Source organism: Vigna unguiculata, chromosome 3, assembly GCF_004118075.2.
Source record: "Vigna unguiculata cultivar IT97K-499-35 chromosome 3, ASM411807v1, whole genome shotgun sequence".
Taxonomy (NCBI): domain Eukaryota; kingdom Viridiplantae; phylum Streptophyta; class Magnoliopsida; order Fabales; family Fabaceae; genus Vigna; species Vigna unguiculata.
The window spans coordinates 45,383,849-45,455,586 of record NC_040281.1 but is presented as its reverse complement, the minus strand read 5'-3'; the positions used below and the strand labels follow the sequence as shown (position 1 = coordinate 45,455,586).

Genomic DNA, 71,738 nt, shown 5'->3' with positions numbered 1-71,738 from the left:
GATCCAGTTATCTTAATGTTTATATGGACCTTTAAGAGGGATTGTTGGTTATAAATTCGTTACCCCACTAAAAAACTTTTTGTGTAATAACATTTGTTAGTTAGATAGATTTGTAAAATGACTGAAACTTGCACCACATTAATGTTGAATGGAGTAAGCAATGCTAAGCTGAGAATTTTTTTCACTTTTAATTGATTTACAGAATGAAACTATATGCTTGTTAGTATAAGAATAGCAAATTAAAAATATTTTGACAAAGACCTAGTTTGAAATAATCTAGTCGAGGTTAAGTTGAAAATATTTTGACAAAGAATGAGATCAAGATAAATGTGTTTTATTTATGCTAGCATAAATATCTAGTCAGGATTGATTTGAATTTTTTTAGTCCAGACTAGGTTAATACTTAAATAATTGAAATTTTGAGTTTATAAAATGGTCATGACTTATGGATTAACCCTACTTAAGTCTTAATCTTTATTCTTCACTAAGTGAGATTGTATTAGTTGACACAATAGATAAATTAAAAACCCCTATATTTATTGTGATGAGACATGGGACTACTAGTCCTTTCGTTTAGACCATAAGGACAACTAGAAATTTGTTGAACAAATTTCTATTGGTAACTTTTTCATACAATGTTTGAGAAATAAATGTAGTTATATTCCAAATCAATCCCAAATCAATGTTTGAGAATTGACATTGTACCTCTTGTCATTGTGTTCATGGTCCAATATTTTATCTTGATGATGGTAGCCTCATAAGTAGTATAACAATTTATTCATTTTATTTTTCTCTTTCCAACCATTGTTGTTCTATCAAATAATATGATCATGTTCCTTAAACGGGTAGGCTTTTTCTTATGCTAGCAGTAGACCTCGAATTAAAAGAACAATGTTCCAATGATGTTACATATTCATGTTCTTCCCTTTTGATATTTTTCTCTATATTGTGCTTCATTGTAATTTTCTCATTTGTCAAGATTCTTTACAGATTCTTGCCTAGCATTTTTCTTGCGATATGAAACTCAAATATTGCCCCTACCAAGCCTTAGTTTCGGCTTTTGGATTTTTACTCCTATTTTATTTCTTGTTTTCATTTGTAACTTATAATAGTGTCACATTATCTTCGACTTATTTTTATTTTTAAATATATGCGAAGTCAAGGAAACAAAAAATAAGTTATTTTCTCCGTTTTTTTTTTTCAAATATTTGAAAAAATATATGGATTGGAAACAAATAACAATTTGTAAATTAAAGGGATAATAGAAAATAAAAATGAAAGAAAAAATAAATGAAATCATAAAATTCTCTAATGTTTTCACCAGAAAATTATTAAGAATGCGTTATTTAATACGATATTTAACTTTTTGTTTCCAACAATAATATTTTATGAAATTTCATATGAAATCATGTAATTAACCTAAATAATTCTCTTTTAATTCGTGCTTTCAAAATTGAATTGGACATCGACTCGGTCGATATGTTGGGTCACCATTCGAACCAATTGGTTACTGATTAAACTACACGAACTGATGAAGTGATGTAAAATTTAACGTTAATATAAATATAGCACTCATATGCATATCACATGTGAATGATGCACAGATATACGTGTATTATGATATGTGATCGATACGTCATATATGAATAATGAAGAGGTGTACAATAATTTTTAGAAACATAATAAATATACGATTGTTAAAGTGTGAATCCAAATTTTTCAATTAGAGACCAATTATTTTGGTAGTCAAAATCTTGTAGCTAATGTTAATGAGCAATTTAAAAACCAATTCACCATTAAAACTATTTTAATTACTAATTTAGAGACCGATTATAATTTTTTGGATTAGTTGTTAATTTGGTCACTATATAGTGATTAATTATTTTGTCACTAAAATTGGTTACTATTCAAAGATTTTATTGTAGTATACTACTATTTTATAAATTAGATACTTCATTGATGAGAACCGTTAAAGTATGCTAAAGTATTGGACACGATACGTGTCAGATACGGATACGTGACCCAAGTTGAAGTATCGGTACATCATAGCATATCACTAGTAAAAAAATTCATATTACCTCTCAATTTTGTTTTTTTGTTTTGAACTTTTTTTTAGAAAATATTTATAAATTTTGTTATGAAAAAAATTTATAAGAAATTGCTGCCAATTGTTTTGTAAAATATTTTGTATAAAACATTTTTCATAACAAATTTTATAGGAAATACTTACGAATTTTATAATTTTGTAAGAAATAATTACCCACGAAAGAATTACTTGTCAATTAAGATTCTTAGAAAAAATAGTAGAAAAAAGTCTTTTCTTACAAATTTTTTTAACAAATTCACAAGAAAAATCTCATGTAATATGAAAATTTTTAGTAGTGTATTATAATCAAATGTGATAACTCAATGGCTCCAAGGAGGTTTGTTGGAGGATGATTCTTTTGTGTTCTCGTTACAAGATGAATTAGATTTTCTATTAAATTTTTAGTATTATTTGTATATTTTACTTTCAAAATTTCAAAATATATTAATTTTGACGTTTTAAAATATATTAACTTTTTTTAATATATTTTGAAAATATCAAGACATACCCTTCTTTCATTAGGGTTATTATCTTAAACAGCATTCGTCAAATTTATTCTTTTAGATAAAAGTCTACAAACATAAATGGTGCTATGATAAATATGATTTTAAAAAATCAAGTATATAAACTAAATAATTGAAAATTAAGCTTTACAAAGGATGATGTAAACCTTGGTGATTATAAGGAAAATAATATGAAATAACTTGCTATTCCTGCAGGAGAAATAATTAATTGTTGCTAACATTAATCATAAGCAAAGAAAGTAATTCACATGAATGCAATTAATCCATATATGGTAAGGCAGAATATGTTGTTAAAGAGTGAAGAATCTGAGCTTAATATGAAGATGATATGGTCACAGTCTCAACCACTGGATTCCACTCAACCAAACTGAAATTGTCTGAGTTTGCATAAAGTGGTGACCACCATGATCCTCTACACCAGACATACATGACACAAACCTTTCACATACCTTCATTCCCATCCTTCATCTTCATCACCAACACCTCACTCATAACACTTTTCACCACTGGACCCTATGGGTACCTTCACTGGGTGTTTCATTCTCGTGCTGTGCCTGCTGGCTCCCAGACGCAACCCATTCAAAATCGCTAAACTCCTGTTGCCCTTAACTTCCATACTTTACCAGAACCTTCCTTTAACAACCTTTTATTTGTCTCATAAAATTGCTGATAAAAAAAAAAATTGTCTGATAGAAGTTCCACATCGATAAGAAATAAAATAAATTTATAATATTTAAATGAGTATAAACTTCATTTTATAAGTTAAGTTTTATAAATTAATTTAAATTTAAAGTCCCCTTTTAAACATGATATTAAAGTCATATGAATTTCCGTCTATAGTTGCAAAATTTGTTATTTTGTTAGGTTTATTATTTTACTCATTATTGAACCACATATTAATTTATATATCACACATAAGATGTATATGCCTCGAAATAAGAGAGTGTGTTGAAAATCTCATAATAATTAAATATAAGACCAATTTATAATGTATATAAATGGATGCAAATCTTATCTTTATAAATCGATCTTGTAAGGTTAAATTAAATTTAATGTTCATAATAGAGATGTAAAAACTATAGTAAAATCAGCGTTATGAATATTTTATCCCTTAATATATAAGAAAATTTTGTTGGTACAACTTTTAACATCTTACCAGACTTTTTATATATTACGACTTACATTTGTTTAGAGTATATAACTCACTTTTTTAATACATACTATAAGCTTCTTAAATAATATGGTTAAATTTAGTTGTTATTTTTTACTATAATAATTAAAGTCCAAAAGTGATCATCTTCTTATCATGAACGTGATTAGAATAGACTCTTGACAGGAAATTCACGCGTTGCAAACGTGTCACATGTCACATGTCCCAAGCACGGTAATCGTGATTTTGACCAAGAAGTTTTCAAACACTTCCGAATTATTTGCATTTTCCAAAGGTAATGGTTGTTTTGTTCCTAAGCGTGATTTGGAAATGTTAAGTTATGCTTATCCTTTAGGCTTTGCTCTTTTCCATTTTCATTACAGTTATGGAGTGATTACTTGGTTTAGATTTTGGGATAACTAGAGTTTCTTAATGCAGTTTTTGGTTTAATACATACTGGTTAAAAGAACAGCATCATATTTGAATAACATGATAGATTTCTCTACACTGTTTTTTGTTTAAATAATGGCGTGTAGGCATTATTTAATATGTGATATAATGTAGCATGTCAAAATTAAAATGGCAGATAAAAAATAATTAGATAGAAGTTATTTGAAATTGAGAGGTAGAAACCAAATCCTATGCACCTTATCCCTGCATTAATCTCACGCCCCATCACACGAGCACCTACTTAAATTAAGTCTTAATATGTTGTGTTCCCACAATTGTTTGCAAAACAGGACAACAGTCCAAACCACAAAAAATTGCACTTCAACTTCACTTCTTATTCCCCAACAACCACCCCAATCACGTGCTTCCTCTCTTCTTTTTTTCTCTATCCTTCTCCACTGATAGACTTATAAACTAACAAAATCAGACTTCATATACATTATTCATGTCAAATTATTCCAACTTATAACATACACTTTAATAAAATGAATCATAGATAGATTAGATAGACCATTATTTTCCACTTTTTAGAGAACTAAAAAAACATACAACATTTATACAAAAGTTTATGTTTATGGATTTTTTTTATTTATATTGATTATTTTGTTCATTTTAATCCGACATAAAACTTTTTACTCACTCTAAAATTTTAATGGAATAAGTTTATTGATATTTGTATTTATATATTAATTATCTTACTCATTTTTAACAATTCATTTTAAATTCATAATAATCTTTTTTTCAAGTGTAAGTCTCAACACTTCCCTTTCAATTGTGAGTCTTGTTACATTGGAATACCTCCTTCTCAAGTAGGAATATTTTAATGATGACAATTTCTTTGTATTATGGTTCTAGAAAGGGACATATTTTCTTAAAATAAAAATGAAAAACTTTCGATACAATAAAATGACTACTCTAATATTATAGCAAATTACTTGAAGGAAAACATCGTAAAAATAGATTATAAAAACACTCGTATAAAAAAATAGAACACTACTACTTTTAACTCAAAATATTCTTCTATTTATATATACACTGAAGCAATAATATTTAATTTAAGAGAAGAAAAACACACGAATGTAGTATTTTTAGTGGTGATTGTTTATCATGATTTTATTATTATATATACAGGTATACAGAGCATTACGATTGTACAAATACACATCTGTAATTCAGAACTATTTATTGTGTTCGCTCCGTTTCATGTTACAACGCGATTTCCACGTTCCAAGTAAATCGTGAAACCAAATACAAATGCAATTAATTCCATATCCAAGTGTCATGACCGGGAAACCGACTCCACCAGTTTCCCTATTCTTTCCACCAGTTGAGGGGACACCTTCTTAGGCGGTCTCCGCCCCTTCTCCGGTTGCAAATCGAATCCCAAACCCAAAGCATCCGAAACCTCTTCGGGGCTCCACCCGGATTTCCTCAACGAGTCCGAAAACCTTTCCGCCTTCGAAACCAGCTCATCCATTACCCCTTCATTATCGATCAAAACCGAACCCAAATCCGAACCGGACCCGGAAACCATTTCCGATATATCCGATTCGCTCCACCCTCCTTCCCTCAGCACGGATCCCATGAGTCCCACGTACCCCTCCAGCCACTCCGGCGAGGCTCTCCGACGGCGGTCGACGGAGGCATCGAGACTGCGTCTGGAGAAAGTGGGGATGGGGCATTTGGAGGCGGAGTGTTTCTCTGCAACGGATCTCTGCTTTTTGAGAACCGGGTCGGAGTGTGAGTCAGAGCGAGCGAACTCGGCGTGGCCCGAGTTGCGGAGATGAGTTATGACTTTCTCGGAGAGAGCGGAGAATGAGAGAAGGCCGTTACGAACAGTTGGAGCGGAAACGGAAGCGGCTCGAGCCGAGAGGCGTCTGAGACCGGCTAGGTGAGCCGGGTTGGAACCGGTGGGTCTGCGATCCACGTCGACCATTGTAGTGTGATGCGATTTGGATTGGGTTTGGGAGTTATATAAATAGAAAAGGATGAGGTCAGAGATGGAGGTTGCAGTTGCAGTTGCAGGGACTCCCTTTCTGCGGAGTTTCGCGACTTTGGTGTGAAGCTAAAATGATTGATTATTTATAGCACCAGCAAATGGGGCCCGCATTCAATTTTTCGGTTTCCTATTTTTCTTCATTTTCCACTTTACCACTTCTTTTCCAGTCAACACTTTGTTGCAAACTTTGTGTTCACAACACAACTACTTTTTTAAGTTAAAGAGAAAAATTAAAATATGTGAAGTTATGTTAGGAACTAACTAGAAAGGTCCCTTCAGAGTAAAAGAGACACTCAAAAATGGTGAGTGGTGCCAAGAACATGAAACACAACTTATTTGATGTTTTATTAGAGTCAGTGCACATTTGAAGTCTTAAAAAAATAGTTTTTTTAATCGATAAGATTTAAACGAGGCTCCCATTACCCACTCATTTCATCAATATAAAGACTATTGTTTGCTTATAACTATACAACTTATGCGTTTATTTTACACAAACTCCTTCCTCGACAAACCTCAACTAAGGATGTTCTCCACTTATTTGTCCTTTCGAGTTAACCTCAGCCAAGGATGATTTTTTTTTTTTCTTTTTTATTTGACTTAAGTGACCCTCCAAAGAAACCATTGGTCAATCATGCACTTTCAATTAGTTTCATGCACGAGAAAACTTAGATCAAATGTTTGTTCAATTAAAGTGTTCCCCACCCCAAAACATTTCAGGTTAGAACGAAATCATCAAATCTGAGTTCATTCCATCCCAAGCTTTTCTTCTAGTGTTCTCACTTTCCGATTCCTCCTCTTTACCCTCAAAACCATTTCTCAAACCTAAAAATACAACACAAACTGAACAGGGAAGGTTTGTCTACCAAAGTGACACTGCAAAAGCTACCATGCGGTGTAATTAATATATGCTTTGATTAATTAATTAGTTGAACTTTTTGAGAGGTTTAATTTAAATTGATTTGGGTGTAACCAGAAGGTGTTTATGGCCCATAAGCAATCATGCATTTGTTTGGCAGGGGGAAATAAAAGCTAAGCAGGCAATGATAATGGCACATTGTGATCCAAGATTAGCCAGAAAATCACTTTTTTATTAATGTCATTTGTTTCTTCATCCCAAGAAACATGCATGAATGGTAAATCCTTTCTAATCATTACTTATCAACAATCGACTTAAAGACCCTATGTCTCTCAAATAGAAGGCATGGTTAATTCTACCATTAATTCCCACTTCAAGTACCACTACCCTTATCATCAAATCAAATCACCACCAAATTTTATGGTGTTAAAATTCATGCTCCACTTATAATTTCCTCCGACAATACTGTTAAACTATATTGGAGTCAAATATATGTACTTCAAATAAACTTAAATTACTAATCCAGTCCAACCCATTTGGTTTACCTAAATTTAGAAAAAAAAAGTTGTATGCTAGCTGTCTCTTCTTTTCCCTCTCTCCATTTTAAACTATTGTCTCAATTTTAAAGCATCGGTGAGAGACTATCATTGTACACCACTTTTTATTTATTGTATAATAAATATAAATATGTGTTCATATTTATTTTTTGATCTCACTTTTTAAACTTTTCGGTGCATCACTAATTATATCTGTCCTTTTTTTATCATTATTTCATTTCGCTTCCTATTTCTATTATATCTGTTTATAATTTTGAGATGTTCTAATATTGTTGTATCTGATATAATGATTTCCCTCTCAAGTAAACAGTGCATATGGATCTGTGTTGTTACTTGGCCCTTATATTTATATATCCGAAATATTTTCGTAATGCAAAAGTAATAAGTGATGCCACATAGGACACAGCTAAAAATGGTTGTTAGGGTGTTAACATCGATGAGAAGAATTTGACTTTATTAGAGATGTGGGGGGTTTTCACTCTGCATGGCTTTTGATTCCAAGCTACTTGTGAAGAAAATTAAGCTCTACCTTTTGACACCACCACCGTTTCTTGCTTTGTTTTCTTATCATGTTTTCTCGAGTACAAGATTTTCATCGACTTTGTGCATGTTTTAGCCAACCACTCCTACTGGATCCATGTGCTGCTTTTAAACAACATGTTCCATTAAATAATATCAGAAAGACCATCCACAATTATTTCTGTATGCTTAATATTCATCGATGTTTCAATTATATCTATATAACTTTTGACACAATAGAATGGTTGTTAATCATCTTGAAAGCTAGAAGAAAGTCTATACACAACACAAGTTTATTCACCATTTATCCTTAAAAGATGTGTTGATCACTTTAAAGAAGAAAAAAAACGGATATTTGTAAACTATATGCCTAGAATACGAGTTATATAATTAAGATTTGATATCTCTCATTAATGGTCACATAAGATTAAAAGAAATCTATAAATTAATATTTATTCTAATGTTAAAATCAAAATTTAGTATTTAAGTTGATTTTATGGATGATATTATAAGACAACTCATTTGAACCAATCTGCTCACCCGTCAAAAAATACTGGATAGACCGAATATAATAACTTATTGACTAGTTTAGGTTTGTCCTGCATAACTTCCAACCTACATGAACTAACGATGGAGTGGAACATAATAGCTCGCATAATGCGAAATAAAAAATATATAATTATTTTAATTAATGTTTAAATCGTATATAATTCTTTTATTTTATTCCTTCACTTCATGCTTGAATCCTTTAGTCACATCTCTTGCCTTCATTTAGTATTGGTTAATTACTATAGTTTTTTAGTAACATAGACAATAACTTATTTTTATGTTTTCATATTCAAGAAAGGATTAATTTGACATATTTATTTAATGTAGATGTTAATCTTATATGAATTAGTTTATTTCACTTTTATTATTAATGATAGACTAATAGAGTGCAACAAAGATGTGAAACATTGAAACAAAGTTATTATTACAATATTTTGTATATAGTTGTTTTAGATTTCGTTTTGTAGGCTAGTTCACATTATATAAGGCAGGCCAACAAAACTAGTCCATAATTCATTACTAAAAATTTTCATATTACATGAGATTTTTCTTGTAAATTTGTTAAAAAAATTGCAAGAAAAGACTTTTTTCTACTATATTTTCTAAGAATTTTAATTGACAGATAATTTATTCATGAGTAATTATTTTCGACAAAATTATAAAATTCGTAAGTATTTTCTACAAAATTTGTTGAGAAAAGTGTTTTATAAAAAATATTTTGTAAAAAAATTGGTAGCAATTCTTGCCAATTTTTTTTCATAACAAAATTTATAAATATTTTCTACAAAAAATTTTCAAAACAAAATTGACAGTAAATATGATTTTTTTAGTAGTAATTCTTATACGGACATGCTAAATGCAAGATGGATCAAAATGGGATTGACCGGTTTGTATATTGACATCTTTGTTGTTTTGAAGGAGTCTTATTTTATATTTTTTATTCTTATTAAAATCCTTATGTTGATTTTGAAAATTGTTTCTCGATATTGATAAACTTTTTAAGTACTTATTATGAATTCATTATACTTGGAAGGATATAAAGAAATGAAAAAGATTATGAATTTAGTAAAAGAAATTGGACCCACAATGATATATTCCTAGTGATAGATAAAGAAGGTAACAAAATTTATACTCTTCATTTTCAAATGAGTTTGAACCTAAACTACTTAGTGTCACATAGGTTAACGTCTTTCAAATTGAAAATTTGAAAATTTGAAAATTTAATATAATATGTATTGCATAAGTCTAGGTACCACTTGACCTTACACAGTACACACCCTGGATAAGTACATATCAGACTTTAGGACGACATGTACCTAGCTCCCGTCATTTGACTAGGATGAAGCCTTCATCATTAACCATGGCAAATACTAGGTCAACCACGATAGTCCAAAGTCAATAAGTGATTTTAGGTCAAAGCATATCCAAGTAAGATGCATGAATAGTATTATAGATTGCACGTTTTACAAAATACATGATTATGTATTCATTAGCACTTATTATCTCATAACACATTAGACTGACTTTGGCGGTGAGATGTCTTCTACAAACACACTTCCACCCGAATCAACAAAGATAAATATCTTTAGAGTTCGATGACAAATGTCTTTGAAGTATAAAACATTTAAAGTATTGTAAGAATCTTTGCAAGATATACATCACTCCCATAAGAACATAACATAATATAATCACTTGGATTTAACACATTCTTAATCAATCAAATTCTAGCATAATTAATTGATATAGCTACATACACTTAGTAAGTAATAGGTGCCCATATATATATATATATATATATATATATATATATATATATATATATATATATATATATATATATATATATATATATATATATATATATATATATATATATATTCTAATAGCCAACTATTTTAAGAAAATAACCTGTCTAGCTGGTGACAAAGATAATTTGATAATGTAAACTAGAAATGTTTTTGTTTTCTTATATTCTTTCGCATTGTACCACTTATCAAGCATATTATATCTTGTGTTTTCTTTTCATTAAGCAAATTCTATTCTTATTTTATTTATGTATGTTGTTTTTTTTTCACTTACTTTTCTTCGACCCACCAAAATCAGTGTGAGAAAGAAAAAGGTGAGTGACATTGGAGTCCTGTTGATGACAGATACCAAAAACTGAAATGAGCAATCATCAAAGTTTGAATGATATGGTTTTCTTTCTCTACACAAAAATTGAAGAAAACATGTCTGAAATTGGTTGTGGAATTTGGAAGCAGACAAGATTATTGAAACATAATTACTTAGAGTTTTATCATAACTGGGTTACTCTGTCTTAGCCTTTGCCTTCGTACTTTCACTCTCTTTTACTCTACTTTCTTTCACTCGCACCGTCAAATCCAATGCAACACTATCATCATCATCAATCACTTTCTTTATTCTGTCTAAAGCAAAATCTAATTTCAACTTTGGCCATGACCATGCGCATGCATGCGCAATTCAACGCACTAATTAGAAGGCTTGACAGTGCTGACTCAAAGTATCCACTTATGTCATACGCAATTGATTTTCATCGTCCACTGCACACACACAATAAAAACAAAGATAAATATACTTATTTCGTGCAAAAAAAAAAAATAGTCCACCCTTTTCACTCCAAGATTTGTGTTTGACTTTCTGTCTAGGTAATGAAATGATGAAGTTGGTCTCTTATATAGACAAACAAAACTACCGTAAAATACCATAAACCTAAAATATAAGTGTAGAATAAATGTATATTTTTTTGTTTTGAAAATTAATTCAAAAGTTAATGAATGTAATTAATTTTCACATCTCGTGTGTAATTCTTCAAAATTTCAACAATTTTCAGCTTGCATAAGTGCTTCATAAGAGTTTTTCATCATTTAATGAATTTCACTCCCAAACTAGTGAGTTTTTGTGAATTTAAACAGGGGATAAGAGGCACGTTGATATATTGAAAGCACCAACATATAATGCAAGACAGGCCCAATGGGCCCAAATCAATATGGCATTAGCATGATATATTCATCAGGCCATGATTGAGGGATCAAACGCATAAATATGCAATCAATTACTTCTTGCACCCCTTCAAATTTCAACCTACACCCCCTAAAATATTTGAAATGACAAAATAACTTTGTGAATTTTGAAATTCAACCCTAACTTCTTCACTCTTTGAAGACAAAATTCATCCTCTAATATGTGACAAGAACATTTTTTAATTTTCGCACCCGATCAATTAAAATTTGTATTATTAGTAAAACTTGAATAGTAATACTTTCTAACTGGATACTTGCTTTATGCTTACAGACAAACACTATCTTCTCCAATCCCCACACGGCTACACCTTACGTGGAGGCTTTTGGAGGAATGGAAGTGGAGGAAGAAGAAGAGAATGAAATGAAATTTAAATCTCAATGAAGGTAATGGAGGTGCGAAACAGCCTGAGGTAAACCTCAAATGAAATTAGGGTTTTAAATTATATTTTTAATAAGAGATAACTAAATTATGTCACTAATACTAGGGAGTGCAGAAAAAAAAGGGAGGTGCGGAAAGATATTCCCGGAATAAATTTTCCGATTACTCTAAACATCCAAATCTTTATCAACACAATTAATTTATTTCTGAAATTATACAAGTTAATATTTTAATCTTTAACTATTATTTTAATAATAATATTTTAAAAATTAGGTGAACATTCTGATTCAACAATTGTAAAAGATAAATTAAGTCAATTCACTCGCATTATATTGTAATAAATATATAAAATAAATTGCGAAAAAAAAAGACATTCATAAGTGAATCAACCTACTAATCCACCAACTCGTGGTGGGTCAGACCGGATTGCAAAATTTTTAGTTCACCAAAAAAGTGAACTGAGTTAAACTGACTTTTTTAACTCAATCCATAATAAATAAACTTGTTAACTTACTTTTGACACCGCTAATCTTAACAACGTACCGTTAATGAAAACGTATATATATTATCAAACACAAGCACACTTGAACCATTCAACGATCTCAAATATCAAACAATTTAAATAAGATTTTACTCGATCAACCTTCAGTTTTAAATTAAGAAATATATGATAAAAGTATTATTTTGGTACACATATTTCAGGTATTATTCAGTTAAATTGACTATTAGAAAACCGTACCAGCATTATAATGGTCTTGGATTAGGACATTCAAAATTTGTCTTCAACCAAAGATATTTAAAAAGACAAACTCAAATGAATTATTCTGATCTCATTGGATCTAAGTGAGATGCACACGACCGTTGTAAGTGTTGAACTTGCATTATTAATTATTTGATGCAATCGAGTGTTCAAGGAAACTAATGGGAGGTCGTTGGGGCTTAGTTTGTTTGGCATAAGTTCTTGTTGATGCCAATGCCATTAAACTAATACGAGAAAGATGATAAGAAAAATCTGATAGAATGTTCAATTGGAGAAGCAGGAGGAACTTATTGAGTGGAGTAGTTGCAATATATTGGGAAAAAAAGTATGAAAAGTAGAGAAAATGAGAAACATAACTTATGATTATCCCAAAACCCATCTAGCAATAACAAAAGAACCAAAATATTGTTCTAATGTGTTACTATGCAACCCAACCAGCTAAAAGTTACAAACTCAAATAACAGAGAACAGGGTTAACACAATGGAGACTTAATCTACCAAACAAAAATAAAAGAAACCAAAGGGTATAATAAAAATACAATCAAACGTTTTTGTTTTGAAATAATTATGTTTATTTTTAAGGGGATTTATTAATGGTTATTAAGTTTTTTTTTTTGTGTTTAAATATAATTTAATCACTAGTTTTCTACGGATATAGAGAGTTTATCATAAGCTTTATTATCACGTTTATTTTATCCATTATTGAAGAAAACATAAACATATATAAAAATAATTGTATTTTTCTTAAACTGATAAAGATATTATATATCTCCTATTTTTATTATTATTAAACTGATTGAGATATCATATATTTGATTCTTTTTTATTATTATGAAATATTATATTTTATTTAGTTTTTACTTTTCCAAATTGTACTCTATATATTGAACAAAAGGTTCTAATAAATCAATAAGCAAACAAACAAACTCTCTTTAAGTTGTTTTTCACCCAAACTTTTCTTGTGCATTTTTTTGTACGCATATTTTTTTCTTTCTCTCATGACTTATACATATCTAACATAAATAAAAAAATTATGCAAGTAGTTTTTATAAAAGTTATCTAATTAATATTTAATTTTTAAAAATTTATGTATAAATTATTTGAACCTCTACTCTAGTTGAGGGTTCAAGATTCACATAACATTTTTAAGGGTAATATATGAGATATTATTTGTTTTTCAATTTGAAATTTCCTTAAGATTTTATTTTTAAAAAGTGTCTTAGATAATTGAAGGATAAAATATATTTAAATTATCTTTAATTTTTATGTTTAGAGATGTGATACTATTAAATATATAGAAAAATAAATTAATTGTAATTTATGGAGAAAATATTTATTTTTAAAAATATTTATCGTAAATTTATTCAAATAATTCGCATGGAGGCAAGGATAAGGTTTTGCAACCAGTGAGAGAAAGAGAAATGAGCAGCAAATGATTGAGATGTTTTGAGGCAGATGAGCAAGAAAGTGTATTAAGAACTTCTTGGTCGTATCTTAAGCGTGGTTGGTTTGATTAATGTCCGTTCAGTGATGACTTTAATCTAAATTTGCATTGTAAAGCAACTACAAACTAATATAGTAATCATGAAAATGTTGAGAATTTTGAAGGCTATTGGTATCAAGAGAAAGAAACACCAACCACTTTCTTTATAATTATAATACGTGACATAGTTTGGATTGATAACCGTTGAAAATAAAACGGTATTTGCTCATAAAAAAATTAAATAAATACAAACAGTGTGGACTTTCATTTAAACATTATTTTAAAATGTTGAATATGGAGGAGATTGTCTCAAAGACGAAAGACTTTTTGAGAGCTTATCAAAGTAACAATTTTCTTGTGGTGCATTAATAAATATGTATAAATTTGATTATGTGATTCTCAAATCAACCATAGTATATATAAAGTTTCTTTTGGCCTTCATTTGTGAGGACCTTTTCACCCGACAGCAATAATAAAATGGTAGCACCAAACGATTGCTTGTCATTAGAAAAGAATCCAAAGCGAGTAATCCAACCAAAACCTTCCAAAACCACTTTTTCAATAACTTTTCTTTTTATTTTTCTCTATCACATCGCTAGTCTAATCTCACATTCGTTCTTCTTCTCTTAAAATTTTAATATTCTGTAATGAAGAAAAGTAGGGAATGGCTGAATATGGAAACACGAACAATGCATACATCATAATACGTGATTAAAAGATAAAGAAATAGAATTTGGACTTATTTCACTTGGTAAAATAAGTTTTTAAGACGAAATTTTCAATAAATTAGACATATAACTAGACATATAACTAGTCTAAAAAATGACACGGTGACAATTTTATAATAAATTAGAAAGATTTTTTATAATGGTTAGACATAGAATTGAAATAAAAAGTGACACGATGATAATTTAATAATAAATTAGGAAGATTTTTATACCAATTATACCTAGAACCAACATAAAATATGATGCGGTAACAATTTTATACTAAATTACAAACAATTTCTACACTAGTTAATGTTGAGAAATCACACACTAAAAATAATAATCTTTTCAAGCATAAACACACCCAAAATAAGAGTAGAAAAATAAATAAAAGCACACAGAAAATTTAACGTGATTTGACACCTTAAGGCCTACATCCACAAACTCAACAATAAATATTATCACCCAAGTGCAATTCTTCTGGCAAAAATTGCAAACCTTCTTACAATTTTTATGGACCAAAACTACAAACCCTTCATAATGCAATCTTTGTGGACCAAAATTGCAAACCCTTCATAATGCAATTTTTGTGGACCAAAATTGCAAACCCTTCATAATGCAATTTTTCTGACAAAAATTGAAAACCTTCCAATGACACACAACTACCCAAGCCCTCATACACCCAAGAGACCTATTGAGTTGTGATGACAACTCCAAAACCAACTCTTTACTTTTCTAGTTTTACCCACTTGAGAACCAACATATGATTGTTAGGAATCCAAGTGTGAGTCTAAATCTTACATTGACCAGAACTAAGAAAGTAGAACACCATATAAGGATCAAGGCTCATAAACCCATCGTCTTAAAGGTTTTGAGTTGAGAGTGGTGTCAATGCCTTATATAGTTGTTATAGAAAACCTAACATTTAAACATAGAACCTATGTAAAAAGCAGGTATAGAAAACTTAAAGAGTTATATAAGAATACTTCTCTAGGATTATAGTGTCATTAGATGAAAAGAGTGTAACACGTGAAAAAATACAAATTAATGTACGCATATATTGTTGGGTTATAAGAAGAGATAATGCCCGGTTTAGTAAAATTATAAATGCTGGAAAGTCAAACAAGTGCAGTATTAGTTATTATGGGTGATGAAATTTTGTATGAATAAGACAAATATTGTTAAAACCAAATGGTGGCTATAATTTAAGAAAATAAAGTAGGAAAAACAACACTAGTTTATCTGCACCACACCATCAATCAGGTGCCATAAATGGTTGGTAGAGTCGGTGCCATGACTTGAGAGTTCCCACAATACACACAAAACTAAACCATCAAAACTTGTATAAGTTATTCTGTGAAAGTTTGATCCAATATCTATCATATAGTTAGCTGGTGTACAAGTTGTAATTTTTTATTCTCTAAGTAACAAATCTTTAAGATAATATAGACAATCTTATTTATTAAGAATTGGTTGTTGGTAGTAAGAATTAATAATGTGTGTGTATGAAGTATACTTACGCGTAAACTAAAGACCATACGAATCTTAAAAATCTTAATGTCTGATTTAGTAAGTTCCGTTGAAAGTTGATCAACCATAACTGCATGTGATTAAAATTGTTCCTATTTCTCGAAGTACTATTTCTAAACATATTCAAAATTTAAATACGAAAAATACGTTGGATCCATACAAAGTGTAAAATTGGGTCAGCGATTCAATACAGGCTGCTTCTAGAAACCCGAAGCAACAAGTTGATGAGAAATACGGGCTTACTACAAATAAAATGCAATTTGGGCTGCTAGCCCTCTACTTTAAATCTATTTTCCCAAATAAAATTAATCGAAATTCAGTTTCTGAAATTAACTAAAATGACTGACAAACTAAGATACGTAGAGAACGCGTCGGTTAGTCCTCAACGAACAAAACATGCAAGTGAAGTATGAACTTATTACGTTCATCTTTCATTAAAATTAACCAAGTTTGTACGATATTAAGATGTTTTATCCATTAATGCTAAAAAAAATTCATAAATACTGTTCACCATTTAAATGATCAAATGTACTAGTAACAATGATCTCATTGCCCTATAATAACATTTATATATGAATATGAAAATTCTTTATCGAATCTATGCTTGATTAAATTTTAAGTTATAAGAAATTTAGATATTTTTAAAATGATTTATGGATTTTTTTTTTAAATCTTGCAATCAATTATAATAACATTGTTATTACTTTATTCATATGTCACATGATATTTTTTTTAATTTTAAAAAAAGTTTATAAACTAATTTTTAATTTTAAAATAGTTTGTGGTACTGCAAGTGTCTCTCCATAAGATAAAAAGTGTGATAAATGGTATATTGATTTTCTACAGGTTCTAACACATTTTCTTATTGTAATTTGAAAATTATGAATTAATGACTAAAATATTTTTTATTTGTTAATGTAAGTAAGATATTTTATGTATAAGTTTAGATTTATTGATAAGGTAGTCAAAATCGAGATTTAAATCGTAAGATCTACGATTTTATATAATATTTATAAGTTAGATTTCACGCATCTAAACATCTAAATATATATAAAAGATAATTTAATTTTAAATTTTCATTCTTACCTGTGTTTTCATTCTATTTCGTTCAATTAAAAATTAATATAATTATTATTAAAATTTATTTTCTAATTAAAAATTAATATAATTAAAATTTTATTTTTTGAGATGTGAACGAAACTAAAGTGAAGTGCATTTGAGATGGAAACAACATAAAATTTGTGAAAATATAATTTAACATATACTAAATTAGTAATTATTCATATGTATGTTTCCATTTGTATTTAGATTAATTTTATAAACTTTTAAGTATCGATAAGAGATTAATTTTATTTTCTTAAAAGTGTGTTTGGTTATATATATATTCAATGGTGGACCATGCATATGACCATAGGAGTCATGGTTTTCCAAAGTTCTTAATTTTAATTTTTACATATATTTATATAATTTTAAAATTTATATTTATATGTTATTATATTATTTTGATTAAGTTATATATATATATATATATATATATTATTTATATATTAAGCTATTTATATAATTTTTAAAAATAAAATAAAAACTAATTGCATGGACCTTGGTTAATAAATGATTAAGGTTTTGCATTTGATCATAAAGTTTTTGACAGCAAACCATTAATAAAGTATAAAAGTAAAAAGGAAAACAGATTGAGAAATAGAGATTAGAGAACAGAGATATCGAATAACTCACACACAAGATCTCCTATTTTATGTATATGTAGTTTCCATTCTCTTATCAATATAAGAAAACTACTCTATTATAGAAGAGAAACGTTTAGGAATTATGATTCTCACAATTATATTATTAGAAGAGTTTAAGAACTTACCTGGATCCATTGCAAAGTTCTCTTAATCAGTGTTTTCCCTTCTCTTACTTCTCTTTAATGGCTTCTTGATGATATAGAATTACCAAGTACAAAGTCTTCTCCCGTCAAAGTCATCTTTCTTTACGTTCTCTTGAAACGTAAAACTCTACCGCTTTTTTTTTTTCAGGAGGAACTGTCATTCTTTTTATTCTAGTATTTTAAAACTTTAATAAAATACTATAATACCCCTATGAAGTGAGAAGTGAGGGAATTAATTTAATAAGTCTAAAATAATCCCCATAACTTTAATAACTTATATTCTAATAATCATCACATTAGAACCTTTACATTAAAGTTATTCTTTAAATTACATGAACCAAATATTAAATTAATATATAATTTAACACGTTAGATTTTTGATTCTCCCATTACTATATTTCTTCTAAATTAAGTTTTCCCTAAATTAGTATGAAAACTAGCTTGATTTAAGGTATTTTTTTTATGAAATTGACATAAATTCTAATTATATTTTTCTCACATTAGTATAACCTTACATCATAAAATGTTGGGATTTTATGTTTTACCCTGCATACAATGAATTAGTTGAATAATCTTGAATTGGAATAGAAATTAGAACACCTATTTTGCATGAATTCAATCAATTAGGAAAATAAAAAATTGAGAAGTGTGAATTGTGGTATGAAAATGGTTTATGTAAAAAAAAAATTAGTAAATTATATATAAAAAATCTAAATTGGCACCTCTAGATTTTTTGCCAACTTCCGCCAATGATATTATATATTATGTTTGTATGAAAAAAAAAAGTAAAAGCTATGATTTGTGTTAAGATCTCATGTTTTGCGATTATATGAACCCTTCTCCATCTTAAGCATAATCTCAATTTTAACTACCTTGCTTATGGTGATTGAATAAGAAAACGTTATTCTTCGTGAGTATACTTGTAATGAATGAAAAACATTGAGTTTGTTCTCCAATTAACTTTGGGTTTGACACAAAAGGAGAATGAATAAGAAAGGAATATGACTAAATTTAATAGATAGAGCATTACTCTCCATAAATGGAACATTTACAATAAACTTATATGAACCCTTCCAGATCCTAAGCATAATCTCAATTTTAATTACCTTGCTTGTGCCGTTTGAATAACAAAACGTTATTCTTTGTGAGTATACTTGTAATGAATGGAAAACATTGAGTTTGCTCTCCAATTAACTTTGGGTTTGACACAAAAGGAAAGTGAATAAGAAAGGAATATGACTAAATTTAATAGATATGGAGCATTACTCTCCATAAATGGCGCATTTACAATAAACCTATAAAAATGTATTTACAATAAAATAAAATAAAAGTGTAGAGAATCAATAGAAAAATATAATGATTTTAGATGAATAAATTATTTTTTATAAGAATTCAATTGAAAAAAACATGTTTTTGGTATATTTAATAGTCTTACATTGTTTACAATTAAAGACAATAGCATTTTAAATATGTTTTCCTCCCCTAATCCTCTAAGATATCTTTTATAAACAAAAATATGATAAAACTATCGAGTTTTAGAGTGAACAATGCTCTGGAAGTAGTGATTAATCATACCAATGTTATCTTACTTCAGGTTGGAATTAAAAAGTGGATTTTAAGTTCAACCCACTCCTTACAAAATCAGTTTGTAAGGTGAGGTTTGTACTAATTTTTATTTTATAAAATTATTTTATCTCTAGTTGATCTAACGCACCCCTCATGCTGAGGCACATATATCTCAAGTGTGAACTAAACATTATTGGATAGTCCAATAATGGCCAATAGAGGGTGGCGTGATAGCTACAACAAACAGAAAATCTCGTTAAGGTAGGTTTCAAATGACTTTAAAACTATCTTAAGAAGCTTTAACTTTGGGCTCAACCTTACAAAACCAAGAAGTAAGACTTGCACTCAGTTATATATTATGAATTCGTCTTATCTTTAGTTAATATGAGATCGCCAACATGGAACACTTGTCAAAGTTTAAGCAACTTTAAAACTTATTAATGATTTTTAAATAAAAATTGTAAGTTTCTCTTCTTCTTTTTTCCTTTATAAGCTTTATAGAGAAAAACAAATTTTCCTATAAAAGAAATACTTAAGAAAATTATGAGCATTATAAGAAAGGTTTTAGAATATGCCTCGTATAATTAATTTATCACCTTTTCTAAAATGTTAACCATAAAAGAGACTTGGCTATGGTGTGAAGAAAGGATACTACAAGAAAATTGTGTATTACCGACGATACAATTTGTTGGTAATAATGAAAATTCGTTGGTAATTTGAATTTTTTTGATAGATTATTGATGATCATAAATCTATCAGTAAAGTGTTTGTTGATAAATTTTATCGATGAGTCCCGAAATTTGTCGATAATTACCGATGACCACAAATTCGTTAGTGATTAATGATAGATTTTGACCATCATTAAAAGTTACAATTAGGTTCTTCTTCTCCCTCTTCTTCATCTTCATTTTCCTTTTTTCTCTCTTCTTCTTCCTTCCCTCCTCCTCGTTGTGCGTCCATTGTTGCCATCGTCGTCGCCTTCATTACCACCACCTCTAACTCATCTTCATCCTCCTCTTCCTCCTCCTTTTTCTCCTCCTCTTCTCTTCTTCCTCATCCTCATCCTTCACTATTTGTCATCGTTGTGCCTCCGCGTTGCTATTGTGCCACCACATTGTTGTAGTGATTCCACTCCATAATTGCAATCGGCTCCAACTTTTTTCCTCTTCTTCTTCCTCCTTCTCTTATTCTCATTTGCTTCTCACCTATCTCCCCTTAGTATATCAAATATATCATCAAACTTGGCAAAAAATTTCTCATTCAATTTAACAACAAAAAGTCTATCAATAATAAGAGTTACAAGTTACATCTGGAATTGGTTGTCAAATCAGTTATTGAAAAAAATATTTGTCGGTAATACAAATTATAAATTACTAAATGATTTTATCAAAAGATTTACTAATAGATTCATTATCTATAAAAATATTCAATAATAATTTAAATTCTAAAATTGATTGATAAATTTGAACTTTTCGATAAATTTATTTTTGTCGGTAAAATCCTATCGATAATAATAGGAATTCTTGTAGTGGGACAGCACTCAAGTACAACTTATAAAAGGTTTGGTATGTCATTAATGATCGGAATATTTTGTTGGAGCAATGGGTAAGGTGGGTTCTTCACTTTACTAAATTACGACTGTATAGAATATTTTTGACAGTTGATAAAATGTTTTGTCAAAGTATTAATGGTATAACTTTATTTTGGTAAGCTGGTTAAGTTAAAGAATCGTGCTAAATATTTTATAATAGAATGCATTACATAATTAGTTTTGCATATAAAGAAAGAAGAGCATGAGTGGTAGCATTCAGTCTTAATCTAACACGCACGTACGTCTCACTCCTTCTCTCGCTCTCCTTCTTCCTCTCTCTACATAAATATTTAATTGATATAAAAATTAATATAGAATGTCCAAATATTAAATATTAGTATTTATTGAGTTGTCCCACAACTAATTTTAATTGACGATATTTATATCAGAAAGTTATAATAAATATGTAATGTTCTAAACATAACAAAACAAAAGGTAGCATATACATTAAATCTCAATTCTCATTTTACGTAACAAAAAGGTGTCTTTATTTATCAACAAAATAATATAAACATATATACAACAAGTTTAAGCAAACAACATGGTGATTCATATTCTTCTTCTTCTTCTCTTATATTATAATTAATATCAAATCATAAACTAGTTCTATCCAAAGTCGTCAATCATGTCTCTAAATATAAATGACGAGTAATTACTTATGAAAGATTTGCATTTAGTTCAAATTCAGAGATTAACATCTTTCGTAATTTTTTGTTTACTTAACAATCTAGCTTATTTTATTGAGGATTTTATCTAACAATCTTCTATACCAAGGTGATTTCTTATGCATTTCTTGTTGTATCGATGTTTCTTCATGCCAACATAATGTAAAAAACTTTTATTGAAATCTTATTGAATCTCTTAATTTTATACACACACAAAAATCAACAACTCTTGTACCTCCCTGGTTACTACCTAAGTATGGTGGTATATGATATTTCAATGCAAACCATACAGAAAATATGAATAACATATTCAATATTCAACCAATAGCAATTAACACATTTTTGGACAAAGAATGTTAAAAATGATATACACAAAAATGCTGAGGAAAATCATATTTAATTTTATTCAATTCATTCTTTAACTTTATACAATTTTGTTTAGTGAATTACATTTCGCTAACTGAATTCAAATAATTAAATTTATCTAACTCTCAAGTTGAAAACTAATTAGAAATTTGGTAAAGCGCTAATTAAGTAATTTATGTTAAGAACAAATTCCTTAAATTTTTAGATAAAATCTCTTGAATGGTTTTTCCATCCACTAAATGAATTATGCAGAATAATTTTTTTTCTTTACATAATTTCCACATTGAATAAATTTGTCTCACAAATCAAGTTAACTTATCTTCCTTTATAAACACTTGTCTTCGAAACTCAAGGATTCAGGACATAAAAAGATTAGGAACTACGCTTAAAAGCTCTAAACTATTAGAAAACACCAAAAACATCAATATCAAATGATCTTGATAAGACTATATCTCCTCATCTGACAAAAACTTGTAAAGTTTCATAATATCTACATAATCCTACAAAAACTAGAAAAGAAATATATTAAAAAGCATAATTGAACTTACTCTATTAACCATTATGATCGGTGAAAATTATTTGTTTACTTTGTCACCACTTTTCTAGTGAAATTTGTTAAAAACATAATAAGAAACGGCTCGTAATAAAAACTTACAGATAAGATATCATAAAAAATGAAAAATTCTAGAAAAGAGATTTAAGAAATGCATTGCTTAAAAAGATACAAAGACAATATAATATTTAATATATTTATCCATTTGCAATTATTACCATTCTTAAAATAAATAAAAAATAGACAAATGCTTATGAGAATGGGTCATGACTAGAGGGGAATTTACTCCTATATAATGGCTTTAAATCTGTTCTTGAAATCATTACTTTGACTATTTCCTTCTATGTTCACGTTCGGAAAATGAAATGTGTTAACTTGTTGACCGATCTTTTCTTTTACATTAATTATGGTCCAATCTTAAGATTTTATTTATTGAGAGCTTAATTATTATTTTTTTAATCTAATATATCTTTATGTTAGAAGTAAAAATTACTTTTGTACTATATGGCTCATCGGCAGATCAGCTAAGCAGACTAAGGTCAAGCGGCCGCAGGCCGCCCACTACAAGCGAATCTCACATTGGACACTGAGGCGACTAGACCATTGGAGTCTCAACTCTGAACACACCAAATCGGCTACTCGTCGGTCAAACGGATTAAACACTCCCTTCGCCTTCATTTTCAATTACATTTTGTCTCCACCTTCATGGAGATCCTCACCTATAAGGACACCCATCAGGCCGAACGACCCTCGGTCGGTCGGCCAAACCAAAACCTGGACCAATCAGTTAGACATTAATTAAGATAAAGCAAGTCAGTAATCAAAATTAAAAAGCAGTTGGGCCATGATTAAGGAACCTTAATCATAGGCCCACATCGGGAAACTATAAATAGGGGCCTAAGGTAAGTTGGTGAGAATCTTTAATTTGCATTTATTATAGCAGTTACAATTATCTACCGATCGACCTTAACTGACTTAAGCATCAGAGCCTTTAGACCGGTACACCAATCGCCCGCCTGACCGATCTAGTAAGAAGGAAGATTGTGTTGAACGGAGGATACGACGAGTTACTTGAGGAGAACACATAGAGAGGATTAAAGGGTAACTTAAGTGTTGACTGTAGATGCTTGGTCCCTACACCCAAAACAACTTTGTAATGTATTGAGTTCTTTTCAAGGAATTGATCGTTTGTTAGTCAAATCTTCATATGCAAGTAGAAATAATACGTGACTCCACATTAATATGTGGAGAGAGTAGAGAGTTTTATCTAGTTATCACATTTTGATCCAAAGGAATAAGTAAAAAGGATCTTGAGATCTAATTGGAGTTAATGCACATTTGGATATATGTGGTTTTCAAAGGGATAAAGTATAAGAAATAGTGTAAAAAATCACAAATGAAAGTTTCATAGATATGGATATTAAAAAATTTTGGCTGTTAAGTGTGAAAGAATTTTTATAGGAGTTGACATGTTTGAAATTATTTGGTAACAGCTGAATGGCTGCAAAATTGACTATACCACATTCATCTGCATGTATTTCGATAGATACAATATTTTAGACAGAACTGACCAGTGGCTGCAAAATTTGATGCATACAATACTTTGATTGATGAATACCTCGTAGATATTTTGTCTTTTTTTATGGCCACCAACGACCACAAAGTTCGAATTCTACAACACTCACGTGTGGTTTCATTTAAACAGGTTTTCATATCATATATATTTATTAAAGAGCTTCTATTGTAAGTTTATTTGAATTTGAATTAGTTCGAGAATAATAATACTATATTTGAATTATATATATATATATATATATATATATATATATATATATATATTATGTGTATGTATTGAGTTAGATTGCCTCTATTATTTATATCTCGTCATATTTTTCTAATATCAATATTTTACTTTTGTTTGTGTAAAGGAAATTTCATTGATTGAAAATATGAAAACATTTTGAAAAGTTATAGATGAAATCCATTTACGCTTATTAAATAAAAGTCAAGTACATGATAAAATTCCAAAATTAAACCTTGCGACGAATTAAAAGTCAAAATAAATTCAACTTTACTTACGTATAGAATAAAAATTAATAAATTTAGAATTTGAAAATTAAAAATTAAACCCGTAGAAATAAAATGATGTTTATTTCAAAAAAATAGCTTTTTAATATACTTAATAATTTAAAACTGTTTGCATAATGTTTTAAACACTCATATTCCTAATAATGCCCTAGAGTGTGAAATTCCAGATTGAAAACGATTTCCCTGAAAAACACATGTCATTTTCACTTTCTAGATCATTGACTTCTCTAAACATTTGATAGGTTGCTTTCACATTCTTCCAATTAAGGTTTTGATCCGTGCTTGTCTTAGCTGTGAATAAGAAATACATAGGCTCTTTTCAGATACATTTTTATTCTTAATAAAATACAAGAGTTTTTTTTTTTGGATATTATTATTGAATTATTATTTTGTTTACCTGAAAAATACGTAAATTTTAATCTTGATCATCGTAAAATATATTTTTAAATTTCATTCTTTGAGTGTCTGAAATCATTATTCATGTTAAAATAAATAAATAACGTACATGTTAAATATATAGTTTTTAAAAAAAATATCATATATTAATATGGTGGATATCTGATACTTTGAATAATGTTGGTCACCTTTCGTTAAATATATTAATAGTTAATAAAGTCACTGAAAACAAAATTTTCGTGTCACTTACGGTTAGGAGTCAAAGGAGAATATTGGGGAACCAAAATTAAAATTTACTTATTTAAAAACAATTAAAATTGTTTATTTAAATACCTTTCTTTTATCAATATGTAAATAGATGTTTAATATCATCGAACACATAAATCGACCTATATAAATAATTTAATTTAAATAATAATTTCAAGATCACTTAAAATATATTGTATTGAATATTTACAACAACAAAAATCTTAATAGCACATAAATTATTCAATCTGATTAAAAAAATTGCGTTCCACCAACGACTTATTATTTATTATTTATACTCGATCCCTCTTCAGTAAAATATATGATTTTAACTTGGTACATAAGAAGTGTTGTTGAAAGGAAGAATTAACAACTTATCGAGACACATAATTTTAAAATTAAAAGAAGTTAAATATTAAAAATATATTTGTTCTGTAATTCTGTTATTAATATAATCATCATGTAAATGCAACAGTTTTTTCCAAAGAGTAGTTCATAAAGAATGTCCTTTATTCAAAACATTGTACAACAGTTTAGAAGTCTTTGTCGAGCATAAGATGATTCAAAGCATTAGACCGGTTCAAGTAGAGCATAAATGACAAACAAAAGTATAGAAGATTTTGCCATGTAGAAAATATTGCATATGAATATTTTATTCATTTTTCAAAGTACATGCAAATGATTTTCTATTCGTTTATTAAATTATAAAAATGTATAATTAAAATAAGGGATACCGATATAGTTTTTATAGCTTTATCATTAACATATATATATATATATATATATATATATATATATATATATAGTCTTATTTCACTTTATAATATATTCAAATTTATAAATGTCGAAAAAATACTTTTGATTGTGTAAGATAAAGATATCACATGAGAAGTTTTTACGTATATAGATTGGATGCGTCAAGATTTTATTCATTATGTTTGTTAGAATGCAATAAATTGCCTCTTCATTACTATTTAATATAAAAATAATAATAATAATCTTAGTTCAAGTGATCAATATATATATATATATATATAACTAAGATAATGTTGACACGGAATCATTATGTTTAACACCACCATTATTTACCATGTATCATTACTTGGTTTTATCAAAATATGCATTAAGTTCTAAATAAATTAATGTTTATTTTATTTTTATGTTATTATGTTCTTATGAGCACCAAATGATTTAACATTACATTGATTAAAATTAATGGTGGTCAGATGAGTCTTTAGCATTGCAATTAAATTATATAATGGTGGTCAAATGAGCCTTTTGTATGTGAATACTAACATTTTGATTAAATTAATTAATACATTCAATGAATATGACTTTTATAATATGATGAAAAATAATATTATACTATATTTCATAAATATAATAATTAATATTATATATTAAAATATTACTCTTATATATATATATATATATATATATATATATATATATAATTTTAATTTGAAATATATTTATGAAATAATTAGTAAAAATAAATCATTTTTAAACATGCGATTAAATTTCCATAATTCATATTGATTTGTTTAAAATAATAACTGAAATTAAAGTATAAATTAAGAATATTTGTCTATGTGGAGGGACAAATTAATAGTTTGATTAAAGGGGTAAAGATAAGCATGTAAAAAAAAATTGTACCGCTGGTTACGGAAGATAAAATTAGGTAAGAAATTGGTTACGGAAGATAAAATTAGGTAAGAAATTGATATTCGTAATTAATAAGTACGAGTATTTTTTATACTTGTATGTTAACAAGACGGGTAGAGGTATTATAGTATTCGTATCCGTAAATACTCACCTATACTCGCTATACTCTAATTTAAATTTTAAAAAAATAAACATGATTAAAACATTAACACATTGATTTTTAATGGGTTATTTTTATCAATTAGTTTTAAAAATTCTCCATTTCTTTATAAACTCTCATTCAACATTATTTAAATAAGTTATTTGCACTTTGTTTGAAATTTATGAATGTTATACAATGTGTTTTTATTTGATTTTATGGTTAAAATATGTTGTTCAATATTAAATTTTTCTTTTGAAAATACACGTGGGTACACGTGAATATTCAAAAAATATACGGAGTACTTACATAACGGATACCCACACGGATATGAGTACGGGTACAAGACAGAAGCGAGTAAGGTACAGAGGAGCTACTACATGTACCCTACCCGCGTCGTTAACATCCCTAAATAAAATTTTTTGAAGGAAGTGTATATTAATATGATATTTATATAATGATAATATATATATATATATATATATATATATATATATATAATATCACAAATAAAAAAATATATATTATATTTAATTAAAGTTTAATTCATTTAATAAATTTGAGTATTTTTTATTGAGTTCTTATTAAAAACAATTTAGTATATCAAGTAAAAAATATATATTTTTCAAGTAAGAGTATGTGATTTAAATTTATTTTTGTTAATGAGTGACATGATTATTATTTTGTGTTTTTTTTGTCATTTTACTTAATTATATTTATGTGTTAAAAATATGAGGTTTTGTAGTTAATATAAAATATTATTGTAGTTAACGTAAAATGACAAAGAGCATTTATTATTTTAATTGAAAATATGTTTGATATCGACATTGTCATATTCTTCAATAACTTTAATGTTTTTATTATTTACACCGGTACCATCATCATTACCATTTATAACAATCAAGGGACTGTCGTTGTTACTATCATTGATGTAGATTAGAGTTATCCCACATGTTCGCATTGAAAACATTAAAAGTTATTTATAATTTTATATTAATCACACTATCATTTTATTAACATGTTGGAGATCCAACATAGATTATAAGTAAAAAATATAGTATATAAGTGGACATAAATCTTCTATTACTAACATTACACAAAATTGCCAGGTTAACGAATTTTTATTTTCATCAACAAAATAGAATTTATCGACAAATTTTAGAATTTTAATTATTAAAAAAACCATGAGTGATAACTCTCTCTATAAATTAAAATATTTATTATTGATGGCTAAATTTTGTTGATAATTTAATTTTTTTACAGACAATTTTCATTGGTAAACTTTGTTTGATAAAATGGGTGCTAAATTTTTCACTTTAAAGTTTGACCATTTTGTGGTAAATTTTGTCAGTAATTAAGTTTTTTAGAATTTGTCAATAATAGATTTTTTTAATCCATTAGTAAATATGTTGGTAATTAAAATTTTTGAAAATTAATCAGTAATTGAATATATTTCAAAATTCATTGATAGTTACATTTTTCAAAAATATATTGATAATTTTATTGGCGAAATGGACACCAAATTTATCATCCAGAAGAAATAATAGTTATAGTTTAATTAAAGATAAGTGAGAAGAAGGAAAAAAGAAGTGAAGAAGAACAAAAGAAGGGGGAGGACGACAAGGATGAGGAAGCGATAGTGACAAATGTGTGTTGTCTTAGGAATTCAAGTGTGACTCTAAGTCCCATATTGATTAAAAATGAAAAAGTAAAGCACTATATAAGAATAAAGACCCATAAATTCATTACCTTAAGGATGATTTCATCAATATTTCTTTTTGGACTGTGAGTTACTTTAGATTTGGGTTGGAATTCACATTTAAATAGTGGGAGCAAACCTCTCCCTACTAAAATAATTTAATAAGAATGAGTTACAATTTCACTTATTAACATATAAAAACAAATAATCAAGATGATCGCATAAAATAACAGTAAAATCATCAAGTCAATGGTGAAAAATCAATTAAAACAACATATCAACAAAATTTTATAAAAACTTATTTAAAAATATTTAAATTTTAAGAGACTTAAAATTTATTTTCTTTTTATGATGCATCTACCAATAAAGATTCACAAATACTATATAACTATCAATCAGGGAAAAAAATAATAATAAAGTTTCTCTCACCATTTTACCGCAAGAGCATCAAGCTCACCTCCTTGTGTTGCAACCTTCCATAACAATAACAAATAATTACACAAAACTGTAAAAGATAAGATGTTAAATTATCTAGAGAGGGGGAGTTTCAGGGAAATAACAACTTTGAATGAAACATAAGACTTAAATTATTGTGTGTGAACATAGAAATTATTGTCACCATTAAAGACTTTTGCATAGGAAACACACCACACGATATTCCATTCTTCCTTAAATTATCTCCATCCAATGTATGTTGCCAAAAATGTAATTGGATTTGTTTGATGAAACTATGTTAAGACCAACTCATTCATAACAATGTTTGCACACCAAGTAGCTTTACCATAGAACAATATAACACGAATAAAAAGCTTTAGTCTTTTTCATACAAAATGGGGATAACATCCACATTCATTCTTTCCAGTTGATTTCTTTTTAGAAACTATTTATAAAAAAATGTTTTCGTATGAAAAAAAAAAAAAAAAAACTGTTTTGGGGTAGTTTTTTTATTCCGTGTTACCTTGTATATATATTTATTTGAATATTTATTCCCTTCTACCCACCTTTCCCTTTTACTCCACCCCTCATGTATGAGGTTGTTTTTATCTTTTGACAAATTTCTCTGTCTCTATATTTTAACCATTTCTCAATAATGATTAATTGAAAAAAAAAAGTGTATTAGTGTTGGTATTATTACTTTTATTGGCTTAGTTATGGTTTTGCTTTGATGGTCAATTCTATTATTGTTGGGCGGTCACAAGGGCCAGAAAGGTCTAAATAGAAGAGGATGAGAAAGAAAGAACTAGAAATTGAAGAAATGGGAGTTGCATAATAGAAGATAATTATATTGATAACATAATAATATTGATAACGATGAAATAAGCAATTGATAAATGAAATGGAAAGTGGTAGGTGGGATCGATGGAAGAAAAAGTCACCTTACCCACTTCGATAAGCTTCTTACTCTTTCCCATTCTTCTTGGTCTCTTCTCTTGTATTAGGAAAAGTAAAATAAAAGAATCTATCACACGTCCACACATTATAAAAATCAATACACATTGCACGCTCTTCTTTTTCCACCAAAGAAAAAGGTTTTCCAAACTAAGGAAAAGAAAGATACTCCTAGTTTCTTTTCACAAACACAAACTAACACTTGAAGAAAAACATCACCACAATACTTGCCAAAACCCTGTGCCCTTCATGGTTTTTTCAGGCAGGTTGAGCCTCATAATTATTCTGCATTAATAGCTATATATACTACTTGGGATATTAACTTTTTTTTTAACTTTTTTATAATATTTCAACCATGATCTTTTGAAACATTTATAAGAAATCTCTCTATCGTGAAACTATTTTTCAAAATATAAAGTAATGGATACATGTTTAATAATAAGTTATTACACGGTAAGTGTTCTTAAATAATCGGATAATTTTTGATAATCTTGGTTTTACGTTTCTTCTGAATTTGAAACTTTTGTTGTTGTCTTGATTATTATTTTTCTTTAGATGTGTACGGTCTTTTTATACTCTCAGTGTGAAAAGTTCCAAATAATTAGATATAATACAATTTCATAATATATAAATAGGTGTAAACTTTATTTTAAAGATTAATTTTATAGGATTGAGTTAAACTTAAAATCTATTTCCTAACATATCAGAGTTGTGTTTGTTGGACATATAGTTCTACTCTACCCGCTATAAAACCACACATTAATTTCTAGTATGGGAGAGAATATATTATAAGTTTCAAATTGACTAAAAATAAGATAATTTTATAATATATAAGTAAATACAAATCTTATCTTAATAGTTGATTATATTTAAAGTTAGATTTAATTCTTAATTAATGTATTAAATGTTATCAAGCTACCTTTTCAGTAGTAACATATTTATATTACTCATAATGAATTTTTAACTTTTTTTAATCCAACTCAATTACTCTGTAATCGGTCATTACATTTTCTAATCAGGTTTAGAAACCTAATCATGTTATTACGAGGATTGTCTGTTTTGGTATTCGACTCTTTCGGTCCATTGTTGAAAATAAAATGTGTTTACTGCATGATACTCCGGGTCCTTTCAATCTGAATGATATTTTTTTTTTACGATGGTTTTGAATTTATAAAAGCAAATTTAGTCATAGTAGGTTTTGAAAAACTAGAGAAGAAGATGGAAATTCCCTGTAGAATGGATTAGTATTGACCGTCGCCACCAATCCTAACTGTATTAAGATGATAATAATTAATGATAACTTTATTTTTATTATTATTATTATTATTGAGGAAGTAATTATATAAAAAAACTAAGTTGTACATGTTAAATTTTGTTTGTGATAAAAAATAATAATAAATGTTCAAGGAATGCGGATGAGGATTGTTGACAAATCATGAAGTTGGTTGTTTTGTAGGATGTATAAAAGAATAATTAGTAATAACATTACTTTTTTAACAGCAGAAACTATAAAAAGTAGGACAACTTATTTAGAATCGATACATATTAATTATGATTATTGACTGACCCCATGTAGTTCTTTAATGTAAAGAAAATAATAATAAAAATAAACATTTTTTGAGGAAGTTATAATTTTAAAATATATAATTAACAACAGTTTGAAAATAAAACATTTTATTTAGAATATATAAATTTTACAAAACATTTAATATAAAAGCCAACAGTTTAAATTAGTTGTAACCTAAAAGAGTTTGCACCCAATGAAAAAGAATCCAGATTTTCTTTTTCCAAAAAAAAAAAAAACGTACGTAAAAAGGGTGGATTGGAAAGATGGAAGTATTCTTCAAAAGCGACTGCCAACATTATACGAGAAAATAGGCTAAGTATGTGCTAAAGCACTGTATTATTTAATCACAAGCACATAAAAAATAATTTTTACTCATAAAATTAAATGCAAATATAAAAACTATAAAAATTTATCAAAAAATATATTTAAATGATTTTTTGTATAAAACATATAAAAGAAATAATGAAATGGATTATGAGGACGGAAACTATGTATTAAAAATAAAAAATTGAAAGAAATGTTGAACAAAGATGTTGATTAGGTGCAGTCAAATAGGGTGGGGCCAAGAATCCTTGAAAGTGGGTTCGTTTTATTTCGTCTGGTCTCGTCGCTGTGATTAATTTTAGACTTGAGTGCCTCTAAAAATTTCTAGAACCCACGTCACTTGTGGCATTGCCTTGCATTTCTTTTCTTTTCCATCCTTCCCTATAATCCATATATATATATATATATTTATACACACGCAAGAGTCTCCTGCAAGAATCCAGAAACAATAACACCTCTGTTCACCTTTCCCTTCTTTCTCTCTCCTCTCTCTGGAACAACAAGTTATGGTATTTGTCATTCATTTCACACAACTGGTTCTGCTTTGGACCCATGGATTCTGATCGTCCCAGAAACTCTACCCTGTTTCACTCTCGCTTCTTTCTCTTCGGTTTCTATTGCTGGGACTGGGAGTTTCTAACCGCTCTCCTCCTATTTAGTTCCTCTTCCTAATTCTCCATCTTATTTTTCTGTCTTTTTTTATTTATTATTATTAGTACTATATCACCAGGTGATAATAAACCAAACAAAGGAGGCATAGCTTTTATTTTTATTTTTATTTTTATTTTCATTTTATAAAAAAGTTGTGAGGTAGGTGAAGGGTAGATCGGGAAGGAATGTCACAGCGTTCGACGCCAGCGCCGTTTTTGACGAAGACGTATTTGTTGGTGGACGACCCTGCCACCGACGACGTTATTTCCTGGAGCGAAACGGGAAACACTTTTGTCGTTTGGAAACAAGCCGATTTCGCTAAGGATTTGCTTCCCAAATACTTCAAACACAACAATTTCTCCAGCTTCGTTCGCCAACTCAACACCTATGTAAGTCTCTCTCTCTTTAACTCTTCTTCTGTCGTCTACCCTTGAACAAATTATTACACAGTTAGCACCATAACCTTTTTCTTAGGGTCTTAATTCTAGACGATTGTGGAAACCAATTTTGGTGCATTTCATCATATTTGCGTAACGGATTCGGAGTGGAATAAATTAACAACGCATGATGCTTTTTTTCCTGTGGTGTGATTTGATTAATTTGGTTGGTTATTTAAATGAATAAAAGCCTGGGATTGGAATCTTGTGTGGAAGTTTCAACCCGAGGATCATTTTGGCGTATATCGAATACAAAAAAGTGTGCTGTAAATTAATATGGAGGTTCGGTTGCTTTGAATTTGTCTCTTGATTGTTGAAGCATCGTTGTTAGATTAGATCAGTGTTTTTAAAGTATTTTTCCACACCGAATATTCTGTTTCGTGGAAGATTACTACTACACATGCGGTAGGATTTGAAGAGGAGATTTATGTGTGGTAGAAGGCACGTGATGCTTTGTGCTTTAGATCTTTTCTGTTAGGTGGCCTAATTTCCCATCCAAGGCCTTAAAGTGCTTTTCGGTTATTTTCAAACTTCAAAGAAAATATAGTAGAAACATCGAAAGTGTAATTACGGAAAGTCAAAATAAATAAATAAATGATGGAACTGAATAAGATAAAGACACTCTTTTCTATGAGATTGAACAAAGTGATTATAGAGAAAGAAATGTTGGTTGCCGAGGTGAAATATATTGTTATATATAAATTAATATACAAGAATTTCATTTAGGTTTATAATTATTTTTTAAGAAAAAATGTGTCAATAATTATTTGTATCTGACATCAAACTCTTGGTCTTATCTTCTGAAAAAATACCTTCCATATATAATGCATGGATATGATTATTACTGTTAAATTGCTTTTAATATGAGGTTGATTTTGGTGATAATTATTTCAAAGGTAAAATAATGGTTGGTAAAAGATAAACTCTATTATATCATGAAGGGATGATATAGAAAGTGGGGTTGGTGGCTGAAATCCTTTATAATTTTAAGTTTTGTTGAATGAAAATTGTAGTTGCCACTTGCGTTTGTTTAAGTGTAAAATTAATTAAATAGTGGCGACAGTAGTTGCGCAGCCACTGTATAAACCGATCCGATTATTCTAGGATGTGGGCTAATGGCGAATTGCGCGGATCATGTTTTATTTATTTTTCCCTCTTTTCCTTAATTTCTTTCATTTTTCACTGTTTTTTAACTGGAAAAAAAGTTCATTATTTTCATTGCGGGGTGGAATGAACAGGCTGATGTAGACCGAAAATAAAATTACTTTTGGTTATGTTAGACTCATTAAAAGTTAAAAAATATATTTCAATGAACAAATTTGGTTTTTTCAAAATTTTAATTTACTTTAATTAAAACATTTCTCCAAAAAAATATAGAAATAAGTAATACATGTGTTTTCAGATGTTATGTCTTACAGATGAATTATTTAAAAAGAAGATTTTTTAATTTTTGATAATTTTTTTTTACAATCTGAGGTGTTATTTTTTAGGTGTTATTTTTTAATTGATTTTCTATTTTTTTATCTTTAATATTTTAAAATTATTTAAGAGATGATATCTCATAATAAGAAGAGAATGTTGTAAGAAGAAATTTGTTAAAATTTAGTAGTCAAAATATTATTTTTTTTAAAAAATCATTAATTGAAGTTCAAATGAGTATAAGACTTTTCTAGCATATTTTTCAAACATACATTGTATTTATTCTTATTTAATTTAAAATTTTGAGTATTAAAGTTTAATGTGCATTTATTTTTTTTCGTTTTGTCACTCATTAATGAATTTTGTTTTCTTATGCTTCTGGTAATGTTTTTACTAAGAAAAAAAATATTTTTCGTCAATATATTATTAAAAACTTATTTTTAATAATATGTAAGTTTATATCTATGGTACTCAACATTTAGTATATACATTGTTAAAGTGTAACGGTTAGTTAAGGTGGAATTGCATAAAGTGGGTCTTGCACTATTAGTTCGATTTTTAACAAATTATAAATTTGTCGCTGAAGATACGTTTGTGTGTTTTTTTACTTCAGGGGTTCCGAAAGATCGTTCCCGACAAATGGGAATTCGCCAACGAGTGTTTCAAGCGAGGGCAGAAGGAGCTCCTCGCCGAGATCAAGCGGCGGAAGACGGTGATGCAATCTCCGGCAACCGGAAAATCCGGCGGAGGGAACATCTCAGCGTCGCACTCCGGCGGCGGCGACGACATGGGTTCGACGTCGACGGGGTCGGTGGAGGGTGCAACGACGATCCAGTGCGCGGATTTATCGGGCGAGAATGAAAAACTGAAGAAGGACAACGAGAAATTGAGCGGCGAGCTGGCGCGTGCGAAGAAGCAGTGCAACGAACTGGTGTCGTTTTTGAAGGAGTCACTGAACGTGTGCCCGGATGTGATCAACCGCATCATTCGGCAAGGAACGTGTGGGTCCAGCGACGATGCGGTGCGTTTTGAATGTATTCGTGATGATGATGACGAAAATGCGGTAGGTGGGTGTGAACCCAAAGTGGATGATGAGAGCGGTGGAGAAAGTTTGAAACTGTTCGGTGTTTGGTTGAAGGGCCAAAATGGAAATGAAAAAGAAAAATTGAAGATTGGTAGTAACTGCCGCAAGAGAGGGCGCGATGACCCTATTGGTGGCAGTGCGAAGGAGCTGAAAACCCTTGTGTAGGACACATCATAAGGTTGCTCTGCTTGCTATTTTAAGACATTATAGTGAGATCTAGAATCCTCTCTCTTGGTCATCATGGAACATGTATGGCTTTTCCGTTGTTTTTTAGTTTTTTAATATATAAAATGGCAGTTGTTAATTCATGGCATCTTATACTCTGGCTTTTGGTGGTGCAGTAAAGTATACTAATAATGTGTATAAACATTAATTCGTATGATTCGATTTAAATGCTTCTTGTTTGTTTTGAATGGTACTATTAATTAAGATATTTGACATTGATGGTACCAGAAGCAGATCATTGCGTGGGACAGGCTATAGTAGCATAGCATGCTAGTGTTTCGTTACTTGACTCCGGTAATAATTATAATAATTATGATTCTCTCTCAAGAAATACTTCCGATATTCATATATGTTTTCTATAACCAAAATTTCTGAACTTAATTCCTTCCTACTGCTTTCTTTTTGTGATATAATAACATTTTGGAAAATAAAAGGAGATTTTCATTAGGAGGTTTGTGTGATCATTGTCAATCATAATAACGAGTGGATGAGAGGTGGGTTGAAACATTCATTTTTTTTTAAATTAAATTAAATATAGGAAGAATGTCTACTTTTATATTACGTAAGAATGTTGGTTAAATATATATAATTTTTGTGTTTTATGATGAAATATTTTGTTAAAAGTCTTCTTAATAGACCATATTTATATTTATTTTTTCATTAAACACTAAACTGTTTATGTTTAATTTCTTTTAATAATGGATTAACCTATTTCATAATGATATAACACTTTAACACTAATATATATATATATATATATATATATATTAATAATAATGATTAAATATATTATTTTTTAATATATTATTTTAGTTACTTTTTTTTTTTTTAAGATCCGTGGATAAAATGATTATAAACTAAAACATCAATTATAATGTATAAATCAATGCTATAAAGAATGCTATAAAGAATTACCTAGAAGCGAAGATAATAAATAGATCATTCATTAACACAGATGCTGATACTCGTTAGCTTTAATTGAACAATATTATACAAGCAGAAAAATGTTTAAGAAATTTTTTTTATTATATTGTTAAAACTTATTAAATAAAGTATCTCACATTGCTAATTTATTGACTATAATATCAAATACTATTAGAAAAATGAACTAAGACATATAATCAAGGCAATATGTATACCTATATCACAACAAATATGATCAAATGCACGAATTCTATTTTGAAGGAAACATGTGCCTTACTTATTTAAGTTCTTGTCAAGACAAATCTTCAGAACAACAAAATCATAGTTTGTTCAATGAGGATTTAAGAAAAATTACATTTATAAGCAAATAATTAGTATTATAAAGATATTATTCTCTTACTCATAAAAAGTTAATATCAATGAGCTATGAATCATGTCAAAAAGTATATCTAAACAAATTTAAGTTTGATGTTTTCGAGATAGTGACTTCCTATCTTGATTGAAAATTAATGTCATATCTAATAACATTAAATGAATGACGGTACGATTGTGAAGAGTTTCAAACTCTGACTTATCTTCACATTATCGTTATTTATTCTTGTCATTTATAACTAATGACATTTATCGACCTATTATACAACTTAAATATTTATAAAACTTATTAAATTTAATTTCATCAAGTTCAAAATAAGAATTATTTATTTACTCATACAAGATTCAATTTCATACATGGATCAATACAACATAAACAATCAAAATGATAATTACTAATTGTATCTACAACCAAATAGGTAGATTAATTAAAAGATCTTATTATTAGAACAAAAATCATTAACATTTGTCTATATAAACAATTAAATATCTTTTGTATTATTTACGTCACTTTATTACAATATTTTTAATTTCATCATAACTTCCTTAATTTCTTCCTTTTTCCTTTTATGCATTTATCTTCTTATTTAATTTAAAAACGTCTCAAACCAAGAACATTATTAGGTATTAAAGGGTATTTTAATTATTAGGTATTAAAGGGTATTTTGATTTTTTTTTTCAAATTTAATCCACTCACTAAGCTACTTATAACATTGTTGTTTTTGCTCGTTAACATAGAACAAATAATAAATTTAGCTAAAATGTTTTCTAGTCTTTCTAATTAGAGAGCACTTAATATTGTTTTAATTCTACAAACAATGCTTTTTGTTGACCTCAATTTTTAATTTAATAATAATAAAATATATCAAATGAAATCACACCTTTAATCATATAATCATTATATATACACAGAAATAAACTTCTGAAAAATTAAAACCAACTACAAAATATAAAACAGCAAAAACATTAAAGAAATCATATTCATATTTATAGGTACTCAAGAAATCATATGTGCTTTGTTTAATTTACTTCTAATTTTTTAATACAACAAAAATATTTTTTTTCAGCATTCCTACAAAATAATAAAAATATATTAAATCTTAAAACAAATTCAATATCTTAAATAACTTATTAAAAATTTATCTTAACAAGAAAATTACAAATTGAAAACGTAAACTATTTTCACATTTTTTTACGCATTGTTCTTTATTAATGAAAACAAAAAAAGATGAGAATGCATGATTAAGATGCACACTTTATATTAAAATTACGTTACTCATACACCATTTCATTCTAGCACAACATGACACAAATTGTTCTTTCACTTCACAAAAACAGTTAAAAGAAAGAAACAAAAAACTCGTACTTCATACATATGAAATAAAGAAAAATTCAAACTAATTAAAAATACAATTTTGACAACAAATAAATAGAAGAAGACGAAAGTCATAACTTCTAATCACACAATTTTTTTACAATTTCAATTTTCAAATTAAAGGGATATTTATAGAAGATGACTTCTTGGGAATGAAGAGGTACTTAAGCATGACATACTCATGAGCATGAAACTGTCCATTGAAGTTTGTTTTTTTTAAATTATACCGTATAGTTAAATTTTCCTAGATATTGAAGTAATCTATATTTCGCCTCTAAACAAGGTTTACAAGGGTCATATGGTAGGTAATGTTTTCAAGGGGTAGAAAGTTTATACTTCCTTTGAACAAGAAATGTATCATACTTTATTTATGGACTATATAGCATATCAACGAGTATCTGCATAAAGGGGAATGAAAGGCAAGACTAGGCAAGACTCATTTTATAGATAAGATTTGGGGTTTTATTTATTTATCACGGTTTTTATTGTATTTCTAGCCATTATAGCTTTGCAATATTGTTTTGGCATTTTATTCACCAATCATAGAGACATTGACAAAGAAAACGCATGCAGAAATAAAGAAACTCTGGCAAGGGCTGCAAGGACGTAGATTCACAATTACATGAACTTACAGAAATTTGCCAGACTCCCCTCATTCAGCTGTTTTAAAATTAATAAAACTAAAACCCAACCCATGATCAACTACTAATTGGTCTCAGTATTCTAAAACAAAAAGAGTTCAAAACACTCAGAAACCAAGTATTCAAGCAGAAAATAAAACTAGCATTCCTCAAAACTGATACTTCCCACTTATTAATGGAAAGAATATACGAGGGCAACTAATGATTTGGATACACAAAACCCAATAAATAATCTGCCTGGTTTGTTTTTTTACCGACAAAAGAAAACAAAGATCGACCAAGCTTGGTTGATAGATACACCATTGCAAAACGAGACCGTGTCCATCAAAGCCACACTACCATGCTAAATAGTTACCGCACCCCGTATGGAATTTGTTGTGGCCAGCAAAAATCCCAATCTAACAATCAACATCCCAAGTAGAAGCAACTTAATCAAAAAATTTATTTCTGCCAGACCAAAAATTAATAATAAAGCCTTCCTCGGGTTTTTCAAATCCAGCTGATATTTCGTGCTCCTCATGACACTGTTGATGCCCCACTAATAGTCTGTTTAGCCACATATATTTGTTTTACCTTTGTCGAGGAAAAGTTCTTGTCTGAACCCAGAGATTGATTTCTTCCCTGGTACCCTCTACGATGCGACCATTCACCCCCAGAATTATTTCTCTGAGAAACACCACCCCTCTGATAATTAGTATGTCCTGAGGAATGGTCAGATTGCTGGGCAGAAATATTAATCTGTTGTGAGGGCTGACTCTTGAAAGAAGAACTTGCGTTCTGGTTATTACTATTGTTACCACTGCCATTCTGAACGTCAACCTTCACAGCTTCTGTAATGGGGATCACGGATGGAGTCTTGTTCACAACACTCTGTGCAGTTTTGTTAGCAGTAGAGTTCGAAGTCTCCACCAATCCAAGTTCATCAGGCAATTGATTAACATTCACATCAGCAGTTCTAGGAAAACTCCTATCACCATCAGAAGATGTTGAAGCTCTAGAGCCAGTAAACCTTTTGCCATTCAATGGCTGATCAACAGAAGGACCATGGCTGAATTGAGAAGTCTGCACCCCTTCTAGTTGCTGCAATGGCATTGACAGAGGTAGTTGCGAATTAGGAACGTGTGGCCATCGAGCTTGTACTGACATCTCATTTGAGGGCTGGCAAAAGTTTACAATATTTAATTACTAAGAAAAACTACCACACTAAACAGAACATAATATTAAACGAGCACTTATTGATGACTTTTATTGTCTTTTAGTACAAGGTTAAGTTATAATATTCACGAGTCCCAAACAAGAACCATATTAACCCCAGATACTGTAAAACAAGCATAAAAGAGTATGTATGATTATTGCACAAACCAACGCGCAAGACATGCAAAATTTTACCTGGAAAGGCGATACGTCAAACATAGCCACAGGAGAGGCCATTGGCATAAGTGGTGAACCAGGGGCGAGATGTTGAATTGGAGACGGCATGTTAGCAGGATTCCGCTGCGAAGATGCCATATTCATACTGTTCATATCTCCTTCACCAGCCCCTGTGGCAGAAGAAGTAGGGACGTGTTTCCAATCAGGCTGCTTTCCAGAAGGTATATAAGTAGTACCCATGAAACTCAGGCCAACTTGACCGAATTGTCCAACAGGAGCGAAATGGTTATAAACAACCATGTGTGGTGGCCCCTGGACTCCTGGAATGCCTCCAGGAGGAGCAATAAAAGGGCCAGTAAATCCAGTTGGAGGTCCATAAAAAGATTCCACGCCGGAATGGCACTGTTGCCAGCTCCCAATTGGTCTTGACGCTGATGTAGTACTATTTTGAGGCTGCGACTGTGTTGTAGATGCAGACTCGTCATGTGGTCCAAAAGCAAAGACAGGACCACCCATCATCGGATTCATTTCATAGAAAGGAAAATGAGAGGGAGGGCCTGAAGGAAAATGAGGAGGGACAGAAGGAAAATGAGAAATCATTTGACCCGAAGAATTTCGTGTAGTTGGTAAGGGAGGCCACAAGGAAATTGGTGGAGTCTCAACAGATAAGTCAGCTGGAAGGGATACACTAAGAGGCTCCTCGGATCTAGATTGACTAGATGACTGCTTCTCAACACCTACTCCTGCCCAAGTAGCTACCATAAATAAATAAGAAGTTCCAGAATACAAATTGATGTCAAGTCAAATTATTAGAGCTGACGTCCAGAGAAAAAAAGAAAAATACGAATGTCTAATAATGAAAGAGAAGATCCACCTGCTACTACCCTATCAATATCAGCAGCGACAAAACTTTTTCCATCTGGAGCAGGGACGGAACAATTACCCAATCCACTTCCAACAATCTCATCACTACTAATGGCAGCAACAGCAACAGCTGAAGCAGCAGCTTCAGCTTCAGCTTCAGCATCACAATCCTCTAAATGACCATGAGATTTATTACTATGTTTCTCTTTATCAAAGAAAAGACTGCAATCATTATCTGATCCAGCAAGATTGTGGGTCATTTGCATGTCCGATCTAGATGATCGAGGTGGACCAATGCCATGAGACACAACACGGCTGCTAGATGGAAGAATGGTTGGAGATGTTACTGCCCCTGAATACAAAATAAAAATCCTCCATCAGTAAGGAAACTGAAAATCCAGAAATATTCCCTCAAACTGCCAGAAAACTTACTATCAATGTTACTACAATAAATGAATGACTAAAGAATCGCATGCAAAAATTTATTTACTAACCAAACTGAATTTTCTCTCCGGCAAGCAAGGAATTAATTGGGCTGGCTGCAGACGAGAAGGTTTTCTCCTTTGTCAAAATGGAAGATGATGGCAAACTGGCTTCATTAACAGCGCCTGTTATATTGGCAACAGAAGCCTGTGAATCAAACTTTTGAGGCTTCATAGCCTCATCAAGTTGTGTCTGTGTAAGTGCCATTACCTGTCATAAAATTTTTTTAGATTCAAAACAAAAGAGTAGAACAAATAAAATATGTATGCATACGCCTGAATTCAATACTGCGTATTAAAGTACAACATTCTTAATCCCCAAACATCCCACCTCTAAAAAGTTCAGAACAACTAAGTTAGTCCTGGAAAAAAACGACATTTCAATCCCTCCCAAAAAAATAAATTGGCAAATTTGATCATCGCGTAACTCCTCCGTGGAACTAAATTGTATGTTGAAGAAAAAAAAAACAGGTTCTAAATTTTGAAGGAGATAAAGTGCAACAACGAAACAAAAGGAAACCACATAATGAGATTAAATCATGTTTCTAGAATTGTTGAATCCAAATAATCAAACATTAGTTAAATACTGACAAAGAACACAGGAAAATCATAAATGATACAGTTTTAATTGCCATAGTTCTCTAACAAAATGAGGGAGGAGAGTTCGAACCTGTTGACTAATTTGTGCATTATTCCAAGAGCCCAAAGATGTCTGAACATTATCTAGAACCTTGTTCTTGCTTTCAAATATCACACCAGAGCCAGGATCCTTTTCACTACTACCAGAAACAGCTGGGACACTTGTCTGAAGTGACCTGTAAGAAGTAAAAAATACATTTGATTCTTGTACAATGATAACCATCAAGAAATCCTGCAAGTCGGCAACTACCTGCTTATCTGAGATCTTAACTCAGTTTGGGAATCAATTTTCAAAGGAGGTGTTCCTATTGGAGGTAATGCTTGGGACAACATGCTTGAATTAAATCCAGAAGAGGCATCCATCTTCGTCATTCCACGCACTTCAGCAGCAACAAAAGCAGCATGAATACTGTTAACCACTTCAACTGGAGAGATGGATCCTTTGGTAGAATTGGTCACGGCCACAACACTTTGTGAACTGGAACGGGGTCTCCTTTGCACCTAGCATTGAATAAAAAAACAATGAAGAAAGATGCAAGAATTTGACATAAGGTTAAAAAGCACAGATAGGAGTTAAAACCTTTGCAACCCGAGATTTGGCCTTAATTTCTTTCTCTCTCTGTTCTCGCCGATCATTTAACATTTGCCTCTTTGACCTAACTTCAATAAAGTCATCTTCATCACTAGGAGCTTCAATTCCAGGTTGCTCAAACACACGTATAACTCCACTTTGCAATGGAGCATCAACATCGTCCTCAGGACACAAGTTCCTTTTGAGATTTCCAGGATGTGAGAAGTTCTGAGTCTTTATTGATTCTTTTCCATCAACCTTTTCAACTCTGCTTCCAGAATCCATCACTTGTGAGTTCTCTGTAGCTGATTCAACAATCTGTTTTCCGAATTTATTGTTCATAGCCTTCCTAGGACCAGGCCTACCAGGCATGCCTGCTCCCCTTCCATTGGTATTTGACTTGTTCTCCAACCCAAACTGATCAGTGAAGACAGAACTAGTAGACTGCCTCTTATCACCACTTTCCCGAACTCGAAACTCAGTGCGCTGCATATTACGTCGCGGCCTCCTCATAAATCCTCCAGGTTCTGGGCGATTAACCCTTGCAGATGGGCCTGATGGTCTTGAGTTTGAATTTTTCACAGTAAAGATATATCGTTTTCCCCTACTACCGGATCCAGGAAATTGTGTTCTTGACTCGGTAAAATTCTCTTTTGAAACTGAATGATGTGGAGAGTCTCTAATGACGGCATGAACTTCTGATCCTTTAGAATTGGATGGAATATTAGTGTTCTTTCCAACTACATTTTGGTTCTCCTGCTTGTCCAATTGGAAACTAGTAGAAGTCCTAGTGCTATTATTAGGATCTTGCGCAGCCTCAATTCGACCCTGCTTTATTCCAGTGATGTTTCCTGCATCCTCACTTGGCGGTGAACCTTGAGGTAAGTTTCTAGAATTACCAGGTTGGCTGTCTACAGAATGATGTCTCATCTCATTTTTTATAAAGGAGTCAGAAGTTTCTGGACCAGTTTGAACTGTCATTTGACTTCCAGGTTGTTGATTATAAGAGAAACTGGATGGTATATTAGGCTGAACAAATGACATTGATTGAGGACCTAGAGGCATTATACCTTGTGATATGGGAGATGTATATCTTAGCTGGCCAAACTGAAACAAAGGAGGCTGTGATGGATGCATGTGAGAAAGGGGTGTGCCAACCTGTGGATGCAGATGCAATGGCATCTGTATAGAACCGATCTGTATGGCTGGTACAGGTGACGGTATCAAAGATGGACCAGAAAACAGACCAAATTGAAGCTTAATGGGTACCTCAGCTTGACTTGGAGCAGCAGCTACATTAGAGGTAACAGCTTGACCAGAAGACGAGTAGTAAGGGGCAATAGTAACTGAACCTGGTGTACTATGATGGGTCAACAGGCCATTAGAAGCTTCCACATTACCTAAACTATCAGACACCACAGGGGAAAGAGAATCACTAGGCTGAATGACCAAATCTTGAGCTGGCTTCTCTGATTCCTGGAACACACTGGGAGTGCTGTTAAGATTCACCTGAGAGGTATCATTAACAGGTTGGAGGTTCGTGTCGTCTTCGTCATAAGATAAGCGTTCTTCTAGGGTGAGGCCAGAAGCTTGAGCCATAAATGTAGTTTCTTCGTCTTTTGAGGTCCTTTCAAACTCTTCATTAGGCATCCCAACCTGGACACCCTCATCAAATCCTAATACCAGATTATCCATCAGGTGGGGCAAACCTTTCTCCTGCAAATGCATATCGTCGAAATCCTGGTTGAGTTGAGCATGGTCATCTCCTTCATGCACTTCATCTTCTTCCTGATAATCTTCATCTTCATATTCTTCTTGTTCCTGGAACTGCTCATTATTCTCAGTAGTCCATTCATCATCTTCACCACTAGACACGGCACATGGAGCAACTACATTCTCATTTCCAGCTCCAGCAGCTGTTGTAATGGATTCATTATCTGGTGCTGTGAGGGGGTCATTTTTTATATCTTCAGAAGTCAGTATCGCATGGGAATCTCCCGAGTCATCCAAATCATCGTGAGAGAGATGTGTTGGAGAACTTGGGGGACTTGAAACAGAGAGTGAGGACTGAGAATCACACCTAGGGGTGGTTTCCACTTTATGGTCCTCGTTCTCAGCAGTCTCTGGCCGGGTATCCACTACTTCAGGTTGTCCTCGATTCCCATTGTCATAACCCGTTGCCAGGGTCGAGTCACTCCTGGTTGCTTGATTATAATGCATCTCATTTTCTAGGAAAGCAGACGGACCAGGGTGTTCGTTTTCATTCTTGTAAGTTCTGTGTACAGAACCTAGTGAAGGAGGAGGAAGTACTCGAGGCTGCCTGACAGAATACCGTGACCTCCCCAAGCCATAGGGTCCATCTGATTCAGAATTTGGATAGGTACGCTCAGGGAATGAAGGAAATGGATTGCCACGGGAGCGGCCCTGCGTCCAACCATCACCAAATTTTTCAAAATAATTTTCATGAAAATCAGAATCAATCTCTGTATTCCTGCTAAGATGGTCTCCATCTGCAGATTGATTCCACCTCTGCGGTTTTACATGGGCATATTCATCTAAATGAGGCTCAGAAATTGCTCCTTTATAATACGTCCTAGAAGACACCAATCCAGAACCGCCATTATATTCTTTCCTCATAAATGCCTTTCCACCAATAGATAAATCTCTACGGGGACTGTTGTGACTATTCTCCTGGTCTTGTGAATAAAAAGCAGAGCTGTTCCAATTCTCATATGTATCTCTTCTCCATGAATTAACTGGTTTTCCTCTATCCACAAAGGTGGAAGATAAATCTCTAGAGAAATGAGACCTAGAGCCCATCTCCAATGGCCTATTCACACTTGACGAATCAGATGATGCAGAAGTCAATATCCTATCAACCATTCTTTCACTATCCTCCCAATCACCCACATCTGTAGCCCTTGATGTTTCTTTCTCGTTCACTATAGAAGGCATTTTCTCTTCCACAACAACCGGGGCATTACTGCCACTTTTGGCGGCCTCAGCCTGCCTCCTAGCAATCTTTTGCTCCAATTCTATAAGCTTCTGCTTTGCAGCTTGTTTCCTCCTCTCTTCTTCTAAAAGGATCCTTTGTTTCTCCTCTTCCCTGGCTAACCTCTGCTCTTCAGCCTTCCGCACAGCTTCGATCCTCTCTTGTTCTGCTCTCCATGCTGCCTCTCTCGCTTCTTCTTCCAATCTCCTTTGCCTCTCTTCCTGTTCTCTAGCCTGCCTTAATCTTTCCTCCTCTTCTCTGCGAGCCAACTCCATTGCCCTTTCTTGCTCCTCAATGATTCGCTGTCGCTCCTGTTCTTGCATCCTCTGAACCCTTTCAAGCTCAGCCTCAAAGGATTCTCTCACAGGATCATGAAAATCAGTTTGCTTCAGCACATCCTTCTTCTTCTTAACCACCCCAACAAGACCACCCGAAAACAAATCTCTTCCATCAAAACCAGAACCTCCAAAGTCTTTCATAAACGGATCCTCCAACAAATTCTTTTCACTTTTCGGCAAAGCCCGCTTCTCTCTACCAAAATTAAGCAGAGGATCATTAACAGGCAGACCCTTACCACCTGAGGAAAATGCTGACCTTGAAACCGAGCTTTGGACAGAATCAGCTCTGCTTCTGTTGAGTTGTTCACGATTCCTATCACCATAAGGTTCCATCACATTGTTCCAGGGCTTCTGTTTCCCACCCTGACCATCCCTCCTTCCAAAATCCCGCTTTCCAACATCGTCATCTCTAAAAGGTGAAGGAACATACTTATTACCATCCTTCGCCCCATCCCGACTCCCACTTGACGGCCTCGGACCAACACTGACACCATTTCTCTCATTTCCAGCATCCTTAGGAATGGACAAATTCGAACTCCTCCAGGAATTCCCTTCAGGCCCCATCCTATCAAAAGCCTCCACTTCACTGTTCAAAACCTTTCCTACTTCACTGCCCCTCAGCGGTCCCCTCTTATCATGCTTATGAGGCAAAACACCAACCCTGGGAATATCAAAATCCCAATAAGCCTCCCCCTTGGGAAATCCATGATCCCTGCCCTCCCTGCTCAAACCATGGCCCGTGTCACGCTCATCATCAGCCCAGTCTGAACGAGGGTTCAACCGAACCAGCGGTAGAGGACCTGGGAAATACTCTTCCTGCTTCCTCCCCAGACCATACTTCGTATTCACCACCCGAGAACCACGCGCATCATCACCACCACCAACCACATTCACACTGCGAGAAACACTCGACTGATCAGTAACCAAAGGACCCTCTTTTTTCTCATCAACAAACGCATTCTCATCACCAAGTGAATGTTTCTGCTTCGGATTCGGAATGGAATTCAAATTCTCCTGGATCTTCTGATTTGGGCTGGGCACAGGTGCCAAGGTGGCCCGCAGAGAAGGAAAATCCTCTCCTCTCAAAACGGCAGACGAAACCGGTGCAGCCGCGGTCACGGTGGGTTTGCCTTGGATGACAGGCCGCGACACATCCTCCGTGACGGGCTTGGTCCAGCCCAAACCAGCAGAACTGGGCCTCGAACCGCTTCCGGAACCACCAGGGCCAGCAGACCCACCTCCTGATCCCAGAGAATCGAAGCGCTCATGCTCCTTCCGCAGAGAAGGAAGGTTCAAGGGGGGCGGAACGGAAAGCTTGGGCCCAGCCTTGTGTGAACTGCGTGGCCGTGACGGAACCACCGCGGCTCCTGGGCGCTGCGATCGTACGGATCCAAGAGCGGTGGAATGCTGGCCATAGGACTTGTTCAGATTCACTGAGACGTATTTGGTGCCGGAATTGGCCGCCATCGCGAACCAAGTGTGAATCGCCAAAGCATGAAAACCTTGCCCCCGGTTTGTTTTGATCCAATTTGTTGATGATCAAATTCGAACCCTAACCCTAATCAAGTTATTATACAAGAAAAAAATTACAATGGTGACCCAATGATAGAAAGGACTCGATCTGAATAAATTTCTTCCTTTTGTTTGTAATTAGGGTTCAAATGGGCAGAGGAGGGGATAAGGGATGAGCTAGGGGAAGATAGATAGAGCTTTACGCCGCCTGGTTAGAAGTGCCACCAATAGGAGAAGCCCTACTCTATACCGGGGAGAGAGAAAGAAAAAAAGAAACACAAGTTAACCGAACTACCCAGCTGAGTGAATAAGCCAAACAAGGAAAGCCTTTCTTTTCCTCTCTCTACTTTTATGTCTCTCACCTATAAGCATTTATCAATTCAGTCAAATATATCTTTAAACATTGATTAAGGTGTGGTTTTATCTTTATAATTATTGTTATATCCATAATGTTTTCCTTCTCATTAAAATTATTATAAGATCGCAAAAAGTATTTTTATAATCTAATGGTGTATATATTTATTTTAAGTCTATTTTATATAATTTCATTTTATTGTTAGTTTTAAAATTCTCTCATTTTCAACCTCACAATTCCTTCTATCATATATATAACAATCAAATATTAAAAGACACATGATACTTATTAACTAAAATTATTTATAGAGTATAAAAACCCTATTCAGATGTTCATTACTCACACATGTTCACTCTACCTCATAATAGTGCTATGTTTTTTATAAGTTTTACAGTTTAGTTTAAAAAAATAACTTTAAAATTTATAGAAAAATTAATTTTTATTTTTTTATGATTTTAGCATTTTAAAAGCTGCTACATTTATATTTTACATTTTATAGTTGAGTTAGTTGAAAGATTTAATTTGGATGATAGAAAAAAAAAATATCAAACTTGATTAATTAAAACAATCTTTTTGTATTCAATATTTTAATTGTTTACTTTTTGTGTTGTCTTTTAAATCATTTATAATATCTATAACAACATGTAATTAGATTATAATTTTGGTGCACATATTTTATACTTTTTTATATTCAATTATATTTTAAAATGTAATAATATATATACATTATTTGTATACTTCAAAATAATTACACCATATACGGTATTTTTATGTACTATTATTCATTTTTTGTTTTTAAAAAAAATATAAAAATATCTTGTTATCAAATAAATTTACGTTAAGTATCATTGTGAACTTTGACATTTTAGTTATAACGATTCATCAATCATTTGTCATCACATGATTGAAAATTAAAAACATTTCTATAGGGTTTCAAGGACCATTCTCATGATCTTCTATTTATATTGATAAAGAATTTATATAATAGGGAGATGGAAGGTCAAAGGATTGCCCTATATTGCTAAGTACATAACTTATAATAAGTAGAGATAATCGAACATTACTTCATACTTTAGCCTTATTGACTACACTTACATAAGTAAATTTAATAATTACTTCAACACTCTCCCTCAAATTGGAGCATACAAATTGTATGTACCAAACTTAGAACAAATAAACTCAATTTGAGGTTCCCTTAAAGACTTGGTCAACATGTATGTGAGTTAGTCATTTGATCCAACAAACTTAGTACATATTTATTTTGTAAATAAATATTGCTTTTCAACAACCATTTTCAGCAAATACACTGGTGTGTAGCAGTATCAACAAGTGTTGTATCCATATGAATTTAACAAGTATATTGATGAAGAGTACATGTAAATATATATAGTAGTAATTATATAGATTAAGTGGGGTAGAGGCTATGATTATATTTCACCTTATATTCTTCTACTGCACCACTAATATTTTATCTACTTAATATGTAGATCATTCAATATCCTGACTGGGAGTACTCTCTCTATGTAGATATAGGCCCATGTAGATCTAAGCCCATTTTTGTTGTGATGACCAATTTTGTTCTTATTATTATTTTCTATATTATACTTATAAAATTTTGACACATAATTTTACAATAACATATAACATACTTAAAATATTCACATATACATATATTTATATATTTTACAGTATTCTATGCATCTTATAATTACATCATTTGGTACATATTACATTTTCTATACCAGAAGAAGAAGGAGTACTATTTATTTACAGTTTTCCCTTAGTATAGTAGCCTTCAAACATGTGGAGAAAAAAGGTTATGGATAAAATTCACTTGGACTATTGGGATAAATAAAAGTGACTTCAATTTGTCCTTTAAGGACAATCGATGCATTTGGAACATTTAGGAATGTGATGGTAGAATTTCTTGTTCCTTGAAACGTTACCGAATCATTTAACCCATTTGTCTGCCATGCATTTCCTAGAATAGGCAAAAAAATATGTTGAGCATGTTAGGGGCAATCACCTATGATGAGGTTATAAGATTTTTTTTATACAGAAACGTAAAATAGGAAAGTGAGACAAATATCACATAAAAATATAGCATATCTTAATAAAATAAAATGAAAACTTTCAAATTCTTGAAACTAGATTTTTATCATACTTTATAAAGATTTTGATTAATTTTGTAGTGACTAATCAGGATAAATAAGTCTCATCATGGCTAACAAAGTAAACTAAGAACATCTCATCTTGAGTATCCACTCATCTAAATCCTCAAGGTCATACCTCACTACAATGATCAAATCTTTATTTATCATAAATTTTGATATTAAATCATATAATTGTATAAATAAATAAATAGAATCAATGCGTAACTAAAAACAAATGAATTCTTATTTGCTAACTTCACAGTTTTCTATCTCTTCGTACAAGAGATCAAATGTATCATATGTATGTTTTTTGTTTTAAATGTATACATAATCTATTTCTATATAATGTTTATAATATTAATATATATATATATATATATATATATATATATAATATTAATTGGATATGTATCTGTTGATATACTTATAATTATATTATTTTATAATATTATTGTCATTACGATGGTTAACACCAAATTTTAAATATACATTTTATTTTTACAATACTAATATTCTTTATTTTATTATTTTTACTAAACTTATTTTATTTTTTAAAATTTATTTATTAATTAATATATATATATATATATATATATATATAAATTATGTAGTTATAGTTATAACTTTAATACATTGTATATGAAAAGTAATGTATTATAAATTTTAGGTATTATCGTACTAAATTCATTTTAGTATAAATTTGGGATGTTACATTTGCAGCCTAAAACCTAAGGATTTCAAATTCAGTGTGGTTTCTCAACTCCTGGTTGAATGAATCATTGCTTTATTATGCAAGACGACTCTCTCCTCTGACACACCTTCTAGATCTTGTGAAAGCCTCTAACAAGAGTGTGATGGTTTAATTGGACCTTAGTTTGAGACCAGACTTCCAACTCAATCCAAACCAGTGAAATAGGATGAGTTATTAATTCATCCACACAAGTTGAGACCAATCTTCCAACTTAATCCAAACCAGTAACATAAGATGAGTTGTCAATTCATCATTAAGCATAAATCAAATCACAAACTATTGAATGAAAGCATAGATAAATTCTCAAGAAATAGAAGTACATAGAATTTGAATTGATTACATCAAAACCTAAACACAAGAAAGTTCAACTACTCATAAAATATTAAAATACAATTCCAACAACATCTAGACATAGATTTTACAAGAAGAACATTTGTCTTTCTCAACTCAGCCCCTTGTTCTGCTGCTGCTTCACCTATATAAGTTTACATGTTTGTGACGTCACCCCTTTATGATAGGTTTTAATTTTGTTTAAACAATGGTTCTGATACCATGTTAGAAATGGACTTAAGACCTAACTCAACCCCACAAAATCGGCTTATAAGATAAGGTTTGCATCTCACTTATATATTATGAAATTGACTTATCTCTAGTCGATGTGAGACTTCTAACAAAAATCTTCCTAGCATGGAGTTTCATGCAAATGTGTCTCATTGTTATGATAAAATGACGATATAAGAAAATGAATAATGAGGTAAATTCTTCCAGATCTATCAAAAGTTTGTATCTATATAAAAAAATGAGATTAGGATTAGAAAATTTTTACTTTAAACCAAAATCTCATGGATTCCAATTATTCTAAATCATGTTACCTACTGAATTATGAATTTTAATAAATAAAATAAAATAAAATAACCTTAACAACTTACCGAGATTACGAACATTTCTAAAATAAATATAGAAGATATAATCTTCAAAATAAATAAAAGTAATAATTTTATTATATATATATATATATATATATATCAATTTTATTTTTAAATAATAAATTATTAATTCCCCGTTAACTTAAACCTTCTTCATCAAGTCTATAAAATATGTCTTACCATTTCAACTTATAATAGAAAATATGATAATTAATCTGATGTTTAATTTAACAATTACAGAAATAATTAAAAAAATATAGTAAAATTTGTATACTTTATACTAAAATTAAATCGGACTATTCTCTATGATATAATTCTCAAGCTTTTCACTAATGGTTATAAAACTTAATTCTTTATTTTCAATTTTATTAATAATTTTCCTAATGATAGTATTTTAAAATATTAAGACATATTAACATAAAATTATTAAGGTTATTATTATTATTTTTCTAAAATAATTTAATAAATTTCACGTGTTTTATATTAAATATAAAAGAAAGGTAGTATCTTCCATAAAGTTAAAATAATAAATATGCTACTATTTAAATTATACTGATTAATTGTTACAGAAATGTAAAATAGTTTTTATATATTACAATACAATTAAAATTGAGCATTCTTTTATTTCTAAACTGTTCCTAATGTTTTTACGTTTCTTTTTTCTTTTTTTTGTTTTGCTATATTGATTTGCCACTATATGCACTTCTTGTCTATCTAAAATAATTAACATATTGATAATCCACATTGTCGATAAAAATATATAAAAAAGATATTTTTTAAAAAGGTCTTATCATATTATAACTTCTATATTTTTGTAAGAAAATAGTATTTAAAAATATACTAATAACTAATTATTTCGTCTGTACTGCTTCACATATAGTAACCATAAAAGCTTGTTTCTATGCAACTATAAAGTACTTGTTTTGGGAACAAGTTGACATGTGGAATGCTCCTAATAATATTATTTTCAAGGACGTGGAGTTGGGCCTTATAACGTGGATAAAAATGCATTCTTGATTTTGGATCAGGTTTTGAGTTTCATTCTGTATACTGGTTGCAAATTCCATATTTATTTCGAGTATTAGTATTTTCTAAAATTGAAGTATACAATGAATTAAACATTTAGATTTAAGATACTTCTATTATTTATATCTGTTTTATTATTCAATTAGGTTAAACTATATTTCAAATAATTTAAAGTATTAAAGAACAATATACACTAAATCATTTGTGATACACATTTTTATAAAATAAAAAATTTAATAGCTGTTTTTATAAAATTGAGAAATATAATAAACTAAAAATATTTTAGGATTAAGTTAAAAGCGACGGTGTAGTATAGTATGAGAGACAAAATTCAAAGATTTTTTTTTCAGGAATTTAAATAAAAAAATTTATAATTTAGTAGGTGCTAAATTTGAAATATAATTGATTGGGTATTAAAAATAAAAAATAGTACTGGGACCTAAAATTTAAATTTTGATATGATATTTAAAAATTACATTAAAAACACGTTTATTATAATTGAATCAGATCGACTTACAAATTATTATTAAAAAAATAGATTTAATTCGAACTGTGGTCTGTTATAAGTTTGAAGAATTAAGAAAATTAGGGGATTGAAAGATTCAATCTTATTACACTTTCAAGTGAGGTTTAAATTTTAATTTCATTATTATCTTATTTCTTGATTGATTCTCCTTAATATATTGCATTATTATATTGAAAAAAAATGACAATATTTTATAGAATTTGATTCCAATTTAATTGAATCTTTGAGATTGTTAGAACACTTTGCCACTTCTGAATGAATAATTCGAGTATTGTTTGAATACTTTGTAACCATTAATTATTAATGTGTAAGTATTTTTTAGGAATACAATCATTCCTAACTAAGACTTAGTATCAATATACAATTCAACCCTCATTTTCTTATGTATCTAATCAATTTTTCACACCACTTATGTTGAGTTCATATATATAGTGTTATTATACTTTTAAGGAATATGGTAACAAAGGATGTAGTCTTCTAGTTAATGTTTCATCCAAAATATTTGAGCACAACAACTTCCAACAATAATACTCATCATTTGTCATGTACCACAAATACTTTCTATACATATTACAATCTCGAAGCCATAATTTGAATAAGCCATAAGGCTAATAGATGCACCACTAGGATAGCGAAGCCACAAAATATTATGCATAATATAAAGCATATTAATAGTTGAGTATAAATAAATTTACCTTTTCATCAACATCCGGATAACATGTGTTAATCATTATTTTTTTTATTCCTTTGAGTTTTTCATGGCAAACTTCTTAAGGACTTAAGAAAGTACTTGATCTGACTGATGAAAAGGTAAAGTATTAGTTGTTTAATTTTGATACCGAAAAAGAAAATTATTCTCTCAATAAGGAAATTTCAAATTCCCTTCACACAATACTAGCAAAATCTTCACTTCGAATTTTGAATTGAGTACAAAATTATATCAACAACAAGAATATGAATTGAAAAAATCTCACTCCAAGACTTCTTCATAAATAAATTTACCTTTTCATCAACATCCGAATAACATGTGTTAATCATTGTTTTTTTTTATTCCTATGAGTTTTTTATGGCAAACTTCTTAAGGACTTAAGAAAGTACTTGATTTGACTGATGAAAAGGTAAAGTATTAGTTGTTTAATTTTGACACCAAAAAAGAAAATTATTCTCTCATTAAGGAAATTTCAAATTCCCTTCACACAATACTAGCAAAATCTTCACTTCGAATTTTGAATTGAGTACAAAATTATATCAACAACAAGAATATGAATTGAAAAAATCTCACTCAAAGACTTCTTCATTAATATAATAGAATCAATGTTACCACTTTTGAAATCATTCTCAATTAAGTAATTATCTAACCTTTCATACCATGATCTCGAACTTTCTTATAACCATATAGAATTTTCTTCAATTTAAAGTTATGATTTGGATATTCCAAGTCAATAGAACTTGGTGACTTCTTAACACCCACTTATTCTTTGATATAATCATTTAAAAATTGCATTTGTTTTACATCCATATGAAAAAACTTGAAATTCATTGATAAACCATAGATAAATAGTAGTCTGATAATTTCAAGTCCTGCAAATAGAACATAAATTTCATCATAGTCAATTTTTTCTTCTTAACTATATCCTGCAACAAGTATTGCCTTATTCTTCATAATAATTCCATAATATTATTTTCATACATTCTAGTATATACGATCTAGTAGTTACTAAAACAACACCTACGATTATTATTTTGATGTTAAATAACATGTTTAGGCTATGAAGAGCTAATGTTACACTCAATATCAATAAGATTATATATTATTGAGATGAACAAAGACATGCAAGATTCATTCAAAGTTATATGAACTTCCAAATAACAAATTGTCTACCTTCTTAGTGTTCTTAAGAAGCCAAAACATACAAACAAAAACTCATAATACAAGACATGACTATGAAGATTAGAAACTCCACATGCATGAATGATTTCCTACAAATGACATAGGTTGACCAACCTAATTCTAAGATTAATTAATAAAAAGAACATCCTGTTTGCCAACTGGTGTCTTTGTACAATTATATACACGCAAAATCTTTAGTATCGATTGTAAAAATGAAAATCAAAAAGGTTTTACAAGATAGAGAGGGGATAAATTAGTTCAAAAAAAAAGTGTTGTCTTTCAATAAAATAAAATGAAATCTTTTAATTTACAAGCAATTTAAATACCCTTTATATGCTAATAAGAGAAAATAATAATGACAAATAGTTAAAAAAGAGATATAAATAACACAACATACTTTTATATTGTTTTGATTATTCTTAAATCTACATCTAATTTCAGTTCAATCAACCTAAGATAAAATTTCCACTATTATTAAAATAACACAAGTTTACATACACTCTAGCACAAATAACATGTAACACATTTAATAATATAAAGTTCTTGAACACTAAACACAACTAAGTGTGAAAACGCTAACAACACACCAAACTTAGGTGAAAACACACTAAAAAAAATGAGTTAGAAGGATATTATCTTAGATGTAATTTTCTAATCAAGTACAGAAAGAAGAAAACTTTTTTTAAAAAACTTGGTGTTATCGAATGATTTAATGATTCTTCTTCATAATATAATTCAAATTGTTTTTCTAAAATAAGAAATCATCTAAACAAAATATTTTAAGTTTTTCATATAAACTCAATTCTCATCTTATCTTTCAATTTGAGGAGAAACTCTCTTTTTTTTTTCAAACAAAAGAGTAAATTGATTATTGTAAATGATAATCAATTATAGTTTTCTTGAATTAATATATAAATCCAATAGTAAAATAAATTAATTGATTATTTGAAGTAATAACTAATTATATTATAATTTATTTGCTTATGTTAATAATTATAAACTTAACACAATTAATTATTAGTGATTTTATGACTTTCCTAAAGATTGAACATCTCAAAATAAATTAACAATATTGTTCCTTGTGTTTCTTAATCACTATAAACTTATGTAAACAACTAAAATTGTCAAATTTAATGTATATATCATAAATAATCAGACACAAAAACAATAACATTTATTTAAGTATCTATATACATAATAAAAAGAACTAATACTAAATCTAAATTACCAAAACTAATGTATTTAGTGTACATATTTATTTTAGTTTTGTAATTTTAAGCTCATCACACTTTAGCTCATTATTTTGATTATAATTTTTTTACGATATTATTTTTGACAAATTTTAGTTATGTTGGATTCTATATTTTTAGGGATTCAAAAGAACATGTCTTTATAGATTTGTAGTTCTACACTATTTTCTATGACTACTTTAAAGTTAAGGCAGATTTATTAAATTTTTGTAAAAAAATAAAACATATGAATTCAATTCTCCTTATTTTGTTTAGACTTTTGTGACTACACTTATGAACCTATAACTAAACTTTAGATTTTAGAGCTTATGTATAACCTAAATGTCCTATATAGTTATAAAAAAGATCATATGCTTAATTTTCAATTTTAGAATTATTTCTTAATCTTTTTTTTTCTCTTGTTTTGACTCATCCTCTTCTCTCGATTTTGTATTTTTGTTTTTTCATCAATGGAGAATTAATTCACATAATTAAGATTAAATAAGTAAAATTCAGTGTTGCATAATAGTTTAACTATTTGAGTTTTATTTTCTACTCTCTAAATTTGGTTTTTCAAATTGTGATTACAAATTGTTTCTAAAAATATTTTAATAAAATTTGAAAAATATATATATTAACCAAGATTAACTTAAAAGGATATTCAGTATTAATATTTTTAATTATTAAATACTTATTTAGTATTTAAACATTTTTATTTTTTGCATTTAATGGTAATTAAAATATTTTATTTAAATTCAAAAATAAAATTCCATAAATTTAAAGAATTTATCTAAATAATATTTTTATAAATAAATCAATATAAAAATATCAATTTAAATTTAACATATTTAAATATCTTAAAAATTATGAAATTAGTTTAGGTTAAACTTGATTAATGAGAAATAAGCAATCAATTTGTCTCTTATGGTCCACCGTGGACCACACAATGTTACTTGCAAGTGATGCTATTCTCATCATCCATCAAACCATGTTCTTAGAATGCCATTGGTTTCCCACTAAACCTTAGTGAATGGATTCACATTTGAAAATGTACTAGAAAAGGATTAAAAGTTAATTAATTTAATTTATTTTAATTTTCATTGAATAACTAACTACTGATTCTAACAACAACAATATAGTGAGTAGTTGATAATTATATGCTAAGGATACATAATCTGTGTTAGACTTTATTCATGACATATAATGTTGGACCACAACATATTTGTAATTAATTTATCAGTAATTAATTGGTCATTCATGCATTTAAACAAAAACTCATTAAAGAAAAAAAAAAAAAACCTCAATAGAATCAATAATGTCCATACAAAGCCACTAATCTCCCATAGGCATCCTTAAAAGCAATGTGGAATACAAAGTACTCCAATTCATTTAATTTTATTTTGATTGATAAAGACTTTTGAAGATCTTTTCTTAGAGTAAAAGATTGATGTTTTGGTTATCTGCTTAAAAATAATGATGGAGGGTTGATTTTGTTTCTTCTTGTGAGTGTTAGTGTGTCATACATTAATTTAGGTTTATCTATTACATAATTTTTATGTATATATCTTCTATAAAACCCAAAATCTTTTTGGAAAGTTTTAGAATATAATGATCACTTACATAGTTAGTTTCTAGCAATACCTACAATTGTGTTTGTGCATATATTTAATTATCCTATACTATAATTGATTATTATAAATATAATAATATGCTACTTTAAATAATATTCAAAATTATATGAATACCAAGAAATAAAGAGTTCATAAATAATTAATTAGTATTAGAAATAATTGATTATATTGTTCTTAATAAATATTCAAATTCAACTAAAAAATAAAATAACAAATTAATATTTAAAATAAAAATTAAATATATTTTTAACTATTTATATATGTTTTTTTGGAAAAATTGCATATATGTTGAGTGATTGTATTTTTGCTTAGGAAATGTATCTAATATGAAGTGTTAAGATTGGTAAAATTGTAACTTTGTTTATAAAGTGTGTGTAATATAAACATTTAAGATTAATGAAATAATTTGACCGGTGATGTAGTACTTGAAACAAAATGCACATTTGAGAATAACTGAATTATCATTTTTTTTTTCTTTACCATTTTTCTTACTCTTGCATTCTTTTATCTTTTTTAATAGATTGTGATTTTTATATTTTATTTTATTTGTAATCATTTAGTGAACGGTTTCAAGAGATTCTTTTAAGATTTTATTGATTAAATTTAATCTTGTTATACATTTTTTCAGTTATTTGTCAAAAAACTTTATCCTAACCAATAATAATAATAAAAGTAAAAATGTGCATAGTACATTATAATTATATTATTTATTAAATTTTGTTAAAGACAAATTAGAATATTAAAATAGCTGACATTATTTAAGTAAGGTGAATAAGTTATTTTGTCCAACTTAAAAGATTAAAATTAAAAAGAAATTAAAATTTAAGATAATGAAATTAATTTTAACTTTTTAGATTAAGTTATTTGATATATAAATCATAATATATATATATATATATATATATATATATATATATATTATTTTCAAATTTTAAAAAATACAATATTATTTTGTACGCTTTTGAATTCAACTTATTGAATTTAAGGATGAGTGTGGGGACAAGTCACGTGGATCTACTTACATCACATCTAAACTTGTCAAACTATGTCTAGCATAATGTGTAGTTTGTATGAGCTGACAACTATGTCTAAAATTGTCAAACTATTTTATAATCTTTTATTCTTGTACAGTGTCATTTGAAATTTGAATGTAACTAAATATTTTGATTCATTATTTCATTAATATAATATATTTATTTATTTATTTTTAATTATAATTATTTAATAATTATTTGTGAATATTCTATTTAGATAATCAAATGCAGGGAAGCCTAATATTGGAAGATGAATATCACTCCTAATCAAATCAAAGTTATATATAATATCTTTATTTGTTTAATTCTGAATTTTTATTATTTAATGATTATTCAGAAATACAAATATTCTCATAAAATAAAATTAAAAAATAAAAATAAAAATCTAAATTTGAATAAAATAGTATAAAATTACTTTTATAACATTATAAATATTAATTTGTGAGTCTTACGTGAACTAGCTGACTCTAATCACTTTTAAAGGTCCCAACTGGCCCTGATCACTTTTAAAGACCCAAATGCAGGGTGGACCAGGACATGAGTAATGAAATGCATTATTACTCCTAAATGAGCCAAAACTATTTTAACATTTAATGAGAAATAAGTAATTTACTCTACTGCTAATTTTTGTGTGAAGCACAATAATTTATTTCTCGTAATAAGTTATTCCTAACATAAATAATTTATTTAATTTTAAAATTATATTAAGATAAATTTCTGTATAACAATTTGCTTAAGTAAGAAGTGGAAGTAGTATAATATACAATTTTTTTTGTAAGATAAAATAATTTGGTAAACAAATTAAAAATACACATTTAAATATAATAACATAAAGAGTTTTTTATAAACTAATTTCTAAAAATTATTTATTTATTTTTAATTTTAATTATTTAATAATTACTTGGAAATATTCTACTTAAATGAACAAATGTAGCTTGGCCTAGGATAGGAGGGATCAATTGCAATTTTCCTCCTAACTAATTAAAAGTTATTTTAATATTTTTGATTTATTCAATTTTTAATTTTTAATATTTAATAATTAATCAGAAATACAAATATTCTTGTAATATCAAATTAAATTAGATACAAATAAAAGTCTAAATTTGAATAAAGTACTTTAAAATGGCTTTGATAACATCATAAGTATTAATTTGTGAGTTATATGTGAACAAACTAGCCTTGATCATATTTCAAGGACCCAACTGGCTTTAATAATTTTTAAAGGCTTAAATGCAAGATGGACCAGGACATGAGTAACCGTATGGATTGTCACTCCTAAATGAGCTGAAACAATTTTAACCTTTAATGAGAAATAAATATTTTACTATACTGCTAATTTCTGTATGGACCACTATAAATTATTCTTCACATAAATAATTTATTTAATTTGAAATTTATTTTTGGATACATTTCTCTAAAAAATTTTGCTTCAGTAAAAGGTGGAAGTAGTATAATATACAATTATTTTTTGTAAGATAAAACAAATTGGTAAGCAAATTCAAATTACACATTTGAGTCTAATAACATAAAAAGATTTTTGAAACTAACTTCTGAAAATTATTTATTTATTTATTTTAATTTTTAATTATTTAATAATTACTTAGTAATATTTTACTTAGATGATCAAATGCAAAATGGACTAGGATAGGAGATATCAATTGCATTGTCCCTCCTAACTAATTAAAAGTTATTTTAATATTTTTGATTTATTTATTTTTTAATTTTTATTGTTCAATAATTACTCAGAAATATAAACATTCTCATAATATAAAATTAAATTAGAAACAAATTAAAAATCTAAATTTGAATAAAGTAGTAAAAAATGGCTTTAATAACAACATAAATAATTATTTGTGAGTCTTATGTGAACCAGTTGGACCTGATCACCTTTAAAGGGTTCAGTTGGCTCTGATCAATTTTAAAGGCCCAAATACAAGGTGGATCATGACATGAGTAATCAGATGCATTCTCACTCCTAAATGAGCCAAAACTATTTTAACCTTCAATGAGGAATAAATAATTTACTCTACTACTAATTTATGTATGAACCACAATAAATTATTCCTCACAATAAGTTATTGTTGACATAAATAAATTATTAAATCATAAATTTATTTTGGGATATATTTCTCTTAAAAATATTTGTTACAGTAAAACTTCGGTCTTGATCATTTTTAAAGGTCCAAATGCAAGATGGACCAGAACATTATCTTTATAGCTAATTTATGTGTTGACTACAATAAATTATTCCTCACAATAAGTTATTCCTAATATAAATAATTTATTTAATCTTAAATTTATTATGGGATAAATTTATATATGAATATTTATTTCAATAAAAAGTGGAAGTAGTATAATATGTATTTTTTTTAAGATAAAATAAATTAGTGAACAAATTAAAAATACACATTAGTATCGAATAGCATAAAAAGATTTTTATAAACTAAATTCTGAAAAATATGTATTTATTAATTTTTTATTTTAATTATTTAATAATTACTTTTGAATATTCTACTTAGATTACCAAAAGTAGTGTGGACTAGGACAGGAGGGATCAAATTTATTGTCTTTCCTAACTAATTAAAAGTTATTTTCATATTTTTGATTTATTTTATTTTTTATTTTTATTATTTAATAATTACTGAGAAATACAAATATTCTGATAATATAAAATTAAATTAGAAACAAATTAAAAATCTAAATTTGAATAAAATAGTATAGAATGGCTTTAAAACCACATAAGTATTAATTTATGAGTCTTATGTAAACCAATTGACCATTCACTTTTTAAGGATCCAACTAGTCTTAATCTCTTTTTAAAGGTCCAAATGCAGGGTGGACCAAGACATGATTAACCTTACGGTAAAAAGTGGAATTAGTATAATGTACAATTCTTTTTTGTAAGATAAAATAAATTGGTAAACAAATTAAAAATACACATTCCAATGGAATAGCATAAAAATATTTTTGTAAACTAACTTTTGAAAAATATTTATTTTTATTTTTTTAATTTTAATTTTTAAATAATTACTTTGGAATATTCTACTTAGATGAGCAAATGCAGGTGGCCTAGGACTTGTCCCTCCTGAGTAAATCGAAGTTATTTTAATATTTTTAATTGTATTAATTTTTATTTTTATTATTTAATAATTACTCATAAAACAGATATTCTCATAATATAAAATTAAATTAGAAACATATTAAAAATTTGAATAAAGTAGTATAAAATGACTTTAATAAGATCATAAGTATTGTTTTGTGAATCTTATGTAAATAAGATGACCCTGACCACTTTCAAAGGTTAAGCTGGCCTTGATCACTTCTAAAGGCCCAAATACATGATGGATCAGGACATGATTAACGAGTGTCAGTCTCACTTCTAAATGAGCCAAAACTATTTCAACCTTTAATAAATAATAAATAATTTATTCTATTGTTAATTTCTGTTTGGACCACAATAAATTATTCTTCACAATAAATTGTTATTGAAATAAATAATTTATTTAATTTTAAATTTATTTTGGCATGAATTTCTCTATAAAACTTTGCTTCACTAAACAGTGGAAGTAGTATAATATATAATTTATTTTTGTAAGATAAAATAAATTTGTAAACAAATTAAAAATCACATTTGAATCGAATAGCATAAAAATATTTTTGTAAACTAAATTTTGAAAATTATTTATTTATTTTTAATTTGAATTATTTAATAATTACTTGGAAATATTCTACTTAGATGACCAAATGTAGCATGGACTAGGACAGGATGAATCAATTGCATTGTCCCTCTTGACTAATTAAAAGTTATTTTAATATTTTAATATTTTTAATTTTTAATTTTTATTATTTAATAATTACTCAACAATACAAATATTCTCGTAATATAAAATTAATTTTGAAACAAATTAAAACTCAAAATTCGAATAAAGTAGTATAAAATGGTTTTAATAACACCATAAGTATTAATTTGTGAGTCTTATGTGAACCAGTTGATCCCTGTCACTTTTAAAGGGCTTAGTTGGCACTGATAACTTTTAAAGGCCTAAATGTAGGATAGATCAGGACATGAGTAACCAGATGCATTGTCACTTCTAAATAAGCCAAAACTATTTTAACCATTAATAAGAAATAGGTAATTTATTTTTACAGCTAATTTCTGTGTGGACCACAATAAATTATTCCTCACAATAAGTTATTCATGACATAAATAATTTATTTAATCTTGAATTTATTTTGGGATAAGTTTCTCCATGAATACTTGTTTCTATAAAAAGTTGAAATACTATAATATGTAATTTTATTTGGTAAGATAAAATAAATTGGTAAACAAATTAAAAATACACATTTGGAACAAATAATGTAAAAACATTTTTGTAAACTAAATTCTCAAAAATATGTATTTATTAATTTTATTTTTAATTATTTAATAATTACTTTTGAATATTATACTTAGATGACCAAATGTAGCGTGGACTGGGTCGGGAGGATCAAAATCATTGCCATTCCTAACTAATTAAAAGTTATTTTCATATTTTTCGATTTATTTGATTTTTAATTTTTGTTATTTAATAATTACTGAGAAATACAAATATTCTTGTAATATAAAATTAATTTAAAAACAAATTAAAAATCTAGACTTGAATAACGCAATATAAAATGACTTTAAAAACACATAAGTATTAATTTGTGAGTCTTATGTGAACCAGCTAACCCTAATCTCTTCTAAAGGCCCAATGCAGGCATTCTTACTCCTAAATGAGCCAACATTATTTTAACTTTTAAGAGAAATAAGTAATTTATTCTGCTGCTAATTTTTCTGTGGACCACAATAAATTATTCCTCATAATAAGTTATTTCTGACATAAATAATTTATTTCAGGATATATTTATCTAAAAATATTTGCTTCGGTAAAAGGTGTAAGTAGAATAATATACAATTTTTTTCGTAATATAAAATAAATTTGTAAACAAATATAAAATACACATTCTAATGGAATAACGTAAAAATATTTTTGTAAACTACTGAAAAATATTGATTTAATTATTTATAATTTAAATTATTTAATAATTATTTTGGAATATTCTACGTATATGACAAAATGTAGCATGGACTATGTAAGGCCCATAAAAATTCACTTTACTATTTCTGCCCTAAACTAAAGGGTTGTCCTTGTAAGTGGGCCTAAAGGGCTGGCCCAGTAGATAAAGTCCTTTCCAGTTGCCCTAAGTCACATTTTCACTCCATTTCAGAGAACTTGAGCTGCAGACGTCACCTCCCTCCGCCAGGGTTTTGTTCCACTGTCACGTAAGCTAAAGGAACTTCTACTCCATGTAAGTGTCTCTCCCAGCCGTGCTAGTTCCCTTTTGCTATCTTGTTTTGTATTTTCGATTAAAAGCCTCCGTTAACTCGGTTTCCCTGGTTCCATTTCACTGTCCTGCCAATTCTGCGAGCCATCCTTGAGTTGTTGCGCCCCGAGGTCCCGTGTCGAAGCTCCGTTAGCCCTCTTCCAGGTACGGGAAGTTAGGGGTTTATAGTTTCGAGTCATTCTTTTGAACTGTGTATGAGTTGGTTGTTGATTTTATGGTCCGATCTTTCGTTTTGATGCGTGAGAGTATCTTGCATGAGTTGTTTGGTTGGAAAACATGGCTGTTGCAGGTGAAACAGTGGCGAGATCTGTTAATCTCGCTCAGGCAAGCCAGTCTCGCCTAGGCGAGACAAACAGGGGCTCGCCTAGACCAGTTTATGCGAGTGGTCGCCCAGGCGACCCACTCCTTATTTTGAGCGAGCGAGCATCTCGCCCAGGCGAGAGAGGTCTCGCCTAAGCGAGATCCTGCGTTGCTTCCTGATGCCCTTTTCGAGCCCTCGCCTAGGCGAAGGGGACTCGCCTGAGCAAGAATGTCTCGCCTGAGCGAGGGATTGGGCGAGATTGCTCTGTGTTTGGTTATGTGTTTACACTATTATGATTGGAATTGTATGGGTATGACTGTCGTGATGAGATACATGTATATATGTATGGATATATGCCTAAATGATTGATATGTATGCGCGACATGATTCATAAATGATGAATGATGGGTGTTGTGGGAACTTGACATGTGAGACGAATGAGTGTTTTGGAACTAAAGGAACATGGTATTGATATGAGATGAGGCCCTAGACTCATGGGATGGTGATGATCAGATGTATGGATTCAAAATGTGATGCGTATGAGGAATTAATCTCAGGGATTGGTATGGAATTGTAAATATGATTTTGATGTTCTCTTACTGCTGCTTTATGAATGTTGGTCCGTGTCAGCGTGTAATTCCTTGGGGTCTCTAGGTGGGACCTCCGGGGTTGCGCTTCAGTGGTCGGGACGTAATTTCATGGCCCCTGTTAGTGGGTGCCATGGTGGTGCCCCATCTGTATAACCAGGTAAGGATTCAAGGTAAGGACTGCATCCTAAGACTCTAAGGAGTCAGTTAGTCTCACTTAGAGCGGACTGACTCCTGTGGTGAGAGGAGCAGGAGGCCTGAAATTCATTAAGGGCTAACCTTGCGGTGAAGGAAATTTGATTCATTGTAACACTTGTAACACATAGCTCGGGAGTGAGTAGAGGTATACACCACAAGTGTAAGCATTCGCTGAATCCGATCAGGTTATACGTATCCGGATGAGTCAAGTCGAGTCGTAGTGTATTGAATGAAGAGTAATAACATGCTTGGTTGTTATATGAATATGGGATGATGAAAATATATTTGACTGTATGAGGAATATGTTAATGGCTCTAGCTTACCCGTTTTGTTGTATGGTTGTATTGTATGTGGCTGTTCTTTCTTGCGATGATCATCAATTTGATTGATGGGAGCAGATGGGCGAGGTTCTCGTGGTCAACAAGGGAATGGTGATTCCGTTGCTTAGCCATCTGGGCTGGAGTTATTTTCTTCATGTTTGCTTTAGGGCTATGGCCCACGTATCGCTTTATGCATTTCTTCGCTACACTCTTTGTTAAACTTGTATCTAGTTTCCGTTGGCATCGTGGTGTGCCCAGGTTGTAGGGGTTGGGTTAAGAACCCCAAGACTACGCTACTGCACTATCGTTTGCGTGACGTTTTCCTTTAATTTCGTTTAATAATTAAATGGGACGTTACAGACTAGGATATGAGGGATTAATTGCATTATCCCTCCTAACAAAATAAAAGTTATTTTAATATTTTTTATTTATTTAATTTTCAATTTTTACTATTTAATAATTACAAAAAAAGTATAAATATTCTCATAATATAAAATTAAATTTGAAACAAATAAAAAATATAAATATGAATAAAGTAGTATAAAATAACTTTTATAACATCATAAGTATTAATTTGTGAGTCTTATATGAACCAACTGACCGTAATCAATTTTAAGGGGTCCAACTGACCCTGATCACTTTTAAGTGTCCAAATGCGAAGTGGACCAAGGCATGAGTAACCAAACGCATTGTCCTCCTAAATAAACCAAAACTATTTTAACTTTTAATGAGGAATAAGTAATTTATTCTGCTGCTAATTTTTGTGTGAACCAAATAAATTATTCCACACAATAAGTTATTTCTAACAAAAATAATTTACTTGATTTTAAATTTATTTTTGGATAAATTTCTCTAAAAATTATTTGCTGCAGTAAAAAAATGAAAATAGTATAATATACAATTTATTTTTTGCAAGATAAAGTTAATTTGTAAAGAAATTAAAAATACACATTTGAATGGAATAGCATAAAAATATTTTTGTAAACTAACTTCATAGAAATATTTATTTATTTTTAATGTTAATTATAAAATAATTACTCTGGTATATTCTACTTAGATGAGGAAATGCAGCGTAACCTAGGATAAGAGGGATCAATTGCATTGTCCCTCCTAACTAAATAAAAGTTATTTTAATTTATTTACTTTTTATTTTTATTATTTAATAATTACTCATAAATTCAAATATTTTCATAATATAAAATTAAATTAGAAAAATTTAAAAATCTGAATTTGAATAAAGTAGTATAAAATGACTTTAATGACATCATAAGCATTAAATTTTGAGTCTTATGTGAACAGCTAGCCGTGATCACTTTTAAAGGGCTAGTCGACCACTATCACTTTAAAAGGCCCAAATGTTGGGTGGACCAGGACATGAGAACCAAATCCATTATCACTCATAAATGAGCCAAAACTATTTTAATCTTGAATGAGAAATCAATTATTTATTCTATTGCTAATTTCTGTGTGGACCACAATAAATTATTCCTCACAATAAGTTATTCCTCACATAAATATTTATTTAATTTTGAATTTATTTTGGGATATATTTTTCTAAAAAATTTGCTTTATAAAAGTTGAAGTAGAATAATATAATATTTTTGTAAGATAAAATAAATTGGTAAACAAATTAAAAATTCACATTTAAGTGGAATAGCGTAAAAGATTTTTTTTAATTATCTTCCAAAGAATATTTATTTATTTATTTTAATTTAATTATATAATATTTACTTCAAAATATTCTACTTAGATGATCAAATGCAGCATAGACTAGGACAGGAGTAGAGTTGTCAAAATGGGTAAATCGGCCTGATCCAATTCGACCCACCACGGGTTGATAACTTAGTGAGTAAACTCAACCCGACTCACTTATTAGCGAGCCAAAAAAATTTGAACCTGACTCGACTCACCACGGGTTGGTGAGTTAAACTGGTTGTCTCACGGGCTAGCTTAATTAAAAAAATATTTTTTTTTATTTTTTATTCAAAACTAAATTTAATTCTAATTAAAATATAAATAATTTATGTGTTAGCTAAAAAAACAACTTAACATGACCCAAATGCAAAGCCCAACTTAACATAAAACACTGTGTGACCTTTATTTGTGGTTGGTGAGCCAACCTGGTTCAGTACAGGTTCAATCATGATGACCCGAGTCAAAAATCAACACGTATTGAAATTTGTAAAAAAAATTTAACCCAACCCGGTCCAAACCGTGGTGAGTCGGGTTGGCTCACGAGTTCCAACTATTTTGACAACTCTAGACAAGAGGTATCATTTGCAATGTCCCTCCTAACTAATTAAAAGTTATTTTGATATTTTTTACTTTTTTAAGTTTAAATATTTTTTATTTAATAATTACTCAGAAATACAAATATCTCATAATATACATTAAATTATAAACAAATTAAAAATTGAATTGAATAAAGTTGTATAAATGGCTTAATAACATCATAAATATTAATTTGTGAGTCTTATGTAACAACTGGCCTGATCACTTTTAAGGGTCCAGCTGGCCCTGATACTTTTAAAGCCCAAATGCAGGGGGACCAGGACATGAGTAACCAAATGCATTCTCACTCTAAATGAGCCAAAAATATTTTAACTTTAATGAGAAGAAGTAATTTATTCTACTGCTAATTTTGTGTGGACCACAAAAATTATTCTCACAATAAGTTATTCCTGACATAAATAATTATTTAATTTTAACTTTATTTTGGGATAATTTTTCTAATATATTTGTTTAAGTAAAAAGTGAAGTAGTATAAGATATATAATTTTTTTGTAAGATAAAATAATTGGTAAACAAATTAAAAATAAAGATTTGAATGGAATGGCATAACAAATTTTTGTAAACTAACTTCTAAAATATTTATTTTTTATTTTTATTTTTAATTATATAAGAATTACTTGGGAATATTACTTATATGACAAAAAGCATGGACTAGAACAGAGGATCAATTGCATTGTCGCTCCAAACTATTAAAAGTTATTTTAATTTTTTGATTTATTTAATTTTAATTTTTATTATTTAATAATTACTTAGAAATACAAATATTCTCATAATATAAAATTAAATTTGAAACAAATTAAAAATTTGAATTTGAATAAAGTAGTATAAAATGACTTTAATAACATCATATGTATTGATTTGTGAGTCTAATGTGAACCAGCAGACGCCAATCACTTTTAAAGGGTCCAGCTGACACTGATCACTTTTAAAGGCCCAAATGCAGGATGGACTAGGGCATGAGTAACCAGATGCATTTTCACTCCTAAATGAGCTAAAACTATTTTAACTTTTAATGAGAAATAAGTAATTTACTCTACTACTTATTTTTGTATGGACCACTATAAATTATTCCTTATAATAAGTTATTCCTGACATAAATAATTTATTTAATTTTAAATTTATTTTGAGATATATTTCTCTAAAAATAAATTGGTAAACAAATTAAAAGTACACAATCGAATGGAATACATAAAAATATTTTTGTAAACTAACTATTAAAGTAATTTTTTATTTTTAATTTCAATTATTTAATAATTACTTGGAAATATTGTACTTAGATGACCAAATGTAGCACGAACTAGAATAGGAGGGATCATTTGCATTGTCGCTTCAAACTATTTAAAAGTTATATTAATATTTTAGATTTATTTAATTTTTAATTTTATTATTTAATAATTACTCAAAAATACAAATATTCTTATAATATAAATTGAAAATAGAAACAAATTGAAAATCTAAATTTAAATAACGTAGTGTAAAATGCCTTTAATAACATCACAAGTATTAATCTATGAGTATTATGTGAACCAGCTGGCCTTGATCACTTCTAAAGGCCCAAATGCAATGTGGACCTGGACATGAGTAACCAGATGCATTGTTACTTCTAAATGAGCCGAAACTATTTTAAGTATTTAATGAGGAGTAAGTATTGTAGTCTACCTCTAATTTTTGTGTGGACCACGATAAATTATTCCTCACAATAAGTTATTTCTAACATAAATAATTTATTTTGGGATATATTTTCTAAAAATATTTGCTTCAGCACAAAGTTGAAGTAGAATAATATACAATTTTTTTTTGTAATTTAAAATAAATTGGAAACAATGAATACTACAGTTTCGAAATAGCGTAAAAAGATTTTTGTAAACTAACTTTTGAAAAATATGTTTTTATTTATTTTTAATTTGAATTATTTAGTAATTACCTGGGAAATTCTACTTATATGACTGAATATAGCGTTGACTAGGACAAGAGGGATCAATTGTGTTGTCCCTCCTAAGTAATTAATAGTTATTTTAATATTTTTGATTTATTTAATTCTTAATTTTTATTATTTAATAATTACTCAAAAATAAAAATATTCTCATAATATAACATTAAATTATAACAAATTAAAAATCAAAATTTGGATAAAGTAGTGTAAAATGGAAATTAATAACATCATGAGTATTAATTTGTGAGTCTTATGTGAACCAGTTGGCCCTGATCACTTTTAAAGGGTCCAGCTGACCCTAATCACTTTTAAAGAGTCCAACTGGCCTTGATAACTTTTAAATGTCCAAATCCATGTTGGACCAGGACATGAGTAACCAGATGCATTCTCAATACTGAATGGGCCAAAACTATTTTAACCTTCAGTGAGAACTAAATAATTTATTTTACTGCTAATTTTTTGTGTGTACCACAATAAATTATTTCTCATAATATGTTATTTCTGACATAAATAATTTATTTAATTTTAAATTTATTTTAAAATATATTTCTCTAAAAATAAATTGTTAAACAAATTCAAAGTACACAAT

At 29.3% G+C, this 71,738-nt stretch overlaps 3 protein-coding genes across 5 annotated transcripts in view; 2 read left to right on the top strand and 1 right to left on the bottom strand.

Annotated features, from left to right (window-relative positions):
• The window catches only part of LOC114178865 (zeaxanthin epoxidase, chloroplastic-like), a 10,233-nt gene extending 10,042 nt beyond the window's left edge, over positions 1-191 (top strand). Inside the window, exon 16 of the mRNA XM_028064989.1 lies at positions 1-191. This exon is cut by the window's left edge and continues 187 nt beyond it. The gene's annotated coding sequence lies outside the window, so the exon portion shown is untranslated.
• Positions 192-33,141: 32,950 nt separating this feature from the next.
• Positions 33,142-36,705, top strand: LOC114178782 (heat shock factor protein HSF24-like). Its single transcript, XM_028064873.1, has 2 exons — positions 33,142-33,772; positions 35,853-36,705. Exons 1-2 carry the CDS (start codon positions 33,569-33,571, stop codon positions 36,486-36,488), a joined length of 840 nt encoding a protein of 279 aa, XP_027920674.1. The 5' UTR covers positions 33,142-33,568; the 3' UTR covers positions 36,489-36,705.
• A 3,065-nt stretch (positions 36,706-39,770) lies between these two features.
• Positions 39,771-48,963, bottom strand: LOC114175602. 3 transcript variants are annotated; one of them, XM_028060365.1, is made up of 7 exons: positions 43,797-48,963; positions 43,467-43,717; positions 43,248-43,392; positions 42,590-42,788; positions 42,106-42,447; positions 41,250-41,974; positions 39,771-40,940 (listed from the first exon to the last, which is right to left on the bottom strand). In XM_028060365.1, the coding sequence occupies exons 1-7, from the start codon at positions 48,582-48,584 to the stop codon at positions 40,377-40,379; spliced, it is 7,014 nt and encodes a 2,337-aa protein (XP_027916166.1). In that variant the 5' UTR covers positions 48,585-48,963; the 3' UTR covers positions 39,771-40,376. The 3 variants fall into 3 exon arrangements, with proteins under 3 accessions (XP_027916166.1, XP_027916165.1, XP_027916164.1); XM_028060364.1 differs by having other exon boundaries at positions 39,771-41,018; positions 41,250-41,968; positions 43,797-48,961; XM_028060363.1 differs by having other exon boundaries at positions 39,771-41,018; positions 43,797-48,960.
• Positions 48,964-71,738: the final 22,775 nt, after the last annotated feature.

Bases quoted from the DNA above. Each gene is read 5' to 3' on its own strand.
- LOC114178782 (XM_028064873.1), top strand. From the start codon at position 33,569: ATGTCACAGCGTTCGACGCCAGCGCCGTTTTTGACGAAGACGTATTTG. The intron at 33,773-35,852 runs GTAAGTCTCTCT...TTTTTACTTCAG, and splicing joins TTCGCCAACTCAACACCTAT to GGGTTCCGAAAGATCGTTCC.
- LOC114175602 (XM_028060363.1), bottom strand. From the start codon at position 48,584: ATGGCGGCCAATTCCGGCACCAAATACGTCTCAGTGAATCTGAACAAG. The intron at 42,448-42,589 runs GTTAGTAAATAA...TTTTGTATTCAG, and splicing joins CGGAGAGAAAATTCAGTTTG to GGGCAGTAACATCTCCAACC. The intron at 41,975-42,105 runs GTGGATCTTCTC...CTACTTGGGCAG, and splicing joins TATTGATAGGGTAGTAGCAG to GAGTAGGTGTTGAGAAGCAG.